We start from the raw sequence: 53,430 nt of genomic DNA on the forward strand, positions 1-53,430 counted from the left end.
GGTCTATCTCCTTTTGTTGTTTGTTTCAGCTAATGTCATCCCCATTGAGTCCTGGGAACTACTTGCATCCCTGGCATCAGGAACCTTCAGAAATTACCCTCAGTTTCCCACTTTCCCATTGCTACAAATCTCCATTCAAATTCCTGACCCTCTCTACCTCTTCCCCATTTCCTCCCAGACCTGATCCTACCCCCTTAACTCTCCTCCCTCTCCCTCAATCTCCTATGATTATTTTGTTTCCCCCTCCTGAGTAGGAGTGAAACATCCACACTTTGGTCTTTCTTCTTGGGTTACATATGATTTGTGAATTTTATCATGGGTAATCTGAGTTTCCTTGGCTAATATCCACTTATCAGTGAGTATATACCATGTGTGTTGTTTTGTGACCATATTATCTCCCCCAGAATGACATATTCTAGTTCCATCCATTTGCCTACGAATTTCATGGTCATTGTTTTTAATCACTGAGTACTAATCCATTGTGGAAATGTATGAAATTTTCTTGATTCATTCCACTGTTGATGGTTATCTGGGTTCTTTTCAGCATCTGGCTGTTAAAAGTGTATGTGTCTTGTTATATGTTGGAGCGTCTTTTGGGTACATGCCCAGTAGTGCTATAACTGGGTCTTCAGTTAGGACTGTATCCAATTTTCTCCGGAAGCTCCAGACTGACTTCCAGAGTAGTTTTACCAACTTGCTATCCTACCAACAATGCGGGAATGTACCTTTTTCTCCAAATCCTTTCCAGTATCTGCTGTCATCTGAATTTTTGATCTTAGGGATTCTGACTGGTGTGAGGTGGAATCTCAGGGTTGTTTTGATTCACATTTTACTGATGGCTAAAGTTGTTTGACCATGTCTTTAGGTTCTTCCTTGCCATTCAAGATTTCTTTGTTTAGCTCTGTACCCCATTTTAATATATTATTTGCTTCTCTGGAATCTATCTTCTTGTATTCTTTGTACATTTTGGGTGTTAACCCTCTATCTTGTGTAGGCTTGGTAAAGATTTTTTCATTTTGTTCTATTGACAGTGTATTTGCCTTAAAGAAACTTTTCAATTTTATGAGCTCCCATCTCTATAAAAGCTTTTTCTTAGGTGTCCTACAGGTAAAAGACTACAATAGTCAGGGGCCACAAAACAGTTGGGAACTCTCCTCCATTCCTTTCAGGACACATAGCATCACATCATGGCTATCTCATTCCCACCATTCACTGCTATTTTCTGATTACATGCAAAATACTACTTTCAGAAAACCTTAAAATGTTCTTGCATTTTCTCCTGAGTTCAAGTTTTATTAATCAAATAAAACTAACTCATATCAGAGTGATGTGAATGTTTGACTTCTTGTAAAAAAAATCCAGTCACATTTCAGATCTCAGACATGAAGATCTCCAGGCTGTGTTAGTCCATTTTCAGTCATTAAAATTTTCTCAACACTCAGGGATCTCGTGTCACTTACACCCAAAGATTCTTTCCTTTGCCTTCTGACAGCATATTTATCGGCTTTATTCTTAATAGATATCCATCATTAAAACCACATTCTTCAAAGATCTCATTCAGTTCTTCTTTGTATTACTACTGTGTCTTTCCTTTTGTTTTTCATTGAAGTAACATGGACTCAGAAAATGATTGATTATAACAGAAATTCTGGAGGTATCATGGTAATTGGCTTGGAAAACATGGTCAAAAGACTACAGCAATGTAATCATACCTGTTCATTAGTGTTAAAAGTTATCTTCTCTTTAAGTATATTAGCATGTTCAAGATTTTTATGGGAATAATAAAGTGAAATAATATCTTCAATTTGAAGAAAAAATTTTAATTATATAGTGATACTAAATGAGATATGGCAGTCTTCCTGATAAGGACATAGTTGTGTTTTAAATTTTGCTACTCAACATTTTATTTTACAAATTTTAGTGACTTCTGTGTGATATTAATCATTTTTCATTTCAGGGACGTCTAGTAAGGACATAGGGATGGAGAACACAACTCTGCTCATTCAGTTTGTCCTCACGGGACTTGTTCATCTACCCCAGTGGAAAATCCCCCTGTTCCTGCTGTTCTTGGTCATCTATCTCATCACCGTTGTGGGCAACTTTGGTCTGATCACTCTCATCTGGAATGACCCTCACCTTCATATCCCCATGTACTTATTTCTTGCGAGTTTAGCGTGTGTGGATACCTGGTTATCTTCCACAGTGACACCAAAGATGCTACAAGACATTTTTGCCAAGAGTAAACTGATCTCTTTCTCTGAATGTGTGATACAGTTTTTTTCATTTGTAGTGAGTGCAACCACAGAATGTTTTCTCTTGGCAGCCATGGCCTATGATCGTTATGTAGCCATATGCAAACCTTTACTCTACCCAGTCATCATGACAAATAGGCTCTGTGTACGTCTTTTAACATTGTCCTTGGTAGGTGGGTTTATCCATGCTTTAATTCATGGAGGCTTTTTATTCAGATTAATTTTCTGTAATTCTAACATAATATACCATTTTTATTGCGATGTTATGCCACTGTTAAAGATCTCCTGTAATGACCCTTCTCTCAATTACCTGATGATTTTTATTTTCTCTGGCTCGATCCAGGTATTCACCATTACAACCATTCTTGTCTCTTATACACTTGTTCTGTTTTCAGTCCTAAAGCAAAAATCTATCAAAAGCATAAAGAAAGCTGTTTCCACCTGTGGAGCCCATCTCCTCTCTGTGTCTTTGTACTATGGCCCACTTCTATTCATGTATGTGCGTCCTGCATCTCCACAGGTAGATGATCAGGATATGATGGACTCTGTATTTTACACAATCATAATTCCTGTACTCAATCCAATTATCTACAGTTTGAGGAATAAGCAAGTTAAGAAATCCCTGGCAAAATTTTTGAAGAGAAATGCTTAGATTTCACATTGTTATCTGTTGTGCTCTTATTAAAACATGGCAAACTTGTGCAGATTTGATGTGGCTATATTTTGTATTGTCAAAATGTTTTGAAAATGAACCCAAACTAGAAATTTTGTTGTCCTAGTTGTTGTTGTTGTTTTGTATGTGTATGTACATGATGTAGGCATACTTAATCCTAAATTGTCATGTTTGCTTAGAGAAACTTGCGAAATTATTTTTATTTTCTTAAAAGAGTGTCTTTCAATGAACCTTGAGTGATAAGTTTAACTTGATAACCACAGTTTCCACCCTCCTCATCACTGAAATTACAAGCATGATCTGTTCTTCATTGGAAAGCCTACCCATACTGACATCAGGATATCATGTTGCTAGGGATGCAACTACAATTATTTATCTTGAGCAGCTACTGCTCTTTCCAAGTATACATACCCTAGTCCCCCAGAGATAGCATTAAATGAACTCTTGTTTATGTGTCCATTTCTTTAAAAAATATATGAAGTGAAAAACTTAGTATAATAAAATAAATACAACAAAATCAAGTTAAACTCTGTGACTAGTTTGTATGTTATTTATTATGACATCATAAGGTCTTTAGCTACTGTAATAGTGTAGTTTCTGTGAAAATAACATAAATTTGATGTCATTGACAACTTGGACAGTCTTAGAATATTTCCCTGTTCTGATGAGACAATGCTATGTCTCTGTCAACAGATGCAAACCTTGGGATTGTTGATAAAATATGAAAAGGTCCTTTATTAAATTCTGTGGGGAAATGATGATTCATACAATTCCACCTGTGTTTTCCTCAATGAAGGACGAAGACATGGGAGTACAAGTGTAAGATTAAGACTTGGCAGGCTGTCAAAGAATGTTCTGTGGTCAGTCTGCTTGGGAAGGTGAAGACAGGCTCATTTTGTTCATGATCTGTGTTGTCCTTGAAATTCTCTCCAGTTCTGGTCAGTGTCTTATCAGCATCCAGGAAGTGTCAGGCAATCAAAGCATTAACTGCTTGTATGAAAGAAATATGTGAGGGGTTTTGTTGAGGAAATGTAGCAGTGGAAGATGGGAAAAGGATCCCAAATTGCTTATATTTTATAATAGGAAATTAACTAGGATTCAAATGGGCTATCTAAGAGTGTATAGTTGAAGAAACCATATTCTACATGTATATAAGATAAGCTCAAATAGTTTTACGATATAGTGTCATAGTCTATATCAGTTGTTGTTGTTTGTTTTGTTTCATTTTTGTGGACAAGAGCCTACAGAGGGGCACTTGGGAAAATTTCCTGAATAAACCACCAATAGCTTATGTTCTAAGTCAAGAATCGACATATGGGACCTCATAAAACTGCAAAGCTTCTGTAAGGCAAAGAATACTTTCTTGAGGACAAAACAGCCACCAACAGATTGGGAAAAGATCTTTACCAATCCTACATCCAATAGAGGGCTAATATCCATTTTAAACAATGAACTCATGATATTAAACTCTAGAGAGCCAAATAACCCTATCACTAATGGAGTACAGAGCTAAATAAAGTATTCTCACCTGAGGAATAGTGAAGAGCTAAGAAGTACCTTAAAAAATGTTCAGGGTTGGGGATTTAGCTCATTGGTAGAGCGCTTGCCTAGCAAGTGAAAGGCCCTGGGTTCAGTCCTCAGCTCCAGAAAAAAAAAGAAAGAAAAAAGAAATGTTTACCCTCTTGCTTCATTGGGGAAATGCAAATCAAAACAACACTGAGTTTCCACCTCACACCAGAAAGAATGGCTGAAATTAAAAACTCAGGTGACAACAGATGCTGACAAGGATGTGGAGAAAGAGGAACACTCCTCCATTGTTGTTGGGATTGCAAGCTGGTACAACCACTCTGGAAATCAGTCTGGAGGTTGCTCAGAAAATTGGACTTTTTACTACCTGAGGACCCAGCTATACCACTCCTGAGCATATATCCAAAAGATGCTCCAACATACAGAAAAGACACATGGTCCACTATGTTCACAATGGAGTACTGCTCACCTATCAAAAACAATGAGTTTATGAAATTCATAGGCAAATAGATTGAACTACAAAATATCATCCTGAGTGAGGAACCAAATCACAGAAAAACACACGTTTTGCACTTACTGATAAGTAGATATTAGCCCAAAAAGTTGAATTACCCAAGATACAATTCACAGACCACATGAAGCTCAAGGACAAGGATGACCAAAGTGAGGATGCTTTAATCCTTCTTAAAATGTGGAGCAAAAATATTCATAGGAGGAAATATGGGGACAAAGTTTAAAGCAGAGGCTGAAGGAATGGCCATTGAGCCTCTCCTCTCATTGATGACTGCATCCTCTGCTACATATGTGGCTGGAACCGTGGGAAGCTCGATGTGTACTCTTTGGCTGGTGGTTTAGTCCCTGGGAGCTCTGGAGTGTCTGGTTGGTTGGTATTTTTGTTTTTCCTATTGGGTTGCAAACCCCTCAGCTACCTCAGTCCTTTATCTCCCTCATGCATTGTGGACACTGTTCTCAGTCCACACTTTTTTTCATGTGTCCGATAAGTTTAGTTATGCTGTGTAATCATTTTATTGAGTTCCAGAAACCATTTCATTTCTTTCTTTAATTATGTCTTGACCTATTCTTCATTGAGTAGAATTGTTCAATTTCCACTTATTTTAAACTTTCTATTTTCTCTGTTGTAGTGGTAGCTAGCTTTAATTCATGGTGGCCTGATATGATCTAGTTTGTTGTTTCAATTTTCCTTTATCAGTTGAGACTGAGGACAAGGTCAATTTTGGAGAATGTTCCATGAGGTACAGAGTTAAATGCATGTATTTACTGTTTTTCTGATTTGGTAAAATGTTATGTGACTACCTGTTAGGTACACATGGTTTATAATGTCTGCTGGTTCCTAGTATTCCTCTGTTTAGATTTTTGATTGGATGACCTTGTCATTGGTGAGAGTTGGGTACTGAAGTCCCTCACTATTGCGATATGAGGGTCAATGTGTGCTTTGAACAGTAGTAGAATTTCTGTTACATATTTGGTTGTCCTTACACTTGCGACATTGATGTTAAACTTTTACATGCCATTTTTCCTTTGATAAATATGTACTGTCTTTCACCTTTCTTTTTGATTAATTTTGGTTTGATCTTGTAATGTTTACACTATTTTTTTTTATGTTCATTTCCTTGAAACTCATTTTTCCCTTTTCCCTGAGTTGGTATCTATTCTCGATGTTGAGGTATATTTCTTGGGTGGAATAGAAAGACTTGATTACTATTTTGACTGTATCACTTTCAATGCCAAGAATGTCACAATGACAAAGTATGTTTAGGACGATTTCAGAAATTGATGGAAATTCAATCATAATGCCAAGCAAAACTTCATTTAATAATTTTAATGAGAGTCAAAACAGGTACTCAACTTTTAGAACCAAAATCCTCATATGAAAAGAATGGTATCGGTATACAGACCAATTTGGTCTTGCTATAAAATGATAACAATTTTTGTTTTTAGTTTTATATTAATAAAATCAAGGTGATTATCTAAAAGCAAAAATGCATTGAGTGTATGGTAAAAATTACAATTCATATCCCACAGAAACCTGAACTCTGAATCACATGTTTGAAATACAGTTTTATGTTGCTTAAATCAATGGTATTTGATGTGCAAATTGCACAGCTGTTCACCAAAACTGTAGTGAAAACCCAGTGGAACAGAATTACTGCCATGGCTGCCTCATCATTGAATGGATTTTAGGGTGGTTATACATTTAGAAAACTAGAACAACCACCAAATATTTCACATAACTTGCACGCACACACACACACACAAACACACACACACACACACACACACACAGAGAGAGAGAGAGAGAGAGAGAGAGAGAGAGAGAGAGAGAGAGAGAGAGAGTCATACAGAGACAGATGGATACAAAGATAGACAGAGACAGAGAGACAGAGAAAGAAATTTTATCATCGACATCATCATGTCATGGTTGATGAACTCAGGAAAAGCACATTATTCGATGCCTTAAAATTGTGTAGTAGTTTGGCTAAACCTGTCACAGTGTGAAATAAAGTATAATTTCTGTAGAAAAATTAGAATCTCTTACAGTAAGTAAGTGTTTATGGTTTGGAAATTTACAGTGCCCAGTGGAACCAATTTGTAATTCTGTTCAAACCTACACTGTCCAGTAAAGAAACCTCTTCTTTGCCTCTTGTGAACCCTGATGCCCTGGAGGGAATTACAGTTCTTCAGTCCTTTCTTAGGAGAAAATCAGGCAATGGTATAAATGTTCTTGCATGGAATGAAAAGTCATATAAACACAGTTTGCTCTGCTGATTCATGAAACTTCCAGACAAATCGCGATGAGGACGATCATTGCACATGGTCCTATTGTCTTGTACTATTGTGCTTTTCCTGCTTTAGAACACTCAACACTTTATAAGGACCTTAGCTTTTTGTTTTTCTTAAAATGGGTAAGAAACAAATGAGTTGTGTAGTTTTCACCATGCTTTACACAGAAAATTAAGAAGCCATTTTAATTCATAATAATTTTATACAGTTGCTGTAAATGAAGACAGAAACAACTAAAAATTGCCTGTATATTTCAATTCATGACTAAATATCAATGGGAAAAAACCTCTAATTATTCTCTTTAACGTGTTTCAAAATCTTTTTAGCTAACTGACTTTACTTTTAGCTGTGACCCTGGCATTTAAGAGCTGAATTATATTTATTGAGTATAATGACTTTTAAATTCTCCTGAAGTAGTTTGTTATCTCAAAACTTAGTATGAAATCCTAATGATTCTCATGTATGGAATAATTCTGATGATTTTGGTAGGAGAGCCATTCTTTAATTATGTTCACTCATTTGTCTTTAAAGTTCAGTTACTTATAAGTAGAAGATTTAAATTATATCTTAAACTTATAACATTAATATTTATATTATTAGTTATTTGTTCATAATATATTATCTATGAATGTATGCAGAGCAGACTTTACATATAGAATATGTTTCATCATGTAGTATAGCTTGATATATATCTAGATATATGTTTATTTAAATATTAATAAATACATATTGGAATATGACAAAGATATTTTGTCTACTCTTACCTTTATTAATGATTTGTTAACCTCCCCATATCAAGCAATGTGAAAATTTGTATCTCTTGGTGAGCTTTGTGCTCCATGAAAGAAACTATCTCCATAAATATTACCCTAAAAATGTATTATTGGCATGACATATATCATCTGTATGCAAAATTGATCGGGATCAATTCTATTCTATTAATCAAAATAAGAATAGAACCACGCCTACAAAACAGTTAGATAGAAATGTGGATATGTGTTCTTAAATCAAACTATTAAGATTTACAGAAAAAATGTTTTGAATTTGTTTTTACATCAAAAAGACATCATATAGAGAGAAAAACAAATCCACTGACCATATTCATTCAAATATATCAACTATACAAAGTAAATGAAATCAAATTTAATGTGTCTGTTTTTAAAATGTATGTTCTAGAGAAAATATATTTTGAGCTTTTAAAAAAGAAATGTTTTTGCAAAATCAATAATAGTTAATAAATAACAAAGCTAAGAAAACATTGAAAACCAAGCATCTGAAACTTGTTTTTCTATATATATTTCAAGGGTGCATTTAAATAAACTTTAACTTACATATTTAATTTTAATTTGGGTAAATACAACATATTTATATCATTTTTCTTTCTCTCTTCTCCCTGCAAATATTCTTACTCATATTCTCTCTCTAAATAGTCTCATGTATTCAGGGATATATATATGTGTGTGTGTGTGTGTTTGTGTATGTGTGTATATGTGTGATGTCTGTGTATATTATCAATGTATGTATTATATGTTTATATGTATCATACATAGTGTGTATTCATATGTATTAAGTACATATGTGTGTATATTATATATGTATAATATATATATATGAACATGTGTATTTGTGTGTATACTATTAAAGAGAAAAAGTCATTCTAAATTTTCAGTCATATGTGGCTTCTCTATTCTTTCTCTTTTTCTAGATAAATGCATCTGCTTTGTTAAGCACTGCCTGCTTCTCTTCCTCCATTTTATTTCTTTTTCTCCAGCCAAGTCTCCCATTCCTTGTTGGTTGTGCTCTTTCTCTTGCTAGTGCTTTCCTCTTCTCCTCTTACTTTTTTATGTTTTCTTGGATTATTTTATTTATTTATATTTCTTTTTTTCTTTTCTTGTATTGGATATTTTCTTATTAACATGTCAAATATTGTCCCGTTTCCCAGGTTCCTCTCCAGAAAACCCCCATACTTTCCCCCACTTCTGTCTCCATGAGGGTGCTCTGCCACCCACCCACTTACTCCCTCCCTCTGCCCACCCTGGCATTCCTCTACACTGTGGTTCAAATATTATCCCCCTTCCAGGTTTCCCTTCAATAAACCAACTATCCCATCTCCCCTCCCTCCTGCATTTGTGAGGGTGCTTCCCCCACACCCCCACTTCCTCCTCACCTCCCTAGCATTCCCCTATGCTGGGGTATCAGTGCTCTACAGGTCCAACAGACTCCCCTCCCACTGAGCCAGATAGGGCAATCCCCTGCTATAAATGCAGCTGGAGCCATGGGTCCCTCCAAGTGTACTGTTTGAATGGTGATTTAGTCCTGGGAGCTCCGGGTGATCTGGATAGTTGATATTGTTCTTCTTATGGGGTTGTACTCCATTTCAGTCCCTTCACTCCTTCATTTAACTCTTCCCTTGGCAAAACCATTCTCAGTCTGATGGTTGGCTGCAGCATCTGCCTTTGTATTTGTCAGGTTCTGACAGAGCCTCTCAGGAGACAGCTATATCAGGCTCCTATCAGCATGCACTTCTTGGCATCCATGATATTGTCTAGATTTGGTGTCTGTATATGGGATGGATCCCTAGGTGGGGCAGTCTCTGGATGGCTTTCCTTCAATCTGTGCTTCAATTTTTGTCCCTGTATATTCTTTATAAAAGAGAAAATCTGGGCTAAATTTTTGATGTGTGTGGTTGGCCCTATCGCTCAACAGGGGTCTGTGCCTAACCACTAAATATGGTCTTTACAGGTTCGATCTCCTTTTTGTTGATCATTTTGGCTAATGTCATCCCCATTGAGTCCTGGGAACCACTTGCATCCCTGGTATCAGGAACTTTCAGAAACTACCACCAATTCCCACTCTCCCACAGATACAAATCTCCATTCAAATTCCTCACCCTCTGTACTTCTTCCTTATCTCCTCCCACTCCTAATCCTGCACCTTTACATCCTCCTGACTCTTCTCTTCCTCAACCTCCTATGATAATTTGATTCCACCTCCTAAGTGGGAGTGAGGCATCCACACTTTGGTCTTCCTTCTTGGGCTACACATGGTTTGTGAATTTTGTCGTGGGAATTCTGAGCTTTCTTGGCTAATACCAACTTATCAGTGAGTATATACCATGTGTGTTGCTTTGTGACTGGATTTCCTCACTCAGAATGATATTTTCTGGTTCCATCCAGTTACCTGCAAATTTCATGAAGTTATTGTTTTTAATCTCTGAGTAGTACTCCATTGTGTAGATGTACCACATTTTCTGTATCCATTCCTCTGTTGAAGAGCATTTGGGTTCTTTCCAGCTTCTGGCTATTATAAATAAGGCTGCTATGAACATAGTGGAGCATGTGTCCCTCTTATGTGTTGGAGCATCTTTTGGGTATATGCCCAGGAGTGGTATAGCTGGGTCTTCAGGTAGAACTATGTCCAATTTTCTCAGGAACCTCCAGACTGATTTTTAGAGTGGTTGTAACTACTTGCTATCCTACTAGCAATGGAGGAGTGTTCCTTTTTCTCCACATCCTTGCCAGCATCTGCTGTCACCTGAGTTTTTTATTTTAGTCATTCTAACTCTCATAAGATGAAATCTCAGGGTTGTTTTGATTTGCATTTTACTGATGGCTCAGGATGTTGACCATTTCTTCAAGTGATTCCTTGCCATTCATGATTCCTCAGCTTAGATTTCTTTGTTTAGCTCTGTACCCCATTTTTATTATGTTTATTTGGCTCTCTGAAGTCTACCTTCTTGAGTTATTTGTATAATTTGGGTGTTAGTCCTCTATTTCATATTGGCTTGGTAAAGATCTTTTATAAATCTATAGATTGCCATTTTGTTCTATTGACATGTACTTTGCCTTACAGAAGCTTTTCAAGTTTATGAGCTTCAATCTGTATAAAAGCTTTTTCTTAAGTGTCCTACAGTTAAAAGACTAAAATAGTCAGAGGCCACAAAACACTTGCAAATTCTCCTCCATAGTTTTTAGAACACATAGCATCACAGCATAGTCATCTCATTTCCACCATTTGCTATTTTCTGATCACATGAAAAAAAATACTTTCAGCATGCCATTAAAATGTTCTTGTATTTTCTCCTGAGTTCAGGGTTTATTAATCAAATAAAACTAGCCCAGGACAAAGTGCTGTGAACGTTTGAATTCTTGAAAAGAAATCAATCACATTTCAGATATCAAACACAGAGATCTCCAGGGTGTGCTTGGCCATTTTCAGTCATTAAAATACTTTTATTCTTAACACTCAGGGATCTCTTGTCACTTACCCCCAAAGATTCTTTCCTTTGCCTTCTGACAGCATATTAATCTGTTTTATTCTTAATAGCTTTCATGCATTAAAACCACATTCTTCAAATATCTCATTCAGTTCCGGTTTGTATTATTACTGTGTCTTTCCTTTGGTTTTTCTTTGATAACATGGTCTCGTGAAATGATTGGTTTTTACACAGATATTCTGTGGGGATCATAGTAATTGGCTGGTAAAACATGGTCACAAGAAGAATAGAGCTAGGTCATTAATGTTAAACCTTCAGTAAACTGATGCTACTAAGTGTATCATTCATGTTCAGTTATTAGGGCCAAAAGACTAGTGTATCTTAATTGTGAAACCCATTTTGAAAAGACCATATTCATAGTCACCAAATGCTATTTACATCCCATTGGATGTGGTGTGTCGCAGTATAACAGTGGGTTGATATTACAAGTTCTTTCAAATTTATCACTTTGTTTCCTAGTTATTTGTGAGGTCCAGTCACATATGTTTCAATAACTGTATTTGCATTCAATTGCACATGAGGATATTTTATAAAGGTTGCCCAGTAGATTATTATTTATAAAGTCCTAAACAACTTATGATCTTAAAATCTACAATTTGAATATATGTTCCCAGACACTCTGCAGGACACAGAAGATGCTAGGTACACAAAGTTTTCTATACTACTGACATCTAATTTCCTTACCAGAAAATATTTTCTCCACTTCCTTATAATAAATTTTGAAAGACATTTCCAAGCTACTATGTTGTAATATTTCACTTTATTAAAGTATTTGAATTGACTAAGACCCTTCAGTTTAATTCACTGTACAATCTAGATTCTTAAAACATATCTTGCCTTGATTATGACCCTGTAACAGAAGCACAACATTCAAACATAACCACTGTGTAATTTCATATATTTCACAAAAATTTAAAACCTATCTTTTCTTTCACTATATTAATGAGTTCAAGATTTCTATGGGAAAAATGAATTGAAATAATAGCTTCACTCAGAAGAAAAGTTTTTATTGTATATTGTGATATTAAATGAGATATGGTGGTCTTCCTGATAAGTACACAGTTGTGTTTTAAATTTGACTATCCAACATTTTACTTTACAAATTTTAGTGACTGCTGTGTGCATTAATCATTTTTCCTTTCAGGGACATCTACTGAGGACATAGGGATGGAGAACACAACTCTGCTCATTCAGTTTGTCCTCACGGGACTTGTTCATTTACCCCAGTGGAAAATCCCCCTGTTCCTGCTGTTCTTGGTCATCTATCTCATCACCATTGTGGGCAACCTTGGTCTGATCACTCTCATCTGGAATGACCCTCACCTTCACATCCCCATGTACTTATTTCTTGGGAGTTTAGCATTTGTGGATACTTGGTTATCCTCCACAGTGACACCAAAGATGCTACAAGACATTTTTGCCAAGAGTAAACTGATCTCTTTCTCTGGATGCATGACACAATGTTTTTCATTTGTAATGAGTGCAACCACAGAATGTTTTCTCTTGGCAGTAATGGCCTATGATCGTTATGTAGCCATATGCAAACCTTTACTCTACCCAGTCATCATGACAAATAGGCTCTGTGTACATTTTTTAACATTGTCCCTGGTAGGTGGATTTATCCATGCCTTAATTCATGAAGGCTTTTTATTCAAACTAATTTTCCGTAATTCTAACATTATATACCACTTTTATTGTGATATTATACCACTGTTAAAGATTTCCTGTAATGACCCTTCTCTCAATTACCTGATGCTTTTTATTTTCTCTGGCTCGATTCAGGTATTCACCATTACAACCATTCTTGTCTCTTATACACTTGTTCTGTTTTCAATCCTAAAGCAGAAATCCATCAAAAGCATTAAGAAAGCTTTTTCCACCTGTGGAGCCCATCTCCTCTCTGTGTCTTTGTACTATGGCCCACTTCTATTCATGTATGTGCGTCCTGCACCTCCACAGGTAGATGATCAGGATATGATGGACTCTGTATTTTATACAATCATAATTCCTGTACTGAATCCAATTGTCTACAGTTTGAGGAATAAGCAAGTTAAGAAATCCCTGGCAAAATTTTTGAAAAGAAATACTTAGATTTCACATTATTATCGGTTGTGCTCTTTTTAAAACATGGTAAACTTTTGCAGGTTGATGTGGCTACTTTTTGTACATTGTCAAAATGTTTTGAAAATGAACCTAACCTAGAAATCTTGTTGTGGTCATTGTTGTTGTTCTTGTTGCTGTTGTTGTTCTTTTGTATGTGTGTGTATGTTATGTAGGCATTCTTATTTGTGAATTGTTATGTTTGATCATGGAAACTTTTGCAGAGGCCTGAGGATGTCCAGCTTAATTACTCTTATTTTCTTAAAAGAGTGTCTTTCACTGAGCCTGGAACTATAATTTTAACTTGCTAATTACAGTTTCCACCCTCCTCATCACTGAAATTGCAAGCCTGTGTGGAACCATGATCTGCTTTCATTGGAAATCCTTCCCGTACTCACATTTGGATATCATGTTGCTAATGGTGCACCCACAATTTTTTATTGAGCAGCTACTGCTCTTTCCAAGTATACATAACCCAGTCCCCCAGACATAGCATTAAGTGAACTCTTGTTTATGTGTCCATTTCTTTAAAAAAATATATGAAGTGATTTTTTTCAATTATCCAAAGACTTAGTATAATAAAATAAATACAACAAAAATCAAATTAAAACTCTTTAACAGGTTTGTATGTTATTTATTATGACATCATAAGTACATTAGCTGTTGTAATAGATTAGTTTGTATAAAAATAATATGTATATGATGTCAATGACAATTTGGAGAATCATAGAACACTTCCCTGTTTTGATGAGGCAATGCTATGTCTCTGTAAACACATGCAGATCTTTTATTAAATTCTGTGGGGAAATGATGATTCATCCAACAATTTCACCTGTGTTTTCCTCAATGAAGGACAAAGACATAGGAGTACAAGTGTAAGGTTAAGACTGGGCGGGTTGTCAAAGCATGCTCTGTGGTCAGTGTGCTTGGGAAGGTGAAGACAGGCTCACTTAGCCCATCATCTGTGTTGTCTTTGACATTCTCTGCAGTTCTGTTCTGTGTCTTATAAGCATCTAGGAAGTGTCAGTCAATCAAAATATTAGCGGTTTTTATGAAAAAAAATGGGAGGTTTTTTTTTTTTTGAGGAAATGTAGCAGTAGAAGATGGGAAATTGATCCCAAATAGCTTAGATTTTATAATAGGAAATTAACTAGGATTTAAATGGGTTATCTAAGGGTTATTAGAGGGTACAGTTGAAGAAACCATATTCTAAATGTATATAGGTTAAACTCAAGTAGTTGTAAGATACAGTGTCATAGTCAATAGTTGTTGTTGTTGTTGTTTGTTTTGTTTCATTTTTGTTTTTGTCTGTTTGTTTTGGCCAGGTGTGAAAAGAGGAAATTACACTCTACTCCTATGTGTATAAGCACTGAAAAACATTTTTTTGCAATGTTACAACCTTCTCTTTTTAACTCTTTCTACGACGTGGTTTTTGATTAAATCTTTCTTGAATAAATTTTAGTGGAATTTTATTGCTAATATATATGGACATGTAAAGATACAGTGATGTAAATATGTATGTATTTGTGTGAATTCAGAGTTTATATGTTATGTGATCTTGTCCGTGAGACTGACTGTATTTTTAGACATATTAAAGCATATTAGTTTCCCACATCCTATGTTTGTACACCTTGGAAATGTCTGAGGTTCTTTCATAAGACAGAAATTCTTATTCTGCCTTTTGGAACTATTGACAGGTTTTGTGAACTTTAACCTATGGGTCATATGGAAGATATTTTTAATAAACGCATCCGGTCGAAAAAGATTATGAGACTCTGAAACCACTCTTTTGCCCCATTTTTGTTCTTTAGACATGAAATGAACAGTTTTGTCTCCCAGTGCAAGTGGACTGTGGTGCAAGTCTCATAAGAGAAGGTTAACAACATACTGAAACCTCTGAACTGCAAGACACAGGGAACCTTTCTTTTGATGAGTTGATTTATCGTGGCTTTCTTTTTCTATTTGTGGAAACCTAGGTCTAATTTAAACACGAAATTATACACATTTTTAAGGAAATGGCCAATTTGATAAATTTTATATAGCACTTATTATAATCTCAAAGAGTATATTGCTAATTTAAAGTCTTTAAGAGCTTATTTATTGTTCATGGTTACATTTGACCTTGCAACATACTTAATTTTGGCTACATTCTTGTTTAGATTACAGTTTAAAGTATTAAAACACTTTCCACTTTTTGCCACACTCAGTATTGTGCTTTGTAGACAACAAACTTTAAAGAAGGATTCATGAAATTAAAATTAATACTTCATATGAAGAAGGAAATAAAAATCTATGGCTCCTCTTGATAATATAACGATCATAGGCAGAATGTTGGATTGGCATAGATGCATCCAGTCTACTTGTCTTAAGTCTTTATGGCAAACAAAAGCAGCATATACTTATAAAATAGTATTCCTCTTATAATTAAACATTCCTCTTTGTGTGTGTGTGTGTGTGTGTGTGTGTTTGTGTGTGTGCGTGTGTGAGGAAGCTATTCAATCTTAATATTGTTTGATAAAAAACATATTTTAACAAATATCATTATTGTTTTTATTTTGGATTTCAAGTTTATAAGATAAGAGCAGGTCTTATAATCCCTAATAGAATACTCAAAGCTGCAGGAAAGCAATGTCCAAACTGCTCTGAGTTCAAATAGTGCACAACTTCAGTGTTATGTTCAGAAACCATTGTTGCCTTGAAGTCATGCACCACCTTTGACTCTTTAATCTCTTCATTCCCTATCCTGCTATGATCTCTGAGAAATAAGCACCATAGTATGATATAGGTGCCCCATGAAGGGGGCAAATATTATAGTCTGTTATTCCCTATCCCTCAACCAGTTGTGTGAGTCCATGATACTTTTCCATCTAAACCAAAAAGTATTTTTTCCGATCAGGACTGAGAAATGCATTCATCTGTAGAAGTAACAATAAATCACTAGGACTCAGTGTAATACTATGACCATTTAGGACAACAATAGTAGTAGATTCTTCCCCTAGGGCCTATGATCTGCCTACAGGTACTAGGTACAAGGTAATAATGACAGGTATGAGTTTTGATACATGGAATCATGAATGTGCCTTTGGTATGATAAAATAGTATTCATACCATTATTGTACAGGTGTGCATGTCTTATCAGATTGGTTGTAATTATAGCTGCAAATGTTCACTGATCAAGACTGATAATTATCTTTCTCCTAGAGCAGTATATGTAGCATCTTTCAGAACAGTGAAGTGTAGCTGGAAGATTTGAAGCATCCAGGTGTGTATAGCCAAATTTCTCAATATTCTGTGATGTTATTATGTGGTATTTTCAGCAGTTTGGTTTTACCATATTCTTGGGTTAACCAAAGCCATGGCAATAGCCTTTAATCTTTGCAGATCTATGGGACCTCACTGTTCAAGAACTCCAAGAATGGGTAAACAGTTACCCGCAATGGAATTTTTATTTTCTAGCCTGTGGTGTTTAATAGGAGCCTTGTCAATCCATTATAGGGTAATATGGTAACTCACTTAAAGAACCCCCTCTTTCTCTTTACTTTCTAAGAACTCTAATAAATGAATAGAAATCATGGGAGGAATACCATTCATGATAGCCTTAAGATATTACTCATCTTTTATATAAATACTGACACAAACATTTATGATTTTCCTCTTTTTTCTTTTTTTTATTGGATATTTTCTTTATTCTTCAAATTTTGTTTCCTTTTCTGGCTTCCCCTCTAAAACACCTCCATCTCTTGCCACAACCCCTGCCTACATAAGGGTGCTTCCCCACCCTTCCGCCCACTCCCTCTTGCCTCCCCACACTGGTCTTCTTCTACACTGGAGCATTGAGCCTTTCCAGGACCAAGGGTCGCTCCTCCCATCTGACAAGGCCATCCGCTGCTACATATGTGGTTGTAGCCATGGGTTGCTCCATGTGTACTATTTCATTGGTGGTTTAGTTTCTGGAAGATCTGGGGTATCGGATTCATTAATATTGCTGTTCTTCATATGGGGTTGAAAACCCTTTCTGTTACCACAGTCCTTTCCCTAGCTCCTCTATTGGGGACCCCATTCTCAGTCCAATAGTTTCTGCTGAGCATCCACCTCTGTAATTATCAGGCTATGGCAGAGCCTCTCAAGTGACTGCTATATCAGACTCCCGTCAGCTGGCACTTCTTGGCATCCCCAATAGTGACTGGCTTTGGTGACTGCATATGGGATGGATCCCCATGTGTAGTAGTCTTTTCTCCATTCTTTGTCTTCACATTTCCTCCTGTGAGTATTTTGTTCCCTCTTCTAAGACGTACTGAAGCATTCATACTTTTGTCTTTCTTTTTCTTGAGCTCCATGTGGGCTGTAAATTTTATCTTGGGTATTCCGAGCTTTTTGGCTAGTATCCACTTTTCAGTGAGTACATATCATGTGTGTTTTCTTTTGATTTGGTTCTTTTGATTTTATAGTTCCATCTATTTGCCTAAGAATTTCATGAATTCATTTTTTAATAGCTAAGTAGTACTCCATTACTACTCTCATGTAGCACTCTCTATTTCCATTCTTCCATTGAAGGACATCTGGGTTCTTTCCAGCTTCTGGCTATTATAAATAAGGCTGCTATGAACATAGTGGAGCACGTGTCGTGGTTATATGCCCAGAAGTGGTGCACCTGGGTCCTCAGGTAGTACTATGTCCAATTTTCTGAAGAACTGCCAGACTTATTTCCAGAGTGGTTGTACCAGCTTTCAATCCTGCCAAAAACGGGAGTGTTCCTCATTCTTCACATCCTCTCCAGCATGTGATGTCACCTGAGATTTTGATCTTTGCCAGTCTAACAGGTTTCACGTAGAATCTCATGGTTGTTTTGATTTGGATTTCCCTCATGGATATTGATGCAAAAATACTCAATAAAATTCTAGCAAGTGGAATCAAAGAATACGTCACAATGATCATCCATGATGATGCAATAGGCTTCATCCCAGGGTTGCAATGATGGTTCAATGTGTAGAAATCCATCAACTTAATCCACTATGTAAACAAACTCAAAGGAAAAATACCACAGGATCATTTGATTAGCTGCTGAGAAAGCAGTTGACAAAATTGAATACCCCTTCATGGGTGTCTTGGGAAGATCAGTAAGTCAATCCCCATACCTAAACATGGTAAAAGCAATATAGAGCAAACTAATAGTCAACATAAAACTAAATGAAGAGAAACTTGAAGCAATTACACTAAAATAAGAGGCTAGACAAGGCTACCCATTCTCTCCCTACCTATTCAGTATAGTACTTGAAGTCCTAGCCAGAGCAATTAGACAATAAAAGGAGGTCAAAGGAATACAAATTGGAAAGGAAGAAGTTGAAATATCACTATTTGCAGATGATGTGATAGTATACTTAAAAGACCTCACAAATTCCATCAGTGAACTCCTAAGCCTGATGAACTGCTTCCGCAATGTCACTGGATATAAAATTAACTGAAACAAATCAGTAGCCTTCCTCTACTCAAACGTTAAACAGTCTGAGAAAGAAATTAGTGAAAGGACACCCTTTCCAATGGTCACAAGTAATATAAAATACATTATTGTGACTCTAACCAAACAAGTAAAAGATTTGTATGACAAAAAATTCAAGTTTCTGAAGGAAGAAATCAAGAATATCTCAGAAGATGGAAAGACCTCCCATACTCTGGATTGACAGGATTAATATGGTAAAAGTGGCCATCTTCCTGACACAGATGTTGATATAAGTAAAACCAGTAACCTAAATCACCAGACCAGTTTTAACTTGCTATGGTGTCCACCAAATGTCTTGTATGTCAGATAACCCCTAATTCATTATAGGAAAGTCAGGTCTCATGGACACATGGTAGCCTGAGTTTGCACATTCAGGTTCGGTGAAGGCCTATGATGAGTGCAGGTTGTTTCCCAAAGCTCACTATTCCAACCAAGGATTTCAGGGGTTTGTTGTATCCACAAAACTTGTCAGTAGCCTCAAACAGTGTCTCCTTCAGCTGTTCCTTTCTGGAGCAACAATGGAGTTGGTAAGTCACAGGATCACAGCACTTTGTACAGCTGGTTAGGTTTGCTCTATTCATCTTTTTGTTCCCCTTTATCTAAGTTACACACAAAAGTGTTGAGTTTTCTAACACTTTTCTGTTTTTAATTTTTTATTATATATTTCTTTGCTAGTATTTCAAAGGTTATTCCCCTTCCCGGTTTCCTGTTCATAAGCACCCATTCCCTCCCCTTCCCTTCCCCCATATGGGTATTCTCCCTATAAATCCCCCTTATTGCCCACCCCCATATCCCCCTGCATTGGGGGTCCAACCTTGGCAAGACCAAGAGCTTTCCCTTCCACTCCTGCCCCAACAAGGCTATTCTCTGCTACATAGGCAGTTGGAGCCCTGGGTCAGTCCATGTATAGTCTTTCAGTAGTGTTCTAACACTTTTCAAATGGGATAGTGTAAAAAGAACAACGGAGGCTAATACACATTTAATACTTCTGTGATGTTTGCCACTTTTTGATGTGAAGAAGTTCTGGATACAGTAGGTATATCTGTCTCTGTCACTGTCCTTATCTCCTCCCTCTTGTCCATCTCTCCCTCCTTTCTTCCCTCCTTCTCGCCTTCCTCCGCCCTCTCTCCTCTTTCTTTGCCTACCTCACTTCTTTTCTTTCTTCCTCCCTCTGTTACCTTATGGCTTCTCACCTACACATATGAAATAATAAACTCCTCTCGGCAGCATAACTCTTTGGTCTCTGAATTTCATTTGTTGAAATTTCTTGACCCAAACCTGAAAGCCCAAAGCAGTTTCAAAAATCATTGAGTTTTCGAAGATCCTATACTCGAAAACCAGGCTCACTAAGAGCTGAGAAAGGTTCTTTCACTCTAGTAGACAGCCCTATATTATCTGTATCCGGACCTAAAAATTAATTATTGTCTAAACCAGGAGTGTCACTAGTGATGAGAAATAGTATTACAAGGGCTGATTTCACCTCTTCAAGCTGGGATTAGGCACTGTCTATGGATATTCAGAGTGTAAAAATCTGTGATGCTCATGGAGCCATTTGGACTCATTACTTGTGTCAAATCCACATTGAACAGCAGGGCAGCGCTGCACTTTGTGCTCAGGGAATACTTGTGATCTCAAGTGAGACTTTCAGTTCTCCTCTCAGGGCTGCCATTGGTTGATCTTGAGGCACAGGAAAATATACAGTTAGCAGTTTTCCCCCTGCATTTATGGAATAAAAGCTTCGAAACACCACAGCCATAAAAACTGCCACCAGGCTTCCGATATCTGTACACTGCTAAGTTCTTGGCTGCTTTCAAAATCCCAACACTTTAAAGACCTCTACAACCTCTCTCACAATATGGGTAAGAGAGATGATTTATGCCATAATATGAACCCATTGTCTGAAGAGTTAAATGCTCTTTAAATTGTGGTTGATATATGTTTAGTTTACCAGAACTCAGGTTGGTATAAAATAAATTAAGAACAATAAATGATTATTGATTAATTTTTGTTCACAAATACGCAGAAGAAAAATAGTTTAGCAATTATTTGTTTTGTTAGTGGTGTTATATTGTATATTGAGCAGTAAATTCAGTTTTCTTGAGCTAAGATATTGATTTTAAAGACCTAAGTAACTATTGTTCTTATATATGAATTTCTTCTCATAATTCCAATAAAAGTGATTACTTTCTGTATTTAATTAAAATCTTTAAGACTGGTTACTTAAATAAAATTCCCCTATATTATTAAGCTCGGAGACTTTCTCTATGTGAAAGAGAGAAAGACTCCCACATGTGAGAGCAACAAGTAGAGGCTGTATGTTTCACGAAGGAATAAATAGTTGATATATAAATAAGCACATTTGTGGCTTCATGTAAAGAAATACATTCCACACAATACTTCACTTAATGACTGAAAATATTAACATCCTATGTATCTCTTGTATAAGGATTAAATGTTTGTCATAATCTTACTCTGCCAGACAAAAAAACAATATTGATGAAAATGCTATCAAATAAAACCAGAAAGATATCTAAAGAACAGTTCTAACTTTAGTTTCAACATCATAAAGTATGGTTTAAATATGCAAAGAACTATGAGTCAAACATGTATGTGGGTTACTGTAGTACATGATTTGTGACACACAATTTATCCAATGCCTTTTAGAAGCACAAATTAATAGAGAAATGTATCTTAAATGTTTCAAAAGGAAAATGAAAAGTACTCAGAAGTGGCTGTAATCAAGCAATCAAAGAACAGCAGGGAGGAGAGAAGACAGACATCAGCATTGGCCTGGGGGGCTGTCCTGCATTCAGCTGCCATCCTTCCTGTGCTAGCCCTATTTTGTTGCTTCACATTTACTCTGTTCATTGTGTTTTTATGAGACTCCAGTTCTCTTTCAAATTTTCATGCATGAAATTTCCCTTTCCTGCACTTTTTCTCCTCTTGACATCTCCTTTTTATCCTCTCTGATTCATTTATCAAACAAGTTTCACAGTTATCAGTTTGTAAATTACAAATGGGCAAACAAGCAGTTCACAGCTTGCCCCACTCTCTTTGGCTCTCCCAGAGCAACTTTCTTCACTGTGGAATTCTTGCTGCCACTCACTCAGTTACTGCAACTCTTTGACATTATCTACACTCTTAGCGAAGTCCCTACATTTCTTAATTTCAGCAACCAGGGATCTCTACTGCTTATTCTACTAGAGCATTGTTTTGACAGTAAAATTTTATTTGGTAATTCTTAATATCTGTCTTTCAGGCCATAATCCTCAACTCCCTAGTTGAATGTAGATTTGTATGTTTTATGGATTAGTTATTTTTTAAATTGTCCACATTTTGAGTATGGGGATCACAGGCATGTATGACTTTGATCAGGGTTTTTCTGTTCATTTTCCCCTTATTTTAAAAATTTATTTATTCATTTTACCTCTCAATATCAGCCCTTTCTCTCTTCCCCATACCCACTCAAGCAAGTTCTTCCCCACATTCTACCTTCCCTTCTTTTTTCTGAGACTTTTAAGATGGGGAATCCCCCTTCTGTGTGTCACCTTATACACTAATACCCTCCACTCCACTCCCACTCCCACCCCATGCCTACCTCTGTACATCAAGTTGCTGAAGGACTAGGCACACCCTCTCTTACAGAAGCCAAACAATGCTATCTATTTTGGTGTGTAGGATCCACAGGTAGGCAGGCAGGCAACAGGCCTGCTCCAGTTTTGGGGGAACCTATATGAAGACTGAGCTGCTCATCTGCTACATGCAGAGATCTTAGGTCCACCTTGTGCTTGCTTTTTGGTTGGTGATTCAGTATCTGAGAGCCTTCCAGGGTCCAGGTTATTGAGTCCCTGTCCTCTTCAGGTTTTCAACCCTTCTCCCAAGTCCTCCCTAGGACTCCCCAAGCTTCATCTAAGGTTTGGCTGTGAGTCTTAACATTGCTTTCCATTGGCTGCTAGGTGGAGCCTCTCAGAGGTTTTCTTTCTTATCTTTCCTTTGATTCTAACTTGACTCTGTTACAGAAATTGTTACAATGCAGTCGGAAGACAAGAAAAAACAAAAGGGAATCAAGAATGTCATTTAAGGCAGAACACCACACCCACAACACTTTATAGATAAAAGAAGTTGGATCACTCTGGAAGGTGCAGGGCCTAAATTCTCCACATTCTTGCTTGGAGGTTTTTTGTTCGGTTGTTTTTCTTTTAGTCTATGAGTTTTCATTTCTATCTTTTCATAAGAAAATCTAAGATGTGTACGATTGAGTGAACAAATCTGTAAAACACACACTCTGTCTAGCCAAGAGCCACGAAGTACAAGATGGGTAAAAATAAGTTTTATAGAGGCTTTTAGCTTCTACATAGCTCCTTCAAAAGCTATTTTTAAAAATAAATAAATAAAATGATATACTGATATGGTTATTAGTCTATATCAAATGTACTCTCCTAAAATTTGATTGATAAATCCTGGTGAACATTCTTTTTCATGTGTTTTATTTTAGGGGCTATCCATTGAGGATTCAGAAATGAAAAATTCAACTGTGTGGACAGAGTTTGTGCTTACAGGGCTCACAGAGTCTCCAGAGCTACAGAGGCCCTTGTTCTTGTTATTCTTGGTAATCTATCTCATCACTATAGCAGGGAACCTTGGTCTAATCGCTCTGATCTGGAGTGACTCTCACTTACATATACCTATGTACTTCTTTCTTGGTCATCTGGCTTTTGTGGATGCTTGTCTATCATCCACAGTGACACCGAAGATGTTACTCAATTTCTTACAGATGAGTAAGATGATTTCCTTCTCTGATTGCATGACACAATTTTTTTTCTTTGCCGTCTTTGTTACTACAGAATGCTTCTTGTTGGCAGCTATGGCTTATGATCGCTATGTAGCCATATGCAAACCTTTACTTTATCCAATGATTATGACTAATAGACTCTGCATATGTCTATTAGTCTTGTGTTTTGTAGGTGGATTTCTTCATTCTTCGATACACGAGGGATTTTTATTTCTATTAACCTTCTGCAATTCCAATATAGTACATCACTTTTACTGTGACATCATTCCATTGCTAAAGATTTCCTGCACTGACTCTACTCTTAATTTTCAACTGTTATTTGTTTTTGCTGGAATAGTTCAAGTCTTCACCATTGTGGTTGTTCTTTTTTCCTATACTCTAGTGCTGTTTACAATTTTGCAAAGGAAATCTCTCCAAGGTATAAGGAAGGCGTTCTCAACCTGTGGTGCCCATCTCTTATCTGTGTCTTTATACTATGGGCCTCTTCTCTTCATATATGTTTTCCCTATGTCTCAGGAAGCAGATGATCAAGATATCATAGTCTCTTTGCTTTATGCAGTCATAATTCCTGTGTTAAATCCAATTATCTATAGCCTGAGAAACAAGCAAGTCATGGATTCTCTGAGAAAAATATTTAAAAAAAGGGTTTAGACCTAACAAAGTACTTGCTTTTTATTTGGTATTATAATTGCCAAACTTTTCTCTGTATGTTTTTTAATGTTTTAAAGAAATGTTCAAAGAATTTTGAATTTTAATTTACTTCTCTTTCTTTGAAAATGGCTAAATAAAATTTTCAATCATTTTTATGAACTAAGATGATTTCTCTAATAATAAAGTACCTAAAATACTGTTGTCTGTGGGGGGTTGCTCTGTTTCACCATTTCCTCATGATATCTTGACTGATTTTTGGGGGCATAGGATCATGTATTCTGTGATAATATGTATAGACATACAATTTGATTTTTGTTTTGCTTTGTTTTACATGGGTCATAGTTAAGAAATTGCCTTAAGTATTAAAAAAAACTTTGGACTTTGCACTTTGACAATGTCGAGACTGTGAAATACTACAGGGCCTTTAAAACTGGAATAAATGCATTTTATATCTTAAGATGGTCATTAGCCTATGGGAGTAGGGGAGTAGCCAGTAGTGGTTTGGATGACAAATGTCCCTCCAGACTTCAGACATATGTATGCAAACACTTGGTCTCCAGTTGGTGATGCTGTCTGTGGATTTTATAGAAATTTTAGAAAAGAAATTTTGATGATAGTGTGTTTTAAAGATTATAACTTTGTCCCATTTTCACTTTATTCTGTTTTCTGATATGGTAATGAATTGTGGTCAAACCAAATTTTTGCTCTAACTGCCTGTTGTCATTTGTGCCCACCATTATGGATGCTAAATATCTGGAAGCATAAGCCAAAATAAACTCTTTCACAATTTGCTTTTGGTCATGAAATTTACAATAGTAACAGAAAATTAATATATACAGTTTTAAATAATTTTTAACATTTTTTCTTTTCTTTTTATTTTATTTTTAAATTTACATTTCAAATGTTATCCCCTTTCCAGGTTTCTTCTCCAGAAACCCACTATTTATATGAGGGGCTTCCCCACCAACACATCCATTCCCTCCCACCTCCCCACCCAGATATTCCCCTACACTGTGTAATTGAGCCTTGACAGGACCAAGGGCTTCTCTTCTCATTGATTCTCAACTAGATCATCCTCTGGTACATATGCAGCTGAAGCCATAGGTCCATCCCTGTGTACTCTTGGGATGGTGGTTTAGTTCATGAGAGCTCTAGGAGTCTGGCTGGTTGATATTGTTCTTCTGTGAGATTGGAAAACTCTTCAGTTCCTTCAGTCCTTTCTCTAACTCCTCCGTTGGACACCCTGTTCTCAGTTCAATGCTTGGCTGCCAGCATCCATCTCCATATTTGTCAGGTTATGGCGGAGCCTCTCAGGAGACAGCTATATCAGGCTCCTGTCAGCTCGCACTTCTTGGCATCTTCAATAATGTCTGGGTTTCGTGGCTGTATATTTGTGTGTGTGTGTTGTGTGTGTGTGTGTGTGTGTGTGTGTGTGTGTATTTGTATACATATATACACACCCTAAGTGTTCTTTTTTGATTGGGATAACTAACTCAGGTGTTATTTTCTAGTTGTATCCATTTGCTTAATGATTTCATGAAGCCATTGGTTTTAATAGCTAAGTAGTACTCCATTGTGTAGATGTAGTACCACATTTTCTGTGTCCATTTCTCTGTTGAAGGGCATCTGGGTTCTTTTCAGCTTCTGGCTATTATAAATAAGGCTTCTATGAACAGAGTGGAGCATATGTCCTTGCTATACATTGCTATACTGGGTGTATGCCCAGGAAAGGTATAGCTGGGTCCTCAAGTAATACTAATCCAATTTTCTGAGGAAGCATCTGATTGATTTCTAGAGTGGTTGTAACAAATTGAAATCCTACCAACAATGGAGCAGTGTTCCTTTTTCTCCACGTCCTCACCAGCATCTGTTGTCCCCAGAGCTTTTGATCTTAGCCGTTTTGACTTCTATGAGGTGGAATCTTAGGGTTGTTTTGATTTCCCTGATGACTAAGGATGTTGAACATTAATTTAGGTGCTTCTCAACCATTTGACATTACTCAGTTGAAAATTCTTTGATTAGCTCTGTACCCCATTTTTAATAGGATTATTTGATTCTCTGGAGTCTACCTCTTTTGAGTTCTTTGTATATATTGAATATTAGCCCTCTATCAGATGTAGGTTTGGTAAAGATCTTTTTCCAATCTGTTGGTTGCCATTTTGTCCTAATGACAGTGGCCTTTTGCCTATGAGGTCCCATTTGTCAATTTTTGATTTTAGAGCATATGAAATTTTTCCCTATGCCCATGTGCTCAAGTCTCTTCTCCACTTACTTTTCTATTAGTTTCAGTGTATCTAGTTTTCTGTGGAGGCCTTCATCTACTTGGATTTAAGCTTTGTACAAGGCAATAAGAATGGCTCAATTTGCATTCTTCTACATGTTGACCTTCAGTTGACAGCACCGTTTGTTGAAAATGCTTTTTTTTTTCCCCATGGGATAGTTTTAGTTTCTTTGTCAAAGATCAAGTGACCATAGTTGTTTCATTTCTGGATATTCAATTCTATTCCATTGATCTACCTGCCCGTCTCTGTACCAGTAGAATACAATTTTTTTTCATGATTTCTCTGTAATACAGCTTGAGGTCAGGGAAGGTGATTCTCCCAGAAGTTCATTAATTTTTGAGAGTAGTTTTTGCTATTCTTGGGTTTTTGTTACTCCAAATGAGTTTTAATATTTTCTCCAAGTATTTGTATCATGACAAACAATATTGTTTTGTGTTTAGACAGTTAAAAATCTACTGACCTTCCAAAGTTACTTCCTAAGTTATTAAGAATTGTATATTTTCTCTGTATTAGTGGTATCAGATGTGATATAGGAAATATGTTTATCAGGGAGAGATGGGGGAGGTAGAAAGTGAGGAAGAGAAGGAGGAGAGAGAGACAGAGAGAGATAAAGGGAGTGAGGAAGAGAGAAAGACAGATGCTCTTAACTCAGTCTGTTACCACGTGCAGTGCTTTTACATGTTTTGAGCTTCTGTTTTATAGACTTTTTAAATATGGTTTAGATCACATGCTTGTGAGAAGGCAGAAGAAACAAATGAAAGTATAGAAAATAAATGGTCTTGACACCTACAAATTAAGAAAATGAAATCAATAAAAAAATTATTAGTATGTTTATATTTATGAGACTACTTTTATCATAAATAAGTCAGTTTAATGTTGTTATTGCAAAAATGAGATATTGCTAGGTAGATATAATTTTACAATGCTCAGTGAGTTGTTTGAAAAGATTAAAAAAAATAGCCTTCCATTGTTTAATTTGTGAATCCTTGTTAGCTCTCCCCAACTTCATACCCTTTAAAAGTAATGAGTGAGCATTCTCTTTTCTATTCTACTCTTTTGTGGATTCTGAAATTTCTTAGATATTACTTGTAGTGCCCAGAAGGAGCCCACTATAAACCTTTCTCACTCTGGGCCTTGCAAATTCTTACTACACATATTCTCAATCCTGTTATACTGCCTTATCTGTAACCACTATTAAACTGTTTCTCCAACCCCAATGTTGAGTACTAGCAGACCAGCTCTCATGTGCATGTTTAAAACTTAAAATCTGAACATGTTCCTATCACATTAAATCATTTTCTAGAGCCTTCCTTTACGTTTAGAGACTATGTAACCTCTGAGCATGCTTCCAAATCATGTACAATCTGAAACGTACACATGCTACCTCCATGGCCACACAGATCTCAAACTTCTGTGGCCACACTAATTTTCTCTCTGTATCTTTCTCGGCAGATAACTCACTTTTAAATTTTTTATTTCTCCCGTGATCATGATTCTCTCATAAATTTGTCTTTCATTGATGAAAGACTTGTGGATAACTGTCACAAAGTGCTACTCTTCTTTAAAGAAGACTCCTGAGGCCTCTTACAACCACAGAATGACAGCTTTGGGAAATTCAGAGGGTAGGCTCTCATGTTAGGCAATTCCAGATGCAGTCTACCTTCTATCCTGTGCTTGTTTCCTTTTCCTTCTTCCAGTATACCCAGGTTTCCTGACCCAATTTCAGTTGAGATTATGGGAGCTACACATGTCTGTAGCTTAATATGCAGTTTGCATGCAGAGAATAGCTGTGCTTTGACTTGCATTTGAAGTAATTCTAGAGTGTGTTGGCTGCCCTTGAATCATGTTCCGGTTTCCTCAAAGAAAACAATACAAAAAGTTGTCAGAGCAAGATATTATATCCATAAACCTTCTCCAAAATGAGTCACCATAAAACCAATCAGCCTTTTCACAAATGATCAAAACAGACAGTTTTCTAAAGAAGAAAAACAAAGAGGCAATAAATACTTTTTAGTTAATTATCCATTTATTTATTTATTCAATTTTTATTGGATATTTTATATATTTACATTTCAAATATCATCCCCTTTCCCCATTGTCCCCCTTCCCCCTTCTACCCCTCTACCTTCTTTTATGAAGATGCTCCCACCCTCACCCACCCCCTCCCACTAAAACATCCTGGAATTCCCCTACACTGAGGAAACAAGCCTTCACAGAACCAAGGGCTTCTACTCCTATTGATGCCATACAATGCCGTCCTCTGCTATATATGTGGCTGGAGCCATGGTGCTACCTAAGGACCCAGCTATACTACTCCTGGGAATATACCAAAAAGATGCTCCAACATATAATAAGGATACATGCTCCACTATACATGCCTTATATTTAATAGCCAGAATCTGGAAAGAACCCAAATGTCCCTAAACAGAGGAATGAATACATAAAAAGTTGTACATTTGCACAATGGAGTACTATTTAGCTATTAAGACAATGACTTCATGAAATTTTTCGGCAAATTGATGGAATTAGAAAATATCATCCTGAGTGAGGTAACTGAGTCACAAAAGAACAAACATGGTAGGCACTCGCTGATAAGTGGATATTAGCCCAAAAGCTCAGAATACCCAAGATACAATTCACAGGCCATATGAAGCTCAAGAAGAAGGAAGACGAAAATGTGGATTCTTCAGTCCTTCTTAGAAGGGGGAACAAAATACTCAATGGGAGGAAATACAGGGACAAAGAGTGGGGCAGAGACTGAAGGAAAGGCCATCCAGAGACTGCCCCACATGGGGATCCATCCCATCTGCAGCCACCAAACACAGACACTATTGATGATGCTAAGAAGTGCTTGCTGACAGGAGCCTGATGTGGATGTCTCCTGAAAGGCTCTGCCAGAGCTCTACTGATACAGATGAAGATGGTTGCAGCTAACCATTGGCCTGACCAAGGGGACTCCAATGGAGGAGTTAGAGAAAGGACTGAAGAAGCTGAAGGGGTTTGCAAACACATAGGAAGAACAACAATATCAACCAAGACCCCCAGAGTTCCTGGGGAGTAAATAACCAACCAAAGAGTATACATGGAGGAACCAATAACAATAAAGTTATGAGTATCCTTAGCTATTAAGGAAGTGCAAGTTAACACTTAGAGATTAAATCTCGCTGTACCTATAATGGCTATCACCAAAAAACCAAACCACGTAAGCTCAGAAAGACATTCTGAAACAGGAAAGCTGGTCTCTGTTGATAGCAAAGAAACTCATGAATAAATTAACATTGGAGTTCCTCAAAATCCTTTAAAAGAAAATAACATGTGAGTCAGCTATTCAGTGGTCAGAAACACACACTAAAGAATCTGGATCTCTGTGTCACAGAGATTCCTGTGACTCTTATTGCTATACCTTTCACAATAGTCAGAAAACTAGTTCAACCTAGGTGTCCATCTACAAATGAGTGGGTGACACCTATACACAGTGAAACAATTTTAATCATAAAGAAAAAAATAGTGACATTTGACTGAAAATGTGTGCAACTAGAAATCATTATGTCAAGTGTAATGAGCCAGATGAGAAAAAGACTATTTTTCTTCATATACAGAACTTACATGTAATTTATCTACATACATATATGTGTGTTTATTTATGTGTGTGCGGGGGGGGGGTGATCATGAAAATAAAGAATATTAGAAAAGACAAAGAGATCTTAAACAGAGTGGGAAATAGAGGGAAATGGAATGTATGTCATAGACAGGCTGAAGTGGGTACGAACTAGAAGAAAGGGCACCACTAGAAAGAGGGGGCATGCTGAGGTCAATGTGAAGGGAATGACTGAGAAGAAAGGAAATAACGTGTTCACATGCAGACAGCAGGATGATGAAACAATGTAGGCAAACTGAAAGAAGTTATTTAAATGAAAGTTCACCTAACCAGTCAGAAATGTCAACTGTGATTTTAAAAAATGGTGGCATAAGATGCTGTTTCTATATCGAAAGCCTATTTGGACACTGTGAATCAGTATCCGCAGGGTACATGTGAGCCATGCCCCATGAGATCATTGGGACTCCTTACATGAGTCCAGTCCGCAGTGCTCAGCACAGCGGCTACACTTTCTGTATGGGGAATGCTGGAGTGCCCGTTGGGAATTCCAGCTCTCTGCTTCTCCTCCAGCACACAGGGTTACACCTGACTCTTGTGTGGAAACACATTATATAGACATTTCCTGCACTGATAGAATGAGAGCTCCAGTTTGAGTCACTGTGGTAGGAACTGCTCCCCAGCTCACTGGTTTCCTGGAGGACTGTGTTTGTTTCCCTCCTAGAAAGCCTAACAAAGATCTCTTCAGCTTCTTCCAGGCTGTAGGTGAGAAAGAAATGATTTCTGTATTATTCTGCATGCTTTCTGGGACGAGCTGAAACGTCATTGAATTTATAATGATTTAAGATTTGCCTTTTGAGATTCTAGATCAGTATGGGAAAAAAAAGCAAGAGCAATGTTTGTATATTCTGATGTTTTATTTTCTGATGAAGTATGAATAACCAATGTAATTTAACCTGAATTCTTATGGTTATGGATGTTTTGTTTTCTGGTCAACTATCCATAGCATTTAGTTTTGAGGAGCTAAAACATTAAGACCTCTACAACCTCTCTCACAATATGGGTAAGAGAGATGATTTATGCCATAATATGAACCCATTTTCTGAAGAGTTAAATGCTCTTTAAATTGTGGTTGATTTATATTTAGCTTACCAGAACTCAGATTGGTATAAAATAAATTAAGAAAAATAAATGAATACTGATTAATTTTTGTTCACAAATATGCAGAAGAAAAATAGTTTAGCAATTATTTGTTTTGCTAGTGGTGTTATATTGTATATTGAGCAGTAAATTCAGTTTTCTTGAGCTAAGATATTGATTTTAAAGACCTAAGTAACTATTGTTCTTATATATGAATTTCTTCTCGTAATTCCAATAAAAGTGATTACTTTTTGCATTTAATTAAAATCTTTAAGACTGGTTACTTAAATACAATTCCCTTATATTGTTAAGTTCTGAGAATAATTTATTTGAAAATATTTTCAAATACATACACACAGAGAAAGACGCACACATGTGAGAGCAACAAGTAAAGGCTGTATGTTTCACGAAGGCATACATAGTTGATATATAAATAAGCACATTTGTGGCTTCATGTAAAGAAACACATTCCACACAATACTTCTCTTAATGACTGAAAATATTGACATCCTATGTATCTCTTGTATAAGGGTTAAATGTTTGTCATAATCTTACTCTGCCAGACAAAAAAAACCAATATTGACGAAAATGCTATCAAATAAAACCAGAAAGATATCTAGAGAACAGTTCTAACTTTAGTTTTAACATCATAAAGTATGGTTTAAATATGCAAAGAACTATGAGTCAAACATATGTGGGTTACTGTAATACATGATTTGTGACACACAATTTATCCAATGCCTTTTAGAAGCACAAATTAATAGAAAAATGTATCTTAAATGTTTCAAAAGGAAAATGAAAAGTACTCAGAAGTGGCTGTAATCAAGCAATCAAAGAACAGCAGGGAGGAGAGAAGACAGACATCAACATAGGCTTGGGGGGCTGTCCTGCATTCAGCTGCCATCCTTCCTGTGCTAGCCCTATTTTGTTGCTTCACATTTACTCTGTTCATTGTGTTTTTATGAGACTCCAGTTCTCTTTCAAATTTTCATGCATCCAAATTTCCCTTTCCTGCACTTTTTCTCCTCTTGACAACTCCCTTTTATCCCCTCTGATTCATTTATCAAACAAGTTTCACAGTTGTCAGTTTGTAAATTACAAATGGGCAAACAAGCAGTTCACAGCTTGCCCCACTCTCTTTGGCTCTCCCAGAGCATCTTTCTTCACTGTGAAATTCCTGCTGCCACTCACTCAGTTACTGCAACTCTTTGACATTATCTCCACTCTTAGCGAAGTCCCTACATTTCTTAATTTCAGCAACCAGGGATCGCTACTGCTTATTCTACTGGAGCATTGTTTTGGCAGTCAAATTTTATTTGATAAGTCTTGATATCTGCCTTTTCTTTGGGGCCATAATCCTCAACTCCCTAGTTGGATGTAGATTTGTATGTTTTACTGATTAGTTATTTTTCAATTGTCCACATCTTGCAGTATAGGGATCACAGGCATGTATGACTTTGATCAGGGTTTTTCTGTTCATTTTTCCCCTAATTTTAAAAATTTATTTATTCACTTTACCTCTCAATATCAGCCTTTTCTCTCTTCCCAGTACCCACTCAAGCAAGTTCTCCCCCACATTCTACCTTCCCTTACTTTTTTGAGACTTTTAAGATGGGGAATCCCCCTTCTGTGTGTCACCTTATACACTAATACCCTCCACTCCCACGGCCACCCCATGCCTACCGCTGTTCATCAAGTTGCTGCAGGACTAGGCACACCCTCTCTTACTGAAGCCAGACAATGCTATCTATTTTGGGGTGTGGGATCCACAGGTAGGCAGGCAGGCAACAGGCTGAGGGAGAATCCCTGCTCCAGTTTTGGGGGAACCTATATGAAGACTGAGCTGCTCATCTGCTACATCTGTGCAGAGATCTTAGGTCCACCTTATGCTTGCCCTTTGCTTGGTGATTCAGTATCTGGGAGCCCTCCGGGGACCCGATTATTTGTCTCTATTGGTATTCTTCCTATTGAGTCCCTGTCCTCTTCAGGTTTTCAACCCTTCTACGCACTCTTCCGTAGGACTCCCCAAGCTTCATCTAAGGTTTGGATGGGAGTCTTAGCATTGCTTTCCATTGACTGCTAGGTGGAGCCTCTCAGAGGTTTTCTTTCTTACCTTTCCTTTGATTCTAACTTGACTCTGTTACAGAAATTGATACAATGCAGTTAGATGACATGAGAAGACAAAAGGGAATCAAGAATGTCATTTTAGAGGCAATACCACACCTACAACACTTTATAGATAAAAGAAGTTGGATCATTCTGGAAGGTGCAGGGCCTAAATTCTCCACATTCTTGCTTGGAGGTTTTTTGTTCGGTTGTTTTTCTTTTAGTCTATGAGTTTTCATTTCTATCTTTTCATAACAAAATCTAAGAAGTGTAGGATTGAGTGAACAAATCTGTAAAACACACACTCTGTCTAGCCAAGAGCCACGAAGTACAAGATGGGTAAAAATTAGTTTTATAGAGGCTTTTAGCTTCTACATAGCTCCTTCAAAAGCTATTTTTAAAAATAAATAAATAAAATGATATACTGATATGGTTATTAGTCTATATCAAATGTACTCTCCTAAAATTTGATTGATAAATCCTGGTGAACATTCTTTTTCATGTGTTTTATTTTAGGGGCTATCCATTGAGGATTCAGAAATGAAAAATTCAACTGTGTGGACAGAGTTTGTGCTTACAGGGCTCACAGAGTCTCCAGAGCTACAGGGGCCCTTGTTCTTGTTATTCCTGGTAATCTATCTCATCACTATAGTAGGGAACCTTGGTCTAATTGCTCTGATCTGGAGTGACTCTCACTTACATATACCTATGTACTTCTTTCTTGGTCATCTGGCTTTTGTGGATGCTTGTCTATCATCCACAGTGACACCGAAGATGTTACTCAATTTCTTACAGATGAGTAAGGTAATTTCCTTCTCTGATTGCATGACACAATTTTTTTTCTTTGCCGTCTTTCTTACTACAGAATGCTTCTTGTTGGCAGCTATGGCTTATGATCGCTATGTAGCCATATGCAAACCTTTACTTTATCCAATGATTATGACTAATAGACTCTGCATATGTCTATTAGTCTTGTGTTTTGTAGGTGGATTTCTTCATGCTTCGATACATGAGGGATTTTTATTTCTATTAACCTTCTGCAATTCCAATATAGTACATCACTTTTACTGTGACATCATGCCATTGCTCAAGATTTCCTGTACAGACTCTACTCTTAATTTTCAACTGGTATTTGTTTTTGCTGGAATAGTTCAAATCTTCACCATTGTGATTGTTCTTGTTTCCTATACTCTAGTGCTGTTTACAATTTTGCAAAGGAAATCTCTCCAAGGTATAAGGAAGGCGTTCTCAACCTGTGGTGCCCATCTCTTATCTGTGTCTTTATACTATGGGCCTCTTCTCTTCATGTATGTTTTCCCTCTATCTCAGGAAGCAGATGATCAAGATATCATAGACTCTGTGCTTTATGCAGTCATAATTCCTGTGTTAAATCCAATTATCTATAGCCTGAGAAACAAGCAAGTCATGGATTCTCTGAAAAAAATATTACAGAAAAAGGTTTAGACATAACAAAAAAGTTGTTTTTTATTTGGTATTAAAATTTCACATTTTTCTCTGTAAGTTTCCTAATTTTAAAGAAATGCTCAGAGAATTTTGAATTTTAATGTTCTTATCTTTCTTTGAAAATGGCTAAATAAAATTTTTAATCATTTTTATGAATTAAGATGATTCATCTAATAATAAAGTACCTAAAATATTATTGTCTGTGGTAGGTTGAATAAGAAATGTCCTCCAAAGGTTCATGTATGTCACGTGCTCAATGTCCCGCCAGCAAGAACGACTCGAGGCAACAGGATTCTTCTGCGAACAAGCCTTTACTGTGTTACAGCTCTCTTGAACAGGGACCCAGAGAGGCAAAGTCGCTCGCCTTATATACACAACAGTATGCTAATTATCTCTCAGGGATTGGTGGGGCATGGATCACCCCACTATCACCCCACTACTTGTCCTCCAGGGATTGGCGTAGAATGAATCACCCATTAGCATGGTACCGCCCCTCATTAGCATATTAACGGTCAACTGACACCTGGTGCAAAAACCGCACATGTGCAGTACCGTTGTTCACCACTGGAGGGCGCCCTACATCTCATTATCGTATGGCCGCCCTAGCAAGGGGACAAGCCTGCACATGTGCAGTAAGTTGTTGACATCCAGACAAGGTTGGATGTCGGCACCATCTTTGTTTCGCCGCGCTGCTCTCTACACATGTATTTAAGCATTTTGGCACCCAGGTTGTTTGTAAATATCCTGGAATCTCTAGGACAACAACAGATTTTCTGGAAGAAGTACATTACTGGGGATGAGCTTGGAGAGCTTATTTTCTTACGCAGTCACCATGCTGTCACAGTCATTATGGACTCTGACCCTTTGGAGCTATAAATTATGGTAAGCCATTTCTTCCATAACTTACTTTTAGCCATGCTATTTTGTCATGGCAATAGTTAACTATCTAATACAGAAGGTGGCACCAGAAGTGGGATATCCATGTATAGAGCCTGAATATCTGTATTTTTTAAGACTTTGTAAGACTTTCAAACTTTTGAATAGAAAAGACGTAAATTCTATGAGATTAGCAGGGTATTGCAGGAGCCCAGTGCTTGGATTTAGCACATTAATGATTAACTCTGAGTCCCCAATAATGTATCAGGATCACATCATAGAAAGAATTGCAAGCACGTATATTTGAGGTCTTTTAAAAGAATAAGAATTCTCTATTTGTTGTTCCTGGTGTCTTCTTGCTTCTGTCTATTGTGTGAATTTAAATCTGCCTGAAGAATGTTGTCTTTTGTCTGTCTGTGTCAGCCTTTTTGTGTCTGTATGAGTATGTATCTATGTATGTCTGCATTTGTCTTTCCATAACAAAGGAATCTGCCCACACCTTTATTCAATTGTGAAGAAACCATTACACTATGGAAGGAAGGAATGTGATATTTTGTAAAATCATTAATAGAACTTTGTAAGTGCTTGACTCAGTGGCTTCAACTGATCTCAACTGACCCAGATAATAAGCAGTACTACAAACACCATTGTTTGTAAACAAATATCCATAAATGTTGAGATTAACTTTTATAGTGCATTTTAGAAGTTTCCTTTCATTCTCTGTATTTGCTGCTGTCAATAAATGACACATGCATTATTCTTCATCAGAGATATGGGAGAGTATGTAATTTAAGATACAGCTACAAATACATATGAAATACAAGGCAATAGTTGTTGAGATCTACAACACCTTCCTTAGAACATGGTGAAAGAAACAGTATAATTACACTGTAGCTTACAGTCTTAAGTCTTATGTGATTTCAAGGCATACTATTAACTTTCGCTATGAGCTCCACAGTCTAGAAGACAGTAGTGCTAAGAGTAATGTGTACTGTGGGGACCTGGCTCATGACATTTCAGAGGGGAGTAAGCTCTGTATTAGCAACTGGGATAGTGAGCATTGGTAACGTATTTTAGCAAAATATCTTTTTGCCCATATCCTGAGAATTTATGTAGGTTGTGTTAAAAAGTAATGGGCTAGTTTACTTAGTGGAAGAAATTTCAAGCCAGCATAAGGTTGAGTGTGTGGAGTAGTTATTACAGATTATACTTATACAGGAATAAAATTTAAAAGAAGGACAAAAATACAAAATGTAAAGTATGGAGAGCAAAAGAACACTAGGAGCTTAATATTAAATGAGGTTGTAATTGTTTAAAAAATATTAATACCATTAAGGAGATGCCTCCTGCTCTGTGTAGGAACAATAAGAAGGGTACACTGAAAGCAGCACCTTAACCAGCTAAACTTTCAAATTTTGATTCCGTGTTTAGGAGTTATCTTCCCCAAGAAAGAAATTGAATTCAAAAGCTGCAATTAGTGTAATTTGAAGGGGTGAGGGTCCATTTCAAGAAGGCAGACAACCTGGCACGGTCATCTACATAGTACTGGCTTTGGAGACAGGACAGTTGTAAGAGTGGAAAAAGCATGGAGTCTTTCTACAGGGTATTAAGATACATTAAGAACAAGTATGTAGGACATGACTGGGGTTGTTTCAAAGGGGCCCTGAGCAACCAGGAGGCTCTGAGTGAACTTTGCACAAAGCTGTGGAAGCAAAGATTGAATTGCACTGAAGACTCAAGATATTGGAGAGGCCTGAGCCATGAGAAATCTGTCAAGGAGAGATCCAGAAAGGGACAATAAATGGCTCAAGAAAATGCATTTTTGGAGGCAGCATAGCTGGAAGGACAGCATCTTCTAAGCCTTTTTAAACTACAGCTCCAGGCCACACCTCAGTCTAAAGGATTTCTACTTATCTTCCTGGGTTTCTGCATTGCTCTGTTTCACCATTTCCGCATGATATCTTGACTGATTTTTGGGGGGATAGGAACATGTATTCTGTGACAATATGTATGGACATACAATTTGATTTTTGTTTGCTTTGTTTTACATGGGTCATAGTTAAGAAATTGCCTTGAGTCTTAAAAAAACTTTGAACTTTGCACTTTGACAACGTCGAGACTGTGAAGTACTATAGGGCTTTTAAAACTGGAATAATGCGGGGTTGGGGATTTAGCTTAGTGGTAGAGCGCTTGCCTAGGAAGCGCAAGGCCCTGGGTTCGGTTCCCAGCTCCAGAAAAAAAAAAAACTGGAATAATGCATTTTATATCTTAAGATGGTCATTAGCCTATGGGAGTAGGGGAGTAGCCAATAGTGGTTTGGATGACAAATGGCCCTCCAGACTTCAGACATATGTATGCGAATACTTGGTCTCCAGTTGGTGATGCTGTCTGTGGATGTTATAGAAATTTTAGAAAAGAAATTTTGATGATAGTGTGTTTTAAAGATTATAACTTTGTCCCATTTTCACTTTATTCTGTTTTCTGATATGGTAATGAATTGTGGTCAAACCAAATTTTTGCTCTAACTGCCTGTTGTCATCTTGTGCCCACCATTATGAATGCTAAATATCTGGAAGCATAAGCCAAAATAAACTCTTTCTTTCATAATTCACTTTTGGTCATGGAATTTACAATAGTAACAGAAAATTAATGCATACAGTTTTAAATAATTTTTAACATTTTTTCTTTTATTGGATTTCTTATATTTACATTTCAAATGTTATCCCCTTTCCAGGTTTCCCCTCCAAAAACCCACTATTTATATGAGGGGGCTTCCCCACCAACACATCCATTCCCTCCCGCCTTCCCACCCAGATATTCCCCTACGCTGTGTAATTGAGCCTTGACAGGACCAAAGGCCTCTCTTCCCATTGATGCTCAACTAGGTCATCCTCTGGTATATATGCAGCTGAAGCCATAGGTCCATCCCTGTGTACTCTTGGGATGGTGGTTTAGTCCATGGGAGCTCCGGGAGTCTGGCTGGTTGATATTGTTCGTCTGTGAGATTAGAAAACTCCTCGGTTCCTTCAGTCCTTTCTCTAACTCCTCCATTGGACACCCTGTTCTCAGTTCAATGCTTGGCTGCGAGCATCCATCTCCATATTTGTCAGGTTATGGCGGAGCCTCTCAGGAGACAGCTATATCAGGCTCCTGTCAGCTCGCACTTCTTGGCATCTTCAATATTGTCTGGGTTGGTAGCTGTATATGTATGCCTCTCTCTCTCTCTCTTTCTCTCTCTCTCTCTCTCTCTCTCTCTCTCTCTCTCTCTCTCTCTCTCTGTGTGTGTGTGTGTGTGTGCGTGTGAATACATATATATACACCTTAAGTGTTCTTCCATGATTGGGATAACTCACTCAGGTGTTATTTTCTAGCTCTATCCATTTGCCTAAGAATTTCATGAAGTCATTGATTTTAATAGCTATGTAGTACTCCATTGTGTAGATGTACCACATTTTCTGTGTCCATTCCTCTGTTGAAGGGCATTTGGGTTCTTTCCAGCTTCTGGCTATTATAAATAAGGCTGCTATGAACAGAATGGAGCATGTGTCCTTGAAATACATTGGAGCATTTTTTCGGTGTATGCCCAGGAAAGACATAGCTGGGTCCTCAAGTAATAGTAGTCCAATTTTCTGAGGAAACGCCAGATTGATTTCTAGAGTGGTTGTACCTAATTGAAATCCTACCAATAATGGAGCAGTTTTCCTTTTTCTCCACATCCTCCCCAGCATCTGTTGTCCCCAGAGTTTTTGATCTTAGCCATTTTGACTTCTATGAGGTGGAATCTTAGGGTTGTTTTGACTTCCCTGATGACTAAGGATGTTGAACATTAATTTAGGTGCTTCTCAACCATTTGACATTACTCAGTTGAAAATTCTTTGATTAGCTCTGTACCCCATTTTTTAATAGCATTATTTGATTCTCTGGAGTCTACCTTTTATGAGTTCTTTGTATATATTGGATATTAGCCCTCTATGAGATGTAGGATTGGTAAAGATCTTTTTCCAATCTGTTGGTTTCCGTTTTGACCTAATGACAGTGTCCTTTGCCTATGAAGTCCCATTTGTCAATTTTCGATCTTAGAGCATAAGCCATTAATGTTCTGTTTATGAAATTTTTCCCTATGCCCATGTGCTCAAGTCTCTTCTCCACTTACTTTTCTATTAGTTTCAGTGTATCTGGTTTTATGTGTAGGTCTTCATCCACTTGGACTTAAGCTTTGTACAAGGCAATAAGAATGGATCAATTTGCATTCTTCTACATGTTGGCCTTCAGTTGACAGCACCGTTTGTTGAAAAAGCTGTCTTTTTTCCATGGGATGGTTTTAGTTTCTTTGTCAAAGACCAAGTGACCATAGCTGTGGTTTCATTTCTGGATATTCAATTCTATTCCATTGGTCTACCTGCCCGTCTCTGTACCAGTAGAATATAATTTTTTTTCATGATTTCTGTGTAATACAGCTTGAGGTCAGGGAAGGTGATTCTCCCAGATGTTCATTAATTGTTGAGAGTAGTTTTTGCTATTCTGCGTTTTACTCCAAATGAGTTTTAATATTTTGTCCATGTATTTGTATCATGACAAACAATATTGTTTTGTGTTTAGACAGTTAAAAATCTACTGACCTTCCGAAGTTACTTCCGAAGTTATTAAGAAATTGTATATTTTCTCTCTATTAGTGGTATCAGATATGATATAGGAAATGTGTTTATCAGGGAGAGATGCGGGGAGGTAGAAAGTGAGGAAGAGGAGGAGAGAGAGACAGAGAGAGATAAAGGGAGTGAGGAAGAGAGAAAGACAGATGCTCTTAACTCAGTCTGTTACCACGTGCAGTGTGCTTTTACATGTTTTGTGCTTCTGTTTTATAGAGTTTTTAAATATGGTATTAGGTCACATGGTTGTGAGAAGGCACAAATGAAAGTATAGGAAATAAATGGTCTTGTCACCTAGAAATTAAGCAAATGAAGTCAATAAAAAAAGAAAATCATTAGTATATTGATATTTATGAGACTACTTTTATCATAAATAAGTCAGTTTAATGTTGTTATTACAAAAATGAGATATTGCTGGGTAGATATAATTTTACAGTGCTCAGTGAGTTGTTTCAAAAGATTAAAAAAATAGCCTTCCATTGTTTTATTTGTGAATCCTTGTTAGCTTATCCTAGGTATACTCAACTGCATACCTTTTAAAAGTAATGAGTGAGCCTTCTTTTTTCTATTCTACTCTTTTTTGTATTTCATAGATATCCCTTGTAATGCCCAGAAGGAGCCCACTATAAAACTTTCTCACTCTGTGCCTTGCAAACTCTTACTACACATCTTCTCAATCCCGTTATACTGCCTTACCTGTAACCACTACTAAACTGTTTTTCCAACCCCAATGTGGAGTGCTAGCAGACAATCTCTCATGTGAATGATCAAAAGGAAAATCTGAACATGTTCCTGTCACATTAAATCATTTTCTAGAGCCTTCCTTTAAGTTTAGAGACTATATAACCTTGGAGCATGCTTCCAAATCATGTACAATCTGTAACATATACATGCTACCTCCATGGCCACATAGATCTCAGACCTCTGTGGCCATACAGATCTTCTCTTTGTATCTTTCTGGGCAAATAATTCACATTTAATTTTTTTTATTTCTCCAGTGATCATGATTCTCTCATAAGTTTGTTCTTTCATTGATGAAAGACGTATGGATAACAGTCACAAAATTCTACTCTTATTTAAAAAGACTCCTGAGGCCTCTTACAACCACAGAATGACAGCTTTGGGAAATGCAGAGGGTAGGCTCTCATGTTAGGAATTCCAGATGCAGTCTACCTTCTACTCTGTGATTTTTCCTTTTCCTTATTCCAGTATTGCCCCCACCAGCGGGACCCAGTTATTCGTGGGGGTCAAGGGGGACCCACACCTGCAAGAGAAAGGCGAGAAAGAGGAGCGAGACCAAGCAGTGTCCTTGTCAACGTGTTTATTGAGAGGAATGTACAGCACTTAAAGCTCTGAAGCAGGAATTGAAGTAGGAACTGAAGCTTAGGGCAGGGGGAGTATTGGGAAGTGCCCAAGGACATAAGGTGAATCATTAAACCACAAGATATTTTCCTTAGACAATGAGGCAACAGTCTTTAGGGGACATATTCTTTCTTTGAAAAGGTCAAGCCCTTCTCAGGAATCTGCTCAGGGCAGGGCTCTAGCTTTGCCCAGTCTGGCAGTCTGGTCCTGGTCCCCAACATCTCCCCGTTTCCTTAACTATCAGTGGGAGGAAGGTCTGGGCTATACGGTGTGCATACACGACCAGCACCTATAAGGAAAATCGGTGAAGCCCCGTGTCTTAGGCTACACAGGTTGCCCCCACATCTGGCACTCTCACTTAGGTTTCATTTTTTCTGCCAGGGTGGAAGTAGTGGTCTGAGATCAGACATGCCTCAAAGGATGTCCAGCTCGGCCATGGCGAGCCACTCTTGCAGTTACGACTGCATCCCAATGGCTAGGAACAATCTTATGCTTTAACACACCGTTCTGGGATATATGTGTATTTTTTGTGAGAGTGGGCAACCCAGATCATGGACCCGTGCTAATCCCATCGTAAAGTTACTTCACAGTGATGAGGTGTGCGCCTAGTACATGGCACCATAATATTCCCGCCATTGACGCTTCCACCAGCGACTGATTTTCCAGCCTGAGTTATAGGCTGGATTTAGGGTGGAGAAGTCTAGGGCAGCCACGGGCGACCCAAGGGGAGTGTCACACTCCCCGGTTGTCTCAGCCTCCTCATAATGGAGATGGTGGTAATGGACTGAGACCTGCTTGGTAACTGAATCTACCTGGGCCTTGCTAAAATCAGTTAACTTTCTAAGCACCCATTGACTAAAGGAGACAAGCAGCAGGAGTCCTATAAAGGGACCCAGGATACTGGGTAGAAGAGTGGTGAGCAGGGGAGAGGTAGAAAACCAATTTTTATACCAGGCTTCACTCTTTTCTCTTTCTCTATGTCTCTTTTGTAGACTTTCTCTTACTTTTGTAGGCTGTTTTCTACTAATCCTGCCTTATCAGCATAAAAGAAACACTCCTCCTTAAGGGCCGCACAGAGCCCTCCCTGTTGGAGAAAGAGAAGATCTAATCCCCTTCTATTTTGTAGAATAACCTCAGCCAAGGAAGCGACTGAATCTTTAAGATAGGTTATTCCTTGTCGAAGCTCACTGATGTCCCTGTCTATGGTAGCACTGAGCAGATGATAACTCTGTTGGGAGGTAATCAGGGAGGCAACCCCGGTTCCTGTCCCCACAGCTGACAGGTCTAGGAGTACTGCAAGAGTCATGGTGGTGATGGATTCTCTCTTCGTACGTGTGGAGGTGCCTCTTTCCCAGAACTGCAGGAACTCAAGATTGGGCCAGGGAACTCGTGCAGCGGTGGTGGAGTTGGCAGACATCACATCTCTGGCACCATTAAGAATCACCCAGGTAAAGGGGAAGCCCTTGGTCCTGCTAAGACTGAACCCCCAGTGAACGTGATTGTTGGGGGGAGGGCGGTAATGGGGGGAGGGTGGGGAGGGGAACACCCATATAGAAGGGGGATGTTGGCCCAGAAACCGGGAAAGGGAATAACATTCGAAATGTAAATAAGAAATATTCAAATTAATATAAAAAAAATAAAAAAAGAATCACCCAGGTATAGTTGAAGATCTGGTGAGGTGATGTAGCAAGGGCAGATGTGATGATGCTTCCAAGGATCCAGATGAAGGAGAACATGATCAGCATGGTCTGTAATTAAGCATAGTTAGACTTTTCCTCAGGGTTGTCCCTGGGTGGGTTAAAGGTCTTAAGGCTCTCGGGTAGCCAACGGGCACCCCCAGTCTTTGAATCCTAAATGCAGGCTTATACATGTCCCCAAATGAGGACCGGATCAGGGCCATACCATTGGGATGTTAATGGGTCCTTCCATAGGACTCGTGCATAATCATAAGTATGGGGGTGCCACAGGCGGTTTGCTGCAGTTTTTCTATCCTTATCCATGACAAGGTAGTTAAGGACAAAGAGTGCATGATTTATTAAATTTTGTGATTACCAGGGAGGGGAAATAATATTCCCCTATTTGACTGTAAGTTATAGATCATATTTTTAAGGGTTTGGTGAGCTCTTTCAACTATACCATGTCCCTGAGAATTATAAGGAATGCCTGTGACATGTTTAATTCCGAGTTGGGAACAAAAGTCTTAAAATTAGAACTAGTATATCCAGGTCCATTATCTGTTTTAACAATCTTAGGTTGAGGTAAAACTGTGAGGCAAGCCAGAACATGCCTTACAATATGTTTGGTGGCCTCCTCTGGCTGCAGGGATGCATAGATAAAGCCGCTAAGGGTATCAATGGTGACATGAATATATTTTAATTTACCAAAGGAAGGAAGATGGGTGACAACCATTTGCCAGAGCTCTCCAGGAACAAGCCCACCCACGGGGGTTGACCCCTAGGTGGGGGTCAGGTAGTATGGTCACGCAGCCTTTGCAATTACAGACTATTTGGTGAGCCTGTTCACAGGTGATCTTATATTTAAACCAAATGGTTTGTGTTTTAAGGTGCTGTAAGTCATGTGCTTTTTGGGCAAGTGTAAGGGGCGTTGAGAAGGCCCCCTGGGCCAAGGCCAAGCGCTGGGAGAGGCGATCAACAGCATCATTACCATCGACCAAGGGGCCTGGCAATCCGGTATGTGCTCAGATGTGTGCCACAAAGAAGGGGCAAGAACACCTCTGAATATACTTTTGTAAGGTGGCAAACACGGGGGCAGCATTGGTAGTAGGCAAATATAGGGCACTGTTTCTAACATGGGGATAGAAAACGCAAGATATGAGCTATCTGTATATAGGTTAAAGGGTGCATCGAGTAGCACACAAAGTACTGCTAGGATAGCTTGAAGCTCTACCAGCTGAGCGGAATCTAAAGGGCTAGAGAACTGTTGCATTTGACCATCAGTGGAAAATGTGGCTTGTCCATTAGAGGAGCTGTCTGTAAAGACAAGGTGGACTCGAAACATAGGGTGATCACGTGTTACCTTTGGAAAGACCACTGGGACTGTAATTTTGTGAAAAAACTGTATCAACTTATCTGAGGGGTAATGATTATCTATCTTACCCTGAAAGGCAATGCAGCTAATTGTCCATTCGTCTACATGTTGACTGAGCCAAGAGACCTGGGAGGGGCTATAAGGTAAGATTAAAGCATCGGGGTCCCTTCCAAAGAGCTTATGGGACTTTTCTCTTCCAAGACGTATGATTTGTGCCACCAGCAAGGGATAGGTGGGAAGGACCCTAGTTGAGGAGGCGGGTAAATGTATCCAGTAAAGAGGATATTGCTGCCAAAAAACTGCTGTTGGGGAAAAGGGGGTAGGAAGGTCCCAGTCCCCAACACAGTATACTCAGGTTTCCTGACCCAATTTCAGTTAAGATTATGGGAGTTGTACATGTCTGTAGCTTAATATGCAGTTTGCATGCAGAGAATAGCTGTGCTTTGTCTTGCATTTGAAGTAACTCTAGAGGATGTTGGCTGCCCTTGAATCATGTTCTGGTTTCTTAAAGCAAACAATACAAAAAGTCAGAGCAAGATATTACATTCATAAACTTCCTCCAAAATGAATCACCATAAAACCAAGTCAGCCATTCAACAAATGATCAAAACAGACAGTTTTCTAAAGAAAAAAAAGCAAACATGCAATAAATACTTTTAAGGTTAACTATCCATTTATTTCTTTATAATATTTTTCTTGGATATTTTATATATTTACATTTCAAATGTCATCCCCTTCCCCCCGTCTCCTATCCCACTTCTACCTTCTTTTATGAAGATGCTCCCACCCTCACCCACCCCTTCCCACTTCAACACACTGGCATTCCCCTACACTGAGGAAACACGCCTTCACAGAACCAAGGGCTTCTACTCCTATTGATGCCAGACAACACCATCCTTCCTACATATGTGGTTGGAACCATGGTGCTACCTGAGGACTCAGCTATACTACATTTACACAATGAAGTGCTATTCAGTTATTAAGACAATGACTCCATGAAATTCTTTGGCAAATTGATGGAATTAGAAAATATCATCCTGAGTGAGGTAACGGAGTCACAAAAGAACAGACATGGTAGGCACTCACTGATAAGTGGATATTAGCCCCAAAGCTCAGAATACCCAAGATACAATTCACAGGCCATATGAAGCTCAAGAAGAAGGGAGACCAAAATGTGGATTCTTCAGTCCTTTTTAGAAGGGGGAATAAAATACTCAATGGGAGGAAATACAGGGACAAAACATGGAGCAGAGACTGAAGAAAAGACTGCCCCACCTGGGGATCCATCCCACCTCCAGCTACCAAACACAGACACTATTGCTGATGCTAAGAAGAGCGTGCTGACAGGAGCCTGATATGGATGTCTCCTGAAAGGTTCTGCCAGAGCTCTACTGATACATATAAGGATGGTTGCAGCTAACCATTGGCCTGAACAAGGGAACCCCAATGGAGGAGTTAGAGAAAGGACTGAAGGAGCTGAAGGGGTTTGCAAACACATAGGAAGAACAACAATATCAACCAACAAGACACCCAGAGCAACCAAAGAGTATACATGGAGGAATCAATAACAATAAATACTGAGTATCCTTAGCTATTAAGGAAGTGCAAGTTAACACTTTGAGATTAAATCTCGCTGTACCTATAATGGCTATCACCAAGAAACCAAACCACGTAAGCTCAGAAAGACATTCTGAAACAGGAAAGCTGGTCTCTGTTGATAGCAATGGAAACTTATGAATAAATAAACATTATAGTTCCTCAAAATCCTTTAAAAGAAAATAACATGTGAGTCAGCTATTCAGTGGTCAGAAACACACACTAAAGAATCTGGATCTCTGTGTCACAGAGATTCCTGTGACTCTTATTGCTATACCTTTCACAATAGTCAGAAAATTAGTTCAACCTAGGTGTCCATCTACAAATGAATAGGTGACACCTATGTACAGTGAAACAGTTTTAGTCATAAAGAAAAAAAATAGTGACATTTGACTGGAAATGTATGCAACTAGAAATCATTATATCAAGTGAAATGAGCCAGATGAGAAAAAGACTGTATTTTTATTCATATACAGAACTTACATGTAATTTATCTACATACATATATGTGTGTTTATTTATATGTGTGCGGGGGTGTGATCATGAAAATAAAGAATATTAGGAAAGACAAAGAGATCTTAAACAAAGTGGGAAATAGAGGGAAATGGAATGTATGTCATAGACAGGCTGAAGTGGGTACGAACTAGAAGAAAGGGCACCACTAGAAAGAGGGGGCATGCTGAGGTCAATGTGAAGGGAATGACTGAGAAGAAAGGAAATAACGTGTTCACATGCAGACAGCAGGATGATGAAACAATGTAGGCAAACTGAAAGAAGTTATTTAAATGAAAGTTCACCTAACCAGTCAGAAATGTCAACTGTGATTTTAAAAAATGGTGGCATAAGATGCTGTTTCTATATCGAAAGCCTATTTGGACACTGTGAATCAGTATCCGCAGGGTACATGTGAGCCATGCCCCATGAGATCATTGGGACTCCTTACGCGCGTCCAGTCCACAGTGCTCAGCACAGCGGCTACACTTTCTGTATGGGGAATGCTGGAGTGCCCGTTGGGAATTCCAGCTCTCTGCTTCTCCTCCAGCACACAGGGTTACACCTGACTCTTGTGTGGAAACACATTATATAGACATTTCCTGCACTGATAGAATGAGAGCTCCAGCATGAGTCACTGTGGTAGGAACTGCTCCCCAGCTTACTGCTTTCCTGGAGGACTGTTTGTTTCCCTCCTAGAAAGCCTAACAAAGATCTCTTCAGCTTCTTCCAGGCTGTAGGTGAGAAAGAAATGATTTCTGTATTATTCTGCATGCTTTCTGGGACAAGCTGAAACGTCATTGAATTTATAATGATTTAAGATTTGCCTTTTGAGATTCTAGATCAGTATGGGAAAAAAAAGAGCAAGAGCAATGTTTGTATATTTCATTTTCTGATGAATTATGAATAACCAAGATAATTTAACCTGAATTCTTATGGTTAGGGATATTTTGTTACCTGGTCAACTATCCATAGCATTTAGTTTTGAGGAGCTAAAACATTAAGTTGCTCTAATAGCAAACTATTATGGCAATTTCAGTAGAGGTGACTATTTTATTTGAGAATGTTCTCTAACTCTTCTATATTCTCATTTCCCTCTAATGATTTACTTTGAAAACATATGCACAGATATGGAGGGGAGAGGGAAAAAAGCATATATACACTACATGTGTCAACTGTGTGTGTGTTTATTTTATACAAGCATGCACTTCACATATGAAAAGACAGGAAACATGCAGAGAACACCATTCCATGACACTATGACCCTTTCTCATACTTATAATTGAAACATGAATTTATTTGAGAATTTTTAATTCTTTTACTTGGGACTGCAAGGAGTAAAGCATTCAGTTTTATCTTGCAAAAAAAAATCCCAGTGTAAATGAGAATGTTCTCAAATAAAATCAGAAAGATTAATAGAGATATTTATTTGGAATTAGTGTCAGTTCCTCTCCATATTTTGTGGCCTGTCACTCTTGTGCTCTTCCTCCATTTTCTTGCCCACGCAAATATCCATTTCCTCTTCTTTTGTTCTTGATTCCTTCCTCTTAACACCCTGATGTGCTTATCCTTTTATTTAAAATATGTATAGTTCTGTAGATAAAGCAGGAGTGCAGGAGACAAATGGCAACTGTCCCAGTTCTTCAGTTCCCCCTTGGGGATCCTGCTGCCTACTGGTTCCTTCTCTCTCACATTGTCCTGTGTCTTCTCATCCTAAAAACATCCATACAGGTCTTCTCAGCAAAGCTCTGAGAGATTCTTAATTTCAGCACACAGATTCCCTTCACTTGCCCTACCGGTGTTTTTTAGTTTGATTACTGACATTTTCCTTGATTTTGCCATCATTCGTATCTGTCCCGTTTTAAGCACCACTACTAGCAGCTATCTAGTTGATTTTACTTTTTTTGTTGTTGTTGTTTTGTTTTTTTGAGGCAGGTTCTTGCCCTGTAGCCAAAGGATGAAACTCTTGCCTCAGACTCTTAAGCATTAGGGATTAAATTTGCCACCATTTCCAGAACTTTGCTTGGCCTGTCTCTTTTATTCTCCTGGGAGTTACCTGTGCTTTTGATGTCCAAGGAAAAATACATTCTCAGATGCAAATTTGAGGATTTTAATATTCAGCAAGAAAAATGACCAATAACAGCAGGCATTCAGGCTCACTAAATAGCTAAAATTGGAAGCCAGCACCCCACTCACTGAGGCTGTAAATACTGGTAGACCTAGTGCACTATGGGTCAAATCTAAGGAGGCACTGTTTTGTTTTTTTGTTTTTGTTTTTTGGAGTCCAGGGGGTTCTGCCTCTGCTACTACAACTGCTCTGTACCTGGATGTCTCTCCCCCTTGCTATTCTAAAGCAAATCTAGCTGTGTGGACTTATACATGGACCTGTACTGCTGTATGTTCTGCATGCATATCATTTATTTTCAAATGCTTTGGCTTCTGCAACAGTAGACGGCCTCTACTATGTGGCAGAAAATGACTCAGGTGCTTAGCAGAAAAATGGAATCCACCTGTTGTACGACTTCTTCAACATAATCTTCTTGCATTTATTTCAGTGCCTCCACTCCCTTCTCTTTGCAAAGGCAAGTCACACATAATCCTACCCTTAGCTATTCCTGTCATCCTTCCTGCCTCCAAGTGATAACCCTGCCCCTGAGCGAACATCTCGTTCAGGTGTCCTGTGTTGCTCTAAGCTCTAATTTACTAAGTTTTACAATGCAAACTTGCCTCTGTCTCATTGTTTTCGAGGTCATATCACTGCACATGCATTTGTATTGCCTAGAGATATTTAGAAGCCAGGCTTTTAAACATCATTTTCATATTGCTGCATCAGTTTCTATGGAAATATGTTCCAAATTTTGCACACTGCCCCCGATAACTCAGATGTAGGATGTGATTTGGAAGCCTCAGAACAACAATGATTTGCTAGCTAATATTTCTCACTAGTTTCTCATCCCAGGAAGCTATTTTCTCCACCACCACATATTTAATTTAAAAAATATCTTAAATTTTTCTAATGCATTGCCTCATTGTAAGACTTGAATGTTTTTTTAAATTATCAGTGTGTTCTAATTGCTTACCATCCTTGCCATCCAGTACTGGTGAGACAGCCCAGAGGTTGAGAGTGGTACTGATACTGCAAGGGACTGGAGCTTAATTCTTGTGCAGCTTGTAGGCATATGAATGTCTGCTTCTCCAGTACCAAGGGATACTACACTCTCTTCTGCTGTCCATGAGTACCTACACTCATGCACACATACCACGCACCCACGCATACATGTACACAACTAAAAATATTTTAATGAGTTTAAAACCTCCTTATCACAATATTCAACTCGCACTTTTAAAAAGTTGAACAGATTTTTCTATATTAATCCAAATAATTTGTTTATCATATAGTGGTAAGTAAAATTGAAAGTGCCTTCTGATAAATGTTCACACTCTTTTCAAGTCTACATCTCCAGTTTTCAATTTATATATATTGGTAAGTAATTCTTTTTTACATTCACTGCCTTTCATTTCAGAACCATCCAGTGAAGCCATGGAAAAAGGGAACAACACACTGCTGACAGAATTTGTTCTCACAGGACTCAGTCACCAGCCTCTATGGAAAATACCTCTGTTCCTGGTCTTCTTGGTGATCTATCTCACCACCATTGTTGGAAATGTCAGTCTGATCACTCTCATCTGGACTGACCCTCACCTTCACATCCCCATGTATCTGTTCCTTGGAAGTCTGGCTTTTGTAGATACATCCATTTCTTCCATAGTGGTTCCAAAGATGCTTCTTCACTTCTTCGGTAAGAGCAAGGTGATCACTCTATCTGAATGTATGGCACAATTTTTTTTATTTAATATCAGTGCAACCACGGAATGTTTTCTCTTGGCAGCAATGGCCTATGATCGCTATGTAGCCATATGCAAACCTTTACTCTACCCAGTAGTTATGACCAATGGTCTGTGTCTATGGCTGATAGTCTTGTCTTTTGTGGGTGGAATTATTCATGCTTTAATTCACGAAGGTTTTTTATTGAGATTAACCTTCTGCAACTCCAACACGATACATCACTTTTATTGTGACATTATATCATTGTTGAAGATTTCCTGTACTGACCCTTCTCTTAATTACCTAATTGTTTTTATTTTCTCTGGCTCAATCCAGGTTTTCAGTATTTCAACTATTCTTGTCTCTTACACTATTATTTTGGTTACAATCCTAAAAAAGAAATCTGACAAAGGCATAAAGAAAGCCTTCTCCACCTGTGGAGCCCATCTCCTATCAGTGTCTTTATACTATGGGCCTCTTCTCTTCATGTATGTGCACCCAGCGTCTTCAGAAGTAGATGACCAAGACATGATAGACTCTTTGTTTTACACTGTTATAATTCCTGTGTTAAATCCAATTATCTACAGTTTGAGAAATAAGCAAGTCATTGATTCATTGGCAAAATTATTAAAGAGAAATGTTTAGATTTCTTGCAACTATCTGTTACATTTGGGTAACTAATCACAGTCAATGTTAAATGTCCTTATATGTTCACACTACAAACGTACTTTACTATTGTAACTCACTTAAAACTTTATCTAACAAAAACATAACTGCCTAAAAACTTCTTAAAACATAAATATATCAGAAGCATATGAGTGCTTTCTAACAAATGTTATTACATATGGGAACAATTACACCAGAAATCAAATGAAATCAATGTTTAAGCGTTTTAGTCTTTTTCAGTGTAGCTGTGCAATTATATTAAGTGTTAAGAATAATATTTCTACAAAACATACTTGAACATTATCTCCTTGATACCAATACTGCTGTGTAGGTTAGAAAAGTATCACATCTACCTGTGTAGAAGAGGCAGGTTTTTATTTTAGTGAACAGAAACAGATCTGTGGTATATGGCTAGCCATTGACATGTCTTTCATTTTACTACTTTAGGACATGCTTAATTTCACTTCTTAGAGCAAATCAATCTAAAACTTACAATAGAAAGAATCCGAAAAGAGTGCAAGGAGATAATTATGACAGCAAGGGAGAAATGTAAGGCAATGCTCTGAACTTCGGTTTGTTTTCTGAGTGAACAGAGGCCACTATTACAGTCTAGGGACCTTATGAGTCCATTTCTAGCGCTGCTTTATATTCTGATAGTAGCTTCAAAGGCCAAGAGTAGATTGGATTCATTGAGAAAGATGTGCAGAAAAGAGTACAAGATGGAGAAGAAAGGGGGTCGATTTTTTTTTAATTTAAGTAAACTAAAACCATTGAATAACACAGTAACTGAAATCTCTACTTGAAAAATAAAAGCTTCAAGTGCATATTACCAAAAATTAATTAATGGCAACACCTTATAATATTGTAGAATAGTGAGAATTTTAGGAGAAATGTGAAAGTGAGAACACATAGAAAAGTGAGTGTACAAGAGTATGGGAGGTTCGTGTGTGTGTGAGAGAGAGAGAGAGGGAGGGTGGAGGGAGGAAGAGAAGAAGAAGGAGAAGGGGAAGAAGAGGAAGAGGAAAAAAAGGAGGAGGAGGAAGAAGAGGAGGAGGAAGGAAGGAAGAAGAAGAAGAAGAAGAAGAAGAAGAAGAAGAAGAAGAAGAAGAAAGAAGAAGAAGAAGAAGAAGAAGAAGAAGAAGAAGAAGAAGAAGAAGAAGAGAGAGAGAGAGAGAGAGAGAGAGAGAATTTTCCTATTGGCTTTTACGCATTGCACAAGTCTTCGTGCCTCCTGAGATATCCATCTACAGTTCTGCCCTGCATTTTTTATCAGTGAAATGCCACATACAGTTCTACTGATGCAACAGAGGCACTTGATATAGAAACAAACTCTTCTCTCTTTATGTGAAATTGTAGTTCTTATGTCCCCCAGCCTGCAAATACTTTCTTCTTCCACAAATGTTGCTTCAAAGTAATTTTTCATAACCAAAACTAATGAAATCACTTTTTGATATTTTTAAAGTATTTTCATAACATCAAGACTGTCTGCCCATACCTAATTAATATCTAGTTATATTTATCTACATATATTTTTGTAGAGATATACTCTATATGCTTATGTGGGCATTTTTATATTTTTTCTTTACTATGCATTTCTCACACTGGTGTGATTTGATATCCTTTCCTGTAAAGCCTACTCTAACTCTTACATCTCTTCTTTCACAATTCTCCAAATGAAAATTTTGTTGTATTCAAGATGCATTACTGAGAGTCTTCTGGACCTACCTTACTGTCTTATGTTCTTGTTTTCACTGAAGTGTT

General features: G+C 37.8%; 4 protein-coding genes and 1 pseudogene across 4 annotated transcripts; all 5 read left to right on the plus strand.

The window, feature by feature from the left end:
• The first annotated feature begins 1,980 nt into the window (after nucleotides 1-1,980).
• Or5h25 (olfactory receptor family 5 subfamily H member 25) lies at nucleotides 1,981-2,904 on the plus strand. Its single transcript, NM_001001106.1, is given in 1 exon segment — nucleotides 1,981-2,904. A coding segment is annotated over 1 exon segment (924 nt).
• Nucleotides 2,905-12,697: 9,793 nt separating this feature from the next.
• Or5h25d (olfactory receptor family 5 subfamily H member 25D) lies at nucleotides 12,698-13,621 on the plus strand. Its single transcript, NM_001001107.1, has one exon. It carries the CDS (start codon nucleotides 12,698-12,700, stop codon nucleotides 13,619-13,621), a length of 924 nt encoding a protein of 307 aa, NP_001001107.1.
• A 10,025-nt stretch (nucleotides 13,622-23,646) lies between these two features.
• Nucleotides 23,647-24,570, plus strand: Or5h24 (olfactory receptor family 5 subfamily H member 24). The gene has a single exon (NM_001001108.1). It carries the CDS (start codon nucleotides 23,647-23,649, stop codon nucleotides 24,568-24,570), a length of 924 nt encoding a protein of 307 aa, NP_001001108.1.
• A 9,663-nt stretch (nucleotides 24,571-34,233) lies between these two features.
• Nucleotides 34,234-35,157, plus strand: Or5h24b (olfactory receptor family 5 subfamily H member 24B). The gene has a single exon (NM_001000052.1). The coding sequence runs from the start codon at nucleotides 34,234-34,236 to the stop codon at nucleotides 35,155-35,157; it is 924 nt and encodes a 307-aa protein (NP_001000052.1).
• Nucleotides 50,719-51,648, plus strand: Or5h19-ps1 (olfactory receptor family 5 subfamily H member 19, pseudogene 1; annotated as a pseudogene).

Source organism: Rattus norvegicus, chromosome 11, assembly GCF_021556685.1.
Source record: "Rattus norvegicus strain SHRSP/BbbUtx chromosome 11, alternate assembly SHRSP_T2T, whole genome shotgun sequence".
NCBI classification, from domain to species: domain Eukaryota; kingdom Metazoa; phylum Chordata; class Mammalia; order Rodentia; family Muridae; genus Rattus; species Rattus norvegicus.

What these genes read in the sequence shown, in the direction of transcription:
- Or5h25d (NM_001001107.1), top strand. Translation starts at nt 12,698, where the DNA reads ATGGAGAACACAACTCTGCTCATTCAGTTTGTCCTCACGGGACTTGTT.
- Or5h24 (NM_001001108.1), top strand. Translation starts at nt 23,647, where the DNA reads ATGAAAAATTCAACTGTGTGGACAGAGTTTGTGCTTACAGGGCTCACA.
- Or5h24b (NM_001000052.1), top strand. Translation starts at nt 34,234, where the DNA reads ATGAAAAATTCAACTGTGTGGACAGAGTTTGTGCTTACAGGGCTCACA.